This window comes from Haliaeetus leucocephalus, unplaced genomic scaffold (genome assembly GCF_000737465.1).
Source record: "Haliaeetus leucocephalus isolate CR32 unplaced genomic scaffold, Haliaeetus_leucocephalus-4.0 Scaffold339, whole genome shotgun sequence".
NCBI classification, from domain to species: Eukaryota; Metazoa; Chordata; class Aves; order Accipitriformes; family Accipitridae; genus Haliaeetus; species Haliaeetus leucocephalus.
Genome location: NW_010972775.1, coordinates 22598779 through 22669350, shown reverse-complemented (window position 1 = coordinate 22669350; position 70572 = coordinate 22598779). Strand labels below are relative to the sequence as shown.

General features: G+C 49.6%; 2 protein-coding genes across 8 annotated transcripts in view; one reads left to right on the top strand and one right to left on the bottom strand.

The window, feature by feature from the left end:
- Positions 1-18751, top strand: part of ANP32A (acidic (leucine-rich) nuclear phosphoprotein 32 family, member A) — a 22226-nt gene extending 3475 nt beyond the window's left edge. For 2 of the 7 annotated variants that reach the window (XM_010572123.1, XM_010572121.1), the window contains exons 2-8: positions 11985-12134; positions 12286-12408; positions 13928-14126; positions 14345-14431; positions 15999-16096; positions 17118-17178; positions 17389-17798. In XM_010572123.1, coding sequence (XP_010570425.1) covers positions 11985-12134; positions 12286-12408; positions 13928-14126; positions 14345-14431; positions 15999-16096; positions 17118-17178; positions 17389-17450 — 780 coding nt within the window. In that variant the 3' untranslated portion in view covers positions 17451-17798. The other 5 variants (XM_010572122.1, XM_010572124.1, XM_010572125.1 and 2 more) reach the window with 4 other exon arrangements.
- An 8137-nt stretch (positions 18752-26888) lies between these two features.
- Positions 26889-57848, bottom strand: CORO2B (coronin, actin binding protein, 2B). The gene is made up of 12 exons (XM_010572120.1): positions 57798-57848; positions 48406-48606; positions 35566-35682; positions 31345-31494; positions 30799-30963; positions 30077-30193; positions 29874-29978; positions 29414-29510; positions 28754-28866; positions 27907-27997; positions 27655-27794; positions 26889-27125 (listed from the first exon to the last, which is right to left on the bottom strand). The coding sequence occupies exons 1-12, from the start codon at positions 57846-57848 to the stop codon at positions 26994-26996; spliced, it is 1479 nt and encodes a 492-aa protein (XP_010570422.1). The 3' UTR covers positions 26889-26993.
- Between the last annotated feature and the right edge of the window lie 12724 nt (positions 57849-70572).

The window sequence follows — 70572 nt, the reverse complement described above, 5'->3', positions numbered from 1 at the left end:
CCTCGCAGAGGGGCTGCTCACCTGGGCATGTTTGTGGGCATTCTTGTTCATTCCTATCGTAAACTCATTAGTAAAATGCAAAGACGGTGGAACAGGTTCAGTACTAAAGCTCTTAGCTGTGTGACACGGAGGTGGGTTTTTGAAATTACACACAAAACTCATCTTCCTTGGTGTACAGCTACCATGCCAGTTCATTTAGTCTGAGGACTTAGTGCTTTATCAGCTCAAAACTGTGACAGTGATAAAATACTGACTGTAACATTGAGTATTTCTTACAGTTCTTCTAACTCTGTTGCACTTTAAAACTTATTTGACAGTCTGATTTCTCTCTGGTTTTCTGTAGATCTTAAAACTGAAGGGAAAGACGGTGCAAGCATCTATACAAAGTGTTCTTTCAAATGAAGAATATAAATAAAAAGGCTCTTTTCCCCAAGCTAGTTCCTTGTTGTGATGCTTGCAAGAACAGTAAAGAGTTTAAAGTGATACACTTCACTTTAAAGACCTGCATTTAAAAAAAAAATTTTGGTCTTGCGTATGTGTGCAGATACATACTTTTTCACTTTCCCCAGGCTGAACAACCCCAGAATGGGAAGGGGATGTACTCTAGGTTTGAAACAAAGTGGGATATGGTTGTGTCTAGGGAGGCATGAGATCACGTACAAACTATGCAGCATGTGCGGATTATCATGGATTTTTGCGGACTTGTATCACTTAACCACTTACGTAGCTGACAGCCAGGTATAAATGTACAAAGAAGTAGCTGTCTTTTTTGCCACCCTCCCAAGTTTACATAACAGCTGGTTTTCACGTCTCTGAATTTTCAGATGCAAACCTCTAAAATGAGCATCCTATTGGATGGATGGATGGATGCTCATCTTGGAGGGACTGCAGCCCACAAAAATCGGGCTGGAGAACAGGTGTGATGTGTGAGCTGTCCTCACTGAAGTTTAGTTTCACAGTTGACTACTGGGCTGACCAGGGAAATATTTGGCAAATTCTGTTAACTTGGACCAAGTTTTAAGCATATGAAAAGAACTATGAATGTAGAACTGAAAAACACCAGTATATGGATCTAAAACTGGTTGCCTAATTTTCCCATTTCCCTGTGATGCTGCTAGAAAGTAGCAATGGTAGATTTTAATTTTTTTTAACCCTCAACTCTTGAGAATTCCCTTTTGACCAGCAGTATGTAAAGTGCAGTGACAGTTACAAAATTTTCTGTATGATTCAGGTGTATGTCCAAATACTGGCTTGATAAAAATGCATTACAAGAAATAGCTGGGGTTTAGTTGATGTAATTGTGTTGTAGTCCATCAAGAAATGCATCTCCTGAAGAAAAAAGCGTTCTTGTCCTGCCCAGCAAATGAAACAAGTTGTTTGAAAAAAGGCGGGGGGAAAACCCCCAAAACTCAGTACAAATCTTGTAGGCTTAAGCCTAGCTATTACAATCCATGCTTGCAGCAGGATTTGTGTGTTATGTATCAATAAATAGAATATACCTTTCTGCTGTTCTGCTCTAAAGGTACATCAGAAACTCCTGAATATTTCGAGGTACCACTAATCACATGCAGGGATTTAGGACTTTTAAATAAAGTAAAAGATAAAATATTTTAAAGGACCGTATTACCTATGTCAGTGATGCATCTTTAAATGTACATTGAATGGTGGCACAAGTGTCAGTGGCTGTTTTCTTAAATATTTACATCCCGTAAGGCTGATGTTGACTGGTTCTTCCCATTTCATTCATTCTGTGGATTACTCCCCCCATCCTCCTGCCATAAAGGTACAGGTATTGGTAAATTGGAGAAGCCTGAAAAATAAGAACCAAACCTATGAAACGTGTGGGTGCTGTGTCTTGGATGTTTTTTGAATGAATTAAAAGTAAGGAAGAGTTACGGGAGTAGTTCTGGTTTGCACACCAGAATCCCAGGCAGCTCTGGGATCCCAGCTCCATGTCTGGGAGGGAGCAGGACTCCCCAGGGTGCCGGGAAGGGAGGTCCTCTCCATGCCGCCCGCTGAGGCGGGCTTGCCATTTGCAGAACTCGTGGTGGCTTTCAGCAGTCTTGATTGACGAACAGCTTAGCTCGATGAACCAAACCCTCTGTGTCTGCAGCGAGGTACAAGTCTCAAGTGGGAATAGAGAGCAGTGATGTTTTTGTTGTGCTTTGGAGTGATGGACACTTCTCAGCTATTTATGTGACACTATTGGACTTGTTCTGCATATAATTTTTTCCTGTCTCCTCTCTTGCTCAGCTATCCTTCAGACAAAATAGCTAGTAAATACGTAGTCTGTATTTTTTTACTAGGTTGCTAAAAAACCAGTCCTGAAGCCCTTGCATATGTAAGCATGACCTCTGAAATCTTACACACACACCCCTCCCCCCCCAAGAAAAGCCTTAGTGTTTTGTCTTTACGCTGCTGTGTAAAAGTTGTGGTCTCTACCGGAGCACTCATTTGTCCATTGACTTGGTCTATCAAACACTTTCCCTTCAAAGCCATAAAAAAAAAAAGGCTAGGAAAAGCTTATCTTTTGCAAGTGTGATTTGCCAATGCATTCTATAGCAGCTGACATATTCAGAGACTGCTTTCCATATTAAACATGCAGCTCTTAAAATTAGTCTTCATTTAAATGCAGTGTTTCTCTTTTATGTCTGTCTCTACATCAGTCCTTTGTTGCTGAGGGCAATTCGGAGTACGTGCAACTGAACAAACTAAGCAGTTCAGCTAAATGCTTAAAATTTCTAACAAGAACTTTCAAATTAGAGGTGCGATGCAATCTTATGTTTTGCTTCTGGTTTATTTAATGATAGCTGGCAGTGAATGAAAAGCACTTGGGGTGTGGTATCAGGCACTCAGTTTCTCAAATAGAAACTGAGATGTGGAGCTGAAGTGACCCGTGCAAAGTCACCCACCCCAGCCAGGAGCAGAGCGAAGTGCTCTGCTGGTAGGTGATACCATCTGTAGAGAGGAGAGACGCAAGCAACATTAGCGTGAATATTAAAAAGCATTTAATGCAAAGATCAAGCAGTTTAGTCATGTATTTGAAACAGTCTATCTAAAGAAATAGTTGGAGTTTTTACAGAGTTATGCTGCTAACAGTAGAAACAAAAATGAGAACTAGCTATATGCTTTTGAATGAAACAGCTTTTCATGTCACTGGAGTGTGTTCTGGATTTATTAATTAGTATGTTGCTTATGCATATGGCTATACTGACCCTTGTAAATGTGTGAAAGTATATTTATGTGACTCATGGGGTTTCGTGGTTGGGGGGGTGTTTTTTGCGAAAGACAACAGTAGATTATTCTTTCTGGAAGTTTTCTAGTACTGGAGATGTCTTGTAATTAGATATGAGTGTAAGACATAGTCAGAATTGCTAAGACTCTTCACCCTTCTGCCGCTTACGTGTTTCACTTGGACCTTTAGTTTCTCATAGAACAGAGCAAAGGGACGTAAAATTAGTTGGAGCCATATGTATTGCTTTGAGGGTTTATAGCTGTGCTGTGAAAAATATTAGAGGGTAAAAAAAGTAAATGTATTGATATTGAGCCAGATTTTTTCTGAGCTGTGCAAGCAGCCTTAAGCTGTCTCTGAACACAGAGCAGCTTTGATTTAAAAAAAAAACAACAAAACAAACCACAACACCACCCCACCCCCCCCAACAAAAACAACAAGTAAACAAATAAAACAACAAATATTTCCTGTCTCCCCTCCCCTGCTCCTTTCCCTTTGCCTGTGTAGGGGTGTTGGAGGGTCCCCCATACATGCAGAGTGGCCAGCAAAAAGAGGACGCTGACTGTGCTCATCCTTGTGGGAGTTAACATAAACAGAGCCCAGCTCAAGGGGAGTTTAAAAGGTGGCTTTAAACTGCTATTTTACTGCGTCACTTTGAACATGGGTACAGCGGTTTAACAAGCTGCTTGAGTCCGGACTGTGACAGATGTCCACAGAGGTGCCTGTGTTGTCACTGGATCGGTCTTGGTACCTAAGGAAATATTTTCATGCAATTCCTTTGTTGCACCCTTGTCCGGAGTAAATCCGAGTTTCTTCATCATGTGCTTCTTGGATCAAATAAATTAAATACAAAGTGCTTGCTAGGGTGTAGTGTACAAACACAGAGTAAACCTGTATGAGAACCATGGCGTTATGGTTCAAAGACAGCAGTATTGGGATCCGTGCACATCCATGCGTATTGGTGCTTGTAGTGAAAAACATGAGAAGCACCAAAACTGTATTGGCATGATGCTGGAAGTTCAATTTTGGGCTTCTAAAACCCTCTGCTGAAGTGTTTGGTGGAAGTTTCTGAGAAAGAGATGCAGAAGAGGAATTAAAATATGAAAGTTTGACAGGGTTGCATCATTTGGAAAAACCGTAGATTAATTTTGAAGTCCAGTAGTAGTTTCACATGACCTTGTTGCAAGAATTTGGAGTTTAGCTCAGTTGAATGGGTATAAAATAAGCAAAACAGCTAGAAGTGTGGAGCAGGTTGCCATTGAACCAGTCTGCGCTGGAAGATGTTTTGTTCAGCATTTGTGAATTGCTTGGTATTGAAGGGGCCAGTTGCAGAGTGCCGGTGGAAGGGACACCTTTGTCCAGGTGTGGGGAGTGTGCCTGGGGGAAATCCTGTAAACTTAAGCCTGAACTTCGTTGAAATCCTGACAGGCGCCTGGCATTCAGCCGTGGTGAAGATCTTTGCTTGTACCTGGTGTCCGTAATGGTGGTAATGGACCACTGCTCAAAATTACAAGGTATACGCATTAATCCCATCCAGTCCCTTCCCAGCCGTCAGTCACTGCCTCTGCTAATACAATTCTCAAGTACTCTGGCTGCTAGATATCTTGCCTGTATCTCAAGGGAAGTGGTTTGTGTTACATGGCCATCTTTCGCGCAGCATTGCTCCCTGCCCCGGGAATTGCAGTTTCTGTGCCCAATACAGTAATGACCAGAGCCTGTGCGAGGTAAATGGGCGTTGGCTAACTAGTTTAAGACATGTACTGCAAGTGAGTTAAATCTATTTATCTCATCTCAGATACTCATAAAAAAGCCTTGAAGGGATGTATCAAAATCCAAAATCATGTGCTGGTTTAGTAAGGAGAAAAACTTAACTGCTGTCACCTGCAGTTGGTGCCTTTATTCTGGTTTGCTTTTTCCCTGTGTATCTTGGGGGAGAAAGAGGATGTCAACACTATCGGAATTTTCCCTTCCCTGTTAAATTTAATTCTGTTTGCAGTTAGATCCTCATCCCCGAGCCCAGAAGGAGCAGTGGAGGATTGCCCCGCTAAAGGGGAATCCCTCATGGCACCAAGCCAGCACAGTTGGTGCCATGGCACCTGCCTCCCTCCCCTCCCCTGCCTGCCTGCCTGCAGGCAGCATGCCAGAGGTAGCAGGGGGCACAGCCTGAACGGGCAGCACTGGCAAGCCTGGAAAAGCTGAGCAGCTCTTGAGGGGTGTCTGAATTGATGTACAGCAGCCTAGTAGCTGCTCTAATTTGGGCGAGAGATTATTCTGCATTCCTCTTTCTCTCAGTGTTTTCCACCAGGAGCTGAACTATGTGTAGCCTGGCTCTGCTGTGTGTTTGTATCACAGGGGGTCCTAACATGGCTGAAGATCCATCTTGAATGCAGGTGGCAAATGGCATGTGGTACTATCTTTTTTTAAAAAAAAATTAAGTTCTTCAGGTTGGTTACATTTTGGTGATCATCTTAGAGCAGAAATGGCATCACGTCTTTGAGCATTCAGAGCAGCTTTGTTAGCCCAAGGTATTAAGTAGGCTGTTCATTCAAGAATTCTGTGGCAGTCACATTCCAGATAGTATCTGAAATGGAAATTCATGCAATGTTTATCTCCTCCAGTAGTAACTTTGGGGGAAGCTTGTAACATGAGCGTGGAGAACATCATGTCCTTACCATCACTGTGGAGCTGAGCATGAGCAGTGGGCTCCTGCAAGACTTGGGCAGTATCTTGAGCCTTGTCAAACTGATGCCTTCCCCAGCAAACAAGAACGTTGTGACTGTGGAGGGCTGGCTTCTCTTAAATTTTGCTGCACAAACCGAGTGGAATAGAAACCTAAGCAGATCTGTTGCTACTCAAGGTTCCCCAAATCTGCCTGAGTACAGATCTAGAATATGGTACAAGAAGTAGGAGGACACAACTCTTGACAGTCTGGTTACAGTAGACAGCAATAGTCCTTCTTTACTGTGGAGCGATGCAAAGCTTTGCATGGGCTATGCAGGCTTTTGAGACCAAAAAAATCCCACAGACAGAAACGGAAGTGTCTTGAAGAAGTGCATGTGCATCTGGGAAAGAATAAAACTGTCTCTGCTTTCAAAGTAATTTGGACTTCACTACCACTTACCACAACAGGCTTCCCTTGCTCTCCCCTCCCTTCTTTCCACAGCTTTGCCCTCCTCCACATGAGGTTTCCATTGGGTTAAGAAGTATGGAGGACTTCTCTGAATGCTCCCCTGGATCATTTGGTTGAGAGCAGTGCAGGACAGAGTTAACACCCTCATCTTTACCTGCTTTTTCAATAAAAATGCCGCATAGTGGGATATTCCTGTCCTAGGGGTACCATATGCAATGTACACTTCAAAAGCATCTGGTCCATTGTGCTGAAAATGAGATGTTACAGCCTTTGCTGTTCTGCTTGTAAAGCCAGCAGAGTGGTATTTGTACTTGTAAATTTACCTTTTATCTTTTAAAATTATATTCACAACTGTGTCCTCCTGTCACCTTGTTAAGCCTTCAATTACAGAATGGGATTTGGGAATTTAGTCCCAACTTCATGGATCTCTGTGCCCATGGGTTGTAGGCTTTCTGAAGTAGAGACTTAGCCTTTTTACGTGTTACAATGGAAATATAGATTAAAGGTTAAGGTGGTGACATGTGCAGCTTAACAGTTGTCTGTGTGTGATTATACTCTATTGATTGCGTGTGTGTTGATGAGAGTATGGTCCCTTCCAGAGAGGCAGCCAGCACTGGGAAAGGGAGGTAGGGGAAGGTGTGCCAGGTACTGTGCACAGTGAGTGAGTCCCAGATGTCACTTGAGATGACTGCCATGAAAGCCAGTGGCTGCTTACACATGGTTGCCTGTTCTTACCCTAGGAGTAGGTTGGAGTTTTGCAGTATACGACATGGCTATATTAAGGATGTTGTATATGCATTTGGGAACACAGCTTAATGCAGTAACCATAGTAGAAAAAAGATAAGAGTCCCTGGTTATCAAGCAGGCAGTAATGTAGAGTGTGATGTCATGAAAGTCATGAAGAGATATAGGGGATGCTGTAATCCACAGTTAACAGTGCAGCATGTGTTAACAGAGATGTGATGTCATGTCATGTGCTGAAGGCATCTGGGACTATCAGAAATAGAAACTGGGATGACCACAGGAGAACAGGTCCAAGGCGCGTGGTCTGAAGAGTTTGTTGAAGAAGCAGCAGTCTCCTTGCTTACATGTGACTGCTGAAAACTAAGGACTGATAACCAGAAAACCACACAGCAGCGCTCAAGCAGAAGTATGCTTGGAGTAGGAGCAGATGGCACACACTGAATTGGGGAGAGGGTAGCAGAGCCCTGAGCCACTCCAGAAACGCAGAGGACAAGGCAGAACGGTAGGCTGGGTGCGAAACGCTTGACAGTTGAAGGTGTACGATGTGTAATATCCCTACCCAAGCACCTGATGGTGCCTTATCTTAAATGCTATCGAAGACATGGTTACGTACGACGGGAACCAACCTAGCCACCCACGTGTTAGGCTTTCTGCTCGATGTTCACCTGTGGGTGCCTTCTTAGCTGTTTAGGTTAAGTGTTGCGGTGTTGTTCATGGTGGTTGGTTGCCTATGGCGTGTTGCTCTTCTACTGTTTCTCACTATGTAGCAGTTTTTTGTGAAGATAAGTAAAGGTCATGTGGTTTGTCTTTTACTAGTACTCATATTAGTACTTACTCCAATTAGTGCTTTGATTTGCTTATGCATTGTGGTATAGACAGTGATACAGTTAATAATACACAACTTCTGCAAGTTTTATCTTCTTGTCTTTGATGCAGCTAAACACAAATTAGCTGAGGACACTTAACTCCCTTAGCCTCTCTCTCCAAATGTGTTCAGATTGTCCTCCTTAATTCTGATGGCTTATCTCTGTGTCTGTACTATTACAGAGACTGCAGTGTGATACAGCTAAATTGGTTCAGACCAGCTGAGGCCCACTCATTTCATTCAGGTATATAACAAGACTCAGAAAGGGTGCTCGCCCAGGCTACTTGCATCAGGCAAAGGTTTATTCTGTGTTTCAGTGACAGAAGATGAGAAAGAAATGTAAAAATTGTAGTCTTACTGTGCATTTTCAGGGAAGTTCAGTAGATGTTTGGAGAGTGATTCAGGAGGTGGAATTTTCCTTAAGATTACAAAGACTTCTGAAAAACAAACGAGGAATAGGGTTTTAGTCCTTCTGTCATACTTTCGTGGTAGTGAGCTGTTTTAGATGGAATGTAGCTTTACTAAGGTCACCTTTCCACTTCTCCCTCTCTGTATACTGACACAGTTATGAGCTCACTAACTGTCAAGGCTGTAGTACGCCTGGATGAGGCCCAACATCCTCACAAAGGGGCTAAGGTTTGAGAAGAGACCTCTGTGCAGCAGCCAGCACATTGGAAAAGTGTCCTGATAATAATCCAGAGGGGCCTTGGAGGGCAGTGCCCTCTCCAGTTAGCTGCAAAACAGCAAGTTCTTAAGGAGGAGATGGCAAGTGAGAGTGGAAGTGGAGGAGAGTGGGATGCGCAGGAGCACAGGCTGAGAGGCTATGGGCAAAGAGCTGCAGGGTAATTTTAATACTTAGAAAAACTGTATAAGCTGGTGGTAGTTTCTACTGCTTGTACTGTATGCAAGAGAATTGGGTGTGATGCAGCAGTGAGAGCGCATGTGGCAGTGAAGTTGGGAGAAGCCCCGCAAGCCCAGTTTGTCCTCCTTTTGCATGCGTGTATTTTCTACAGGATTCTTAAATCTCTTAGAACATGAAGCCGTCTTAATTTTGTCTTGAATGTTATTTTATGAAGTCATGTTCTTTCAGAAGCAATTCAGTGTATTAATATACCTCTGACCACATAAGCACTGAAATTATGTTGCTGTGATTGCACTTGGGGAGTGTTAGGAGCCTGTACCCTGCTGTTTTCCTAAACGAGCTCTTCGATTCAACCAAGCTTTCTACCACTTGCAGACCTGGCTGGTTTTATTCCATGATAGCTTTGCTGTGGAGTTGTTTTGACTGTACCTTTGCCCAGTATCTTGGTACTGGGTGCAGTGAAGAAGAGAGCATTGCAGTTATGTATCAAAGTTTTCTGAAAAGCAGAGAGGAAACCGCAGTCTTGCCCTCAAAAGAGCAAACTAAAAGTAGAAGCCAGTTGGCTCTTCTGCCACCATATTAAAGAGTTTTTTTTTCTGCATCCATTGCTATTTCCAGCTCCCCATCAAATCTTTTCTCTACCCCTGAGGAAGCTTTGTCCGATTCCCTGTTTGCCTCTTCTCCATCCTGCGTTTGGGGAGGATTAAGGGATGGATGTCCCACCTCCTGGAGTGAGGGCAGATGCCATTTCTTTCTCAGTGTGAGGTTTAGGCGCTGCTTCACTTTCTGCCTTTGGTCTGCTGCATAACTCAGAGCCAGAGCTGACTCTAAACTGTGCTGGCTGCTGCAGCTGTGAGCATTTTCCTTCCCTGAAATCCCTTCTGCCTTGCTTCATCTTCCTATGTGTGCTCTTGCAAACTTAGTTTGCAAAGAGGATAAGGCAAAAAAAGACCTTGCGCTCTACACAGCATGGAGATCAGCCCCTTTCTGCAGAGAACCTCTTCTCATGTGGCACAGTGCAGCTGTGCTCCTTTACCCTCCTTGCTCCAAAATGTGTCTGTTAGGTGGGTACCCTGATGAGCCACCTCGCTGGCCAGAGGAGATAGTGGGGCAGGCAGGGGCCTCGTGTGCTGGTGAGCAAGGAAGGGGGGATGTAGCTGCTGTATGGTCTGGGTTTGGGGTGGAGCTTCTTTTATTTTACTTTTTTTTTCCTTCTTTAATTTTTTTGGCGGGAGCTCTGTGTGTGTGTGAAGCAGATGACTGAGAAAACCGTGTGTTTGTCCCCAAATTGATCTCGCTGGAGGATCCTGATACTTAAATAGTGTTACAGTAAGAAGATATGCATGTTTGCCTTTAAAATGGCTTTCCTGCTGTCTAAGTTTCAAAGCAAAGGGGGTTTTCTGTGGTTTGCTTTTGGGGTTTTGTTGTTTGGGGTTTTTTCCCCCAGTGGAATAGATGTATTTGGGATCAGGAGCATTTGACCTGGATCTTTGGTTTATTCTAACCAGTCTAAAATTCTTCTGGAAGACTTTTGTGTAGTCATTCCCTATCATAATTCTTCTAGGAAAATTGTAGAGTCTTGGAAAATATATTTCCTGTCTAACGCTGGTCCTCCTACTCTCAATGAATCACTTGTACTCTTGTGTTGCTTTGGGCTGACTTCCCTATTGACTTCAGTGCCTGGGATTTAATTAGAAATCTAGGGATGTTATTTGGAGCTATAAAACTACATAGGATTCTTCTCTGAGCAGTGGGATTACAGTAATAAAAAAATTAAGAAAATTAAATATTTGCACATTAACTGTCCTTGGTGTGAAACGAAGAGTTGCTTCGTGTTTCTGCATACACTGCAGACTTCTTTTATCCCATCCTCAGCATAAAGCACCACTCCCTCCCTCTCCAAACCTGTAAACAAACCTCAAGCACGGGATGGAGTCTGCAGTGCACGCAGAAGGATGGATTTTCCTAGGTGTTTTATAGGGGAGAAATAATCCCCAGAAATTCTCCGTCGGTGTGAAAATGTCTGCATGTTCCCCAAATGGGTGGGCCCTTCCTGTGGAGTCATAGTCTTCAGTGGCAGAGCTTCCCCACAGCTCAGGAAAGCTCATGCTGGCTACTGAGGGACTTGAATCCCATAAGGCTGACCTGGGTTTAGGGTGAAAAGGAGCAGTCTTATTCAGGCTGGGGCGTATTTAGGGGCTCTTTTGTATTGATGCTGTTGTTTGGTGTCTGTTGAAGATAGCACCTGCAAAAAGACTGGTGCTCTGTTTAAAAACAACAACAAAACCCTGCAGGCTGTAACTTACTGTACACACCCGTGTGGCTGTCCAGCTTTGGCTGTCGGGCAGGTCCTGTGCTGCTCAGGCCCATGGGGACATTATCATCACCTCTTCCTTGGAGCCTCCCTGCTGCAACAGGGCGAGGGAGATAAGGGGTATACTGCTGCTGCAGCAGCAATGCTCATGGAACCTCCCCTGCCAGCATCATCCTACACATCCCTTGCAGTTCCCCAAGAAAGGAGTTGCCTCTCTGGAGATCTTCCCCTAAAGTACTATCATTATTAAGCTACTCTAATGAGGAGGGGTGAGGGTGGAGGACTGCAACAAGACCTGGTTTAGGATCACTAGTACCTTCTTTAGGTTTCAGGAGTGTCTGAGGAGACAGTAATCTCTCCACGCTTGAAAAGCTAAAATAATTTTTGCATGCAGAAATAAGCTATTTTAACAGCTGATGGTGCATTGTAATAGCACATGAGTTGTATGGAGTGTCAAAGTTGTAGGTTAGTTTAAAAATAAATAGGTTGGGTTTATATTTTTTAGAATGCTTATTGCTTGCATTTACTAAATACGATGCTACTTCTAACAGTCAAATTGGTTAAATCAGGATTAATGTTTTTGAACAGTTTACATTGTTCTTAGAACAATACCAAGGTGGGCAGTTGAAGCAAAGCCAAATACCTCTGTTTCTGAAACAGCGCTAACCATGCTAGCAAAAGTAGGGATCAGAGACTGAAAGTAACCTTTCCCATACTTGCCAGTTTACTGGAATACCTTTCATTTTTGCCTGATCTGTGCCATCCTTTGCTTGTGAGTGAAATCTTTATCCTCCATGCAGAACGTTTTATGCACATTTTGCATTGTTCTCTTTCCAGGTTAAAGAACTCGTTCTTGACAACTGTAGGTCATACGAAGGCAAAATCGAAGGCCTCACAGATGAATTTGAAGAGCTGGAATTCTTAAGTACAATCAACGTAGGCTTAACCTCAGTTGCAAACTTACCAAAGTTAAACAAACTTAAGAAGGTAAATAAAATGTCCTATGCCATATCCCTCCCTCTTTGCACTCTACTGCATGTGTCAAATAGTTGTTTGTATAAAAACGTAATGTAGCTGACCAGACTGCTTTGTGGTACATGTTTGCACTAAAAACTCAAGATGTTTATGTGCCTTTTAGCTCGAGCTAAGCGACAACAGAATCTCAGGAGGACTGGAAGTGTTGGCAGAAAAGTGTCCAAACCTCACGCATCTAAATCTAAGCGGCAACAAAATAAAAGATCTCGGTACAATAGAACCTCTGGTAAGTTGATGCGGTACAGGGTGAAATCAAACCCCATTTTGTGACGAGTAGAGGCATTATGGGCTTGGAAGGTCCCAAAGCAGCTTGCAGTGGAGTGTCCTCCGTGCTTATCTCTCCAGCCAGGTTGCTGTGGGGCTCAGCCTGGCCCCGGGCTGTCTCTCAGCCCTGCCCTGGGGCTGTGCCGGCAGCATGAGCGGTGGCTGCTTCCCTCTAGTGGCTGCGGCTTGGCCGCTGCCGGGGCTGGGCTTTCCCCACGGGCTCTGCAGGGACAACCATGGCTTTCCACGGTGGTGTGGGCTACGGGTCTCTCTCCCAGATGCTCTGCTTCAGCTCGGTGTGTTTTCTGTTGAAGTGTTGGGTCTAAAAATCACCAGCCACCACTTCTGCCCAGGGGTGCAGCGTGTGCTGATGGTGGCAGGGGCCAGCTGCAGCACCATGTGCCTCTGTATGGGGTTGCTCGCTGCAGCTGGGCAGAGGTTGCTGAGCTTCCAACATATTCCTGCTGGTTTCCATTGCCTCTCCTGCTCACGGTCATTATACTTCTTATTTCAAGTGCTGAGAGCAAGTTTGTCAGGTCACGGTTCCAAAAAGCATCGAAGTGTCAATTCTGGTAATGCTGTTTTCTAGTTCTTGGTTTGTGTGCCCTTTGCTCTCCAGAAAGGAAGAGTTTTGGCTCATGCTTGTTTCCCAAATGCTTGCTCTTAAAATGTCTCAAGGAGCAGTTTTCAGACGAGTCCATCTTGGATCTCCTTTCCCCCAGCAGAAGGAAAGAGCAGAGCCATTAAACTCATGTAACAAACAAATGAGAGAGAAGATTGTAACTGCTCCCAGTTTCAGGCTTATTGTTTTCTTGATGTCACCGTTGCTTTACAGACTGAACTCCAGAAGGGAGATATTTCATAAGACTTGATACAAATCCTCAACTGCTTGTGCTTTTGTTGTTAGTACTTTGAAGTGCTGTGGGCAGTGCAGACTACCTCAAAAAAAACCCCAAACTAAAACCAGGAATTTAATTCCTGTTCAATTTCTAAGCCTTTTTTCATTTTTCCAAAGGCTAAGGTACAGTCATTAAAATTTTTAAAATCTCTCTTAGCAAAATCCTTGCGTCCAAAGAATAGTCTGTTTCTTCTTCCATTGAAAATAGTAGTTTAAATAGACCTGGCTGCTGCCTCCAATATCTTGCCTTGTACTTTTGGGATAACTGAGTGGACTATTACTTATTCTTAGCTTGGCCCCTTGCAGCATGTGTGATTTTTGCACCATTACCTCTTTCCAGACTTCAGTCTTCTACTTGCAAGATGCTGATCTTGAGAGAGGGCATTTTCTGCTCTCAGATACCAAAGCAGCAATGGCCAGGCATTGCAGATTGCTGTTCCACACCAGTTTAGCAGGCAGAGATGAAAATGACCCTTTTGTCATGGGAAGCTCTTGAGCACATAAACTCTGGCTGCTATTGCATTCTCTGCTGTGTAGAGAATTATTGTAACACTGAACTTCAGAGACTTTTCTTTCTTTGCAGAAAAAGTTAGAAAACCTGAAGAGTCTAGATCTTTTCAATTGCGAGGTAACCAACTTGAACGACTATAGAGAAAACGTATTCAATCTTCTCCCGCAACTCACATACCTCGATGGCTACGATCGGGATGACAAAGAAGCACCGGACTCTGATGCAGAGGGCTACGTGGAGGGCTTAGATGACGAGGAGGAAGATGAAGATGGTATGTGAATTGTGCTACTTAGTGTACGTAAGTTAAAAGATCGATATGCTGCCTAGTACATTTTACTTCCAGCTCTGACTTGTTGGCAAGAGAAGGGTGTTCTCAGCAGCTCCTTCCTGACTGATGTAAAGGAGAAGTACCTCAGTGTCCTCTGAAGGAACGAGGGGAAAGGAGATGGGCAGGGCCTGAAAGAGCTACTTTCTCAGTCTTATCTCTAGTGAAAGATCGAGATGACAAAGAAGCACCGGACTCTGATGCAGAGGGGTACGTGGAGGGCTTAGACGACGACGAGGAAGATGAAGACGGTATGTGAATTTGTGCTACTTGGTGTACGTAAGTTGAAAGATTGCTGTGCTGCGTGGTACATATTGCTTCCAGCTCTGACTTGGTGGCAGGAGAAGGGTGTCCTCAAGCAGCTCCTTCCAATTGATGTGAAGCAGAAGTATATCAGCTTCCTCTGAAGGAATGAGGGGAGAGAAGATGGGCAGGGCCTGAAGGAGCTACTATCTCAGTCTTATCTCTAGCGAAAGGTAGGGAGTGAAAGGGTGGTAGAAGACAGGGACCAGGAGGAGTAAGACCCTGAAAGAGTTCAGGGAACAGTACACCCCAGGGGATGAGGACATAAGGCAGAAATGGGTAAGAAAGGATGGCGTGCTCACACTGCAGTTTTCCAGGAACTGTGTAGTCAGGGAGGTATGAGCAATTGTGTAGAGACTGATGGAGAAGGGTAGGGTGGAGAACCAGACCGGGCATAGAAAAAAGTAGCTGAGTCAAGGAATTAAGTAAAGGAGCCAAGGCATTAATAGGAGTTTGTAGCTGCCCTGTGAGGACAAAATGAACTAGTTGAGATAAGGCAGAAGAGAGGAGAGTGTATGTATTGAAGTCTGCCTGGGGCAAGCTCTGTGAAAGGCACTAATTAGGCAGCAAGCAACTTTTTAGTGTTAGGAAAATGTACGGTGGGTCCCACTGCGCTGTAGGTGCTGTTCTGCCTCCCCGGCAGACTGCACTCAGAGGCATCAGTGTACCAGTCGGATGAGTATCCGGCTGAGTTTGGGGAATTTGCTAGACTCTTCAAACCCAGCTGCACAGCAAAAGCAGAATAGCTGGACTTGCACTTTTCCCTCGAGTGCTGAATGTGAGCTCTGGTGAGAGGGGTGAGTGCTGCAGCAGTGCCTGGCAGAGCAGTGCATTCAGCCAGCAGCACGCAGGTTCAGCAGGGACAGGTTCTCCTCATCAGAGTACAAGTTTGGGCCTGTATTCAAATGCATGAAAAAGCTCCATAACACCATTCCTGCAGCATGGAAAAACAATTTCTGGCTTGTTGCTTGGACTAGTTGCATTTAATCTCTTTACTCTTGAAAAGAGATTGCAAACCCATAAGATGGATTGTGTGTGAGCCTCTTGTATTGCTCTGGCAGCATAAAGGCAAGGGCTGTCCCTTGGGGAGGGTTCCCAGTGCATGGTTGGCTTGTCAAGGTCTGCTCTATCCCTGGTGGGAGCAGATGAACACTTGCAGATGAAGAGCTGCAAGTGTCCCATGGGCTCAGAAATGCGTATTAGTAGTGGGAACTGGAGCAGCTGAAGCTAAAGCAGTCCTGAGGCTGCTGTGACTTACTGTCAAGGCCCCTGCAGCCCTTGAGCAGTTCAGACCATGGGTGCAGCTGCCACACTACCCTGTCACTAGGCTAAAGAGGCACAGGACTACATCTAGTCCTGTCTAGCAGCTGGAGAGCTACCTTTAATTCTGTACAGACCTTAAGCAATGCTTTCCATTTGCTCCTTGTGTCGCTAGGAGGTCACATCTCAGGTGGCAATGTTGGAAAAAAAGTAAACTTTAAATGTCTGAGTGGTTAATCTTGTTTGACTGTATAGAAGAGGAGTATGATGATGATGCTCAGGTAGTAGAAGACGAAGAAGATGAGGAGGAAGAAGAAGAAGGAGAAGAGGAGGATGTGAGCGGAGAAGAGGAGGTAAGGATTTATGCAGTTAATAATGGGTGTAGAGTGAACATGCTCTAACTGGGAATAGTTGGGCAAGAAATGGACCAAATATTGGAGGCTTTGAGTACTTCAAGCGTGTGCTTGCTTTTTTACTTGAGAAGCATCGCGGGGGGGGGGGGGGCTTTGAGGCATGCCTGTCTATGAGCCAGCTGCCATCTAGTGACCATTGACATGAAATCATTCTATTTATTGGGCTGATGTCAAAAATACTATCGGGAACGTCTGCAGACCTAGTTTGTGGGGCCTTTGAAGGGCTGGGGTTACAGCCTCCATACAGACAAGAGAGTGGTACGTGAATTACTGACTGTGCTCTCAGACCGATGTTCCTCGTTGGGCATGTACCTTGTGATTCCTCAGGATGCTTAAATTCTTAGCATAGTCCAGCTCCAGTGTGTAGGGTGTGCTGAGCCTGTCACAGTCTGCTGAGACTTTGCTGTTAGCAGAACCACTGGGATGGGGCTAAAATTTGACTGTAGGAGGTAATATTATCTCTCAGCCAGTCAAACAATCTTAGATACTTAACTGCCACTCCTGAATGGTTGGTCAGCCTCTTCTCAAAACCAACAGCAGCTCCTCAAGCTCTGGAGGTGTCTGTTTGTGTTTTAACTCTCTCTACCCCTAGAATATGTGCCTTCTCCTACTGACCAGTCAAGTTTTACTAAACTCAGGACATCTTAAGAAAATTTGCAGCTGCATATCAGCGTGAAGTATAAAACCATATTCTCACTGAAGACTTGAAGCTAGAAGTGGCTGCTATGATTGTTTCTGATTTTCTGCAATGAAACTTGGGCCAGGGTGCAGTTACACTGTAGCAAAAAACCGCACTTATATAAGTGTGTGGGAAGTGTCTACCTTTTTGTTTGGTTTTTGTTTAAGATACTTCAAGGACTTTCTCTCTGTTGTAAAATGCTTTTGGATATTGCCAAATTGTGAAGGGTCCTGTACTGAAACTGACTTTTTTTAATCCTTCCTTTATTTTTTTCTAATTCAGGAGGATGAAGAAGGCTACAACGATGGTGAGGTAGATGACGATGAAGATGAAGAAGAGCCTGGTATGGCAGCAATCCAGTTTTTGCTAGAGATAATAATAATAATTTTTTTTTAAAAAGTCAAATACCATTGTCTAAAAAACAGGCTTCTGTTTGTATTCCTGCTCCTTTGATAGTAAGCCAGTTGCCAAAGTAGAAGCTTGTTGAACTTGTTCAACTCCTCAGCAGTATGAGGGAGCACTCATGTGATTCAAGTTGTGTTTTATTTTCTAGATGAAGAACGGGGACAGAAGAGAAAACGAGAACCTGAAGATGAAGGGGATGAAGATGACTAAACTGAATAACCTATTTTGAAAATTTCCTATTGTGATTTGACTGTTTTTACCCTGTATTTTCCCTCCCCACACCCCCAACCTTTTTTTTTCTTTTTTTTTCTTTTTTTTTTCTTTTTTTTTTTTTCTGATTTTAATGTTGCTGTGGGAACGAGAGGGAGAAGCAGACTGGGTGGGCAAGGGAATAAAATACTATTTTTACTGCCACTCCTCCTCCTATTCTTTTTAAATTTTTTCTTTGTGGCCCTCTCTCAGTCCCTGTAACTGCAATAGTAAGTATAAACCAAGTGGTAATTTGTTTCTTATTATTGGAGTGGATAGTTTGACATCTTTGGAAAAAAAAAAAAAAAAGACAAAAAAAGTTTAAGATCAGTTGATGATACCCCAAATACACATACTCTGTTCTGAGACAGCTGAATAGCATTGGTTGTTGGGATTTTTCCACCGCTGCCAGTCACTAAATACATTATAAGCATTTTTTTGGGGGATGCTGCAAATTTAGGCAAAGCATCCCTCCACAGCAACAGGTGTGAGAATGGCATATTGATAAAGTGATTTCTTTGTTGCCTGTCCGTGAATGACTGCCATTTTCAGCCAATGCTTTCCCTGCTTTTGTAGGTACCTTTTATTTTGCTGTATGTAAATAGTGACCAAATGTTTTTGTTGGGTTTTTTTGGGGTGTTCCTTTGGATCTGGTTTGTGGGGTGAATTTGCAATCCCCCCTCCCTGCCCTGTGTGTTGTGTGTTTTCCTTTCTGTTTGTTTTTGGGTTTGGGTTTTTTTTTTTGGCTAGGGTATAGCCAATACACTGAAAATGGCAGGCATTTAAATATATATATAAATATATATAAAAAGTGTTCCTAATTCCTGAGTTACTAGTGAAATGAATTTGACAATTGTAATAAAAAAATGTTTCAACCCTTTTAAATAAGGTGTGTACTATTTTGGTCTGTAATATATAACACCTAGTCAATTTTAAGTGATGAGAAACTACTTCCACTTGTGCTATATACTTTGAAAATTTTTACAAACCTAAATACAGGAGGCAGTTCAGCATGTAGGGTAGGAGGTTTCTTTTCATACACTCAAGCACGAGATACTAATACAAAATTGTATTTTCTTACCTAGTGGAAGTCAGTAAAATGACTGAAAATACCTAGTGAATGTACAGTTTTACTTTCATATCCCTCTTTAAAATAGCTTTAGAAGTGACTTGTATTTCCTAGTCAATATTTCATCTGTATAAATACATTTGCAACAGTTTTTTTTCCCAGAAGAGCCAAACTTTGAGTTTTATGTCTGTTTGTCATTGATGAATTTCAATAAATCTTTTTATACAATTTTTCTGTGGCTTATTTGAGTAAAATGGGCCACTGGGAAGGAATTGCATACCTTTTTAAAAAGGCATTTACTAAGCTATTCTGGTAAATACCCTGATATTTTTAGTAGCTTGACGATACGTTTTGCACCATAAAAACTACTCTTAGCCATGGTTGGGTGAAACCAAGGGAGGTGTTGTGCCTTTAATGCAAATAATGGTATGCCATTTTTCTTTCAGAATGAGGGTTTCTTCTGTGTTACCAGCATGAACTCTTGATTTCCTTCGTCTGAGTGCGGTGCTGTGGTTTGGTGTGCGAGTTCTGGGTTAGTATATCTAGGAGCTTTGGTCATCCAGGACAAGGGCTGTCTGCTGTGACTTACTGCCAGTCCAGAGCAAGGTCTCTGTGTTTTCCTCTCTTGTGAATGAGTTGTGTCTTAAAGGTGAATGGCACAGCAAGTAGCATATTCTGTGTACTTAAAATTCAGTTTCTGTGCCATGCAAGAGCATGAGAAGCTGTGGAGGATCAGGTATTTCTTCTTAACCAGATCTCTTTGGAAAAAAACAAGCCTTTTTGTAGGTGGGAAACTACACTATCCTGAAGCGTTGTGTAGAGTGGGGGTTTTTGTTTGGTTGTTTGGAGTTTTTTTAAGAGGAAATCCAACTGGGCAAACTGCTCCCTCCCCAGCCAGGATCATCTGCTGTGAAACCAAAACCATGAACTGGCAGGGCAGGGTCAGGCTCCTGCAAAGCAAATAGCAGCCGCCAGCCCTGGGTAACGCAGGGGCAGGGCCAGTAGCTCTAGAGCTACAACCCAAATCTTGTGTTGCTCTAAACCAGCTCTGTCTCAGACTTCAGTTTGCCTTTGTACTGGGGAACTCGGTTTTCCAAAGACATAGCTTTTTACTCGAGCTGTTAGAAGGAATAGGCAGCAACTGGACCTGACCTTTCCTGCACGATGAACCTCCCTAAGTCCCAGAGACATAGCAAACAAGGACATCCAGATGAACATGTCCTTTGCACGCACAAGATGCAGCAATGCTGAAGTGACGTTTGGTTTAACCTGTCACCCGTGGGCTCTAGCGAGCCACCGCTGGCTTGCAAAGGTGTTTTTCCTCTTACCGTGGAAGCATTCAGAAACCCTTAAGCTCTTCGCCCTGTGTAAGCAGTGAATGGCCCAGGTGTCATTTAAGTAACACTTCTCTTTGTACTGTTAATTGTTTCAAAGCTTACTTTGGAATTAATTAGGTGTCTCAAAACTGCAGCAGTAAGATCTTTGCTACCCATGCCTGGTATTTACTGCTTTGCCTGTGAAGCGACGTCCTGTTCGCTGTTCAGTTCTTCTGAAGCACTAATGCTCTGGGAGATGAGAGAGAGGGAAGAAGAAGCATGAATGCATCTGATGAACAGCAAGGTTTTGACTGTGTGTGCTGGGAGAGGGAAAACTAAGTGACTTCTGCCTGCCTACTGCCACTGAAAACAAAAACAAGGTTTGCCCAATGGGGATAATTTCACAGTTATTTCATATTTCATAGTATATAAGTACAGTCTTGTCATGCTGAGAACCAAGGGCTTGTTTTCCCAAGTGCTCTGGATGTACATAAGTGCTGGCTAAAGATACTTAGCAACTTGCAGTGATGCTTAGTGACTTATATACTCTTGGAAAAAAACTGCAAACCCCAGTACTTTATAACAGTTCAGCAGGAAAACCCAGGTAGAAATACTGTCGGGAATGAATAATGGCAGAGTTCAGCATGTTCAAATGCCAGGGTTTTGTGTCACTTTTCTCTTTCTGCTCTTGGTTTGCCTTTTAACTACATGGTAATTTGAAGAGCTCTGGTTGTGCAGCAGTCTAGGGCTGATCGATCTGCTTGGGCAGGGACCGTGGGGATGGAGCCTGGTGTTTGCCAGATGCCCAAACTATTCTCATTTGTGCATTTGTTGTTACATGTAGCATGAAACTTGCTTTACCTTGGAACTTGTCGGGTGCTGGGAAAAGGTTCTTCATGGAAAAGCAGAGCCCTCCCTTGGCTCCTATTTTGGAGAAGTCGTTAGGAGTTGGTTCCTGAGGTGCTTTATTTTGGCCTGTTGTCCTGAACCTGTCGTAAAGCTCAAACCACCTAAAATGTCCTGCCGGGGCTTTCCAGCCTTGTTTGTGACCCCTCTTCACAAACAAAACCTCCCTCCTGTGTTGCTCGGGGTTGTGCAGTGCCTGGCAATGAGCGTACGCGAGCCAGGAACAAGATGTTGGTGGTCAAAATTGTTACGTGCCAAGCTGAACATATGGGGACTGCAAATCCATATAGTCTTAATAACATAATGGCCTAGGTGTTTGCATTTCTAGCACCCTTGAGGACAGCTTCTCCTTGCTTGATTCGATAATGCTTTCTTGTACCTGTACTAATTGTGGTGTTTAAAGTAAGGGACGGGACTCTGGTGAAGGTCAGGAAGGCTTTCTGAGCCCAAATAATTGTCAACATTATCCAATTATACAGGAGGAGAGCAATAGTTGGGGAAACCTATTCGTTCATCCTATTGCCCAAGGTGGGGGCACTGACTCGCTTGACCACATTTATATTCCAGTTCATTCTGAATTGAGATTTGGATAAATAGAGGGGCAAATCCACTGGTCTGCAGCCACATGTAACGACTGACCATCCTTGCCAAAAGTGGATGCCTAAACTAAACTATCTCTATCACTAAACCAGTGATAGTCTAGGGTCTCATACTGCCCTGCAATGCTTTGGTTGGTGTGTAATCACTGCCCTGGTTCTCTGCAGAACAATCCCCGCTTTGACCAAGAATCTGTTACAGTTGTCTTTAAAGATGTCTTATTTTTCCATAAGAATGAATTGTCCCATGCTGAAATTTAGAAATCTCTGATGACTACAGACTTCAGCCCTAGGAGCCCTGAGGATTTTCAGTCCCCAGCGTTAAGACAAGAAATGTACTGCAGAGTACTTAAAAAATGAGAGTTGACAAAGGATCTAGCTGCGTGGAGCTCATCATGACGCAAAAATGTTTCTCGGCTTTCTGGAGGTACTTTGGCTTCAGTTATTGATGTCGATGCGCAGATAAACCAGCAGCGAATGTGCAGGCTAGGCAGAGGTTTGGGCTGGCAGCGGCCGTTTCTGCAGCCGGGGAGGATGCCCCAGCATGAGTTTTGCAGTGAGGGCAGCCCCCCCTGCAGCCGTGCGACTGCTGCCTGCGTCCCGCCAGCCCCTCTGGACCATGACCAGCAGCTTGGCTCTAGCAGAAAGTAAGTGGGAAACCTGGGAATGGGATGAAGGTGCTGCACTCACTGCAGGCTGATGGTAGGTGGGTCTGAGAGAAGGACCACAATGCTTTCCCGGTGCCAAAACAGGCCAGGGCAGCAGGCACTGCTTTCCCTTGGCGTCCCAGCTCATTGTTCTCTTCTGCTCCTCCAAATAATTCCTCCCACCTCCCAAAACGGAGCTGGGAAAGCTCTCCTCCATTCTCCCGCTCTGCTGAGCGCTGACGAACGCTTCCTTCGCAGCAGCGCGTGAAGCAATCGCCCTGTGCAACCCACGGCTTTGCTTGCAATAGCCCTCGCCCTTCTTCCAGGCGAGGCTCTGGCAGCAGCAGCGGTGCCCCGATTCACGGCTGCACGAATCACCGAGGGAAGATTTAAATCATCGGCTGCTATTTTGCTTCATGCATTGGGCAAGGGGATGGGGTGGGGATTAATGCTGTCGGGGGGATAAGCGCAAGGTGGGACACAGGCTGGAGTCAGAGTACGTACATGTGTGGTTCGGGAGCTGCAGTTACTACTTCCCTTTTAAGTGGAAAACCTGACAGCTTCTGTCCAAGCATCTCCCATTAACTCTTACTGGTGCTTCTCCAAATGCATTTTGACTGCTGTTCTGTTTAGCTCAGCAGTTCTTGCTTGGTCCAGATAACGTCACCATACAACTTTTCTGCTATCAGCTGGTTGTTGTCACTGCTGGTTTTGCTCCTCCTGCCCGGAGCCAGTAAAAACACGGTGAAGAACTTTTTGGCAAGACTTTAACGTTTTCAGTTTGGAGTTCTTCCATTACACTTGGATGCTTGGCACTTGCTAAATGTGCGTGGAGAAGGGAGGTGGCAGCAGAGGTAGGACCAGGTGAGCTTTTCACCCTGGACATCCTCCTGTGAGAGACCACCACCGGTCCTTGCTCCAAACAGTACAGCTTTGCTGTAATTGCTAATTTTACTGTGATTTTTTCCAGCGCTGTTTGGAAGCTGGCTGCTGCTGGACAGTAGGGCAGGTGACGAGGTGTTTCCCTGCTGAGCCCTTACAGATGCTGCGGAACATCTGGAGTGGCCACATCTGGCTGAAGCAGGTACGTCCAAGCACAGCCTTTGGTCCTAGCAGGCAGGTTGATGTGGCACGTGCCCGGTGCTTGCCAGGACACCCAGAGAAGCAGCTGTCCGCTGCACAAATCCTGGTGCAGTTTCAGCTCCATTTCAGCACCAAATTCCCCTTTCGGTGTTTGAGAGCCTCCTCCCAGGATGGAATGGGAAAGGTGGATTCTGGGGATCTTACTTAAGGTCAAAAGGCAGCAGTGCATAATTTCTAAAACTGTACCAGGTTGGTAAAAATTTCTAATAATTTTTTGCTGGGGCGGGGGGGGGAGCTCCCAACGGAGGGTCCCTGGGTGCAAAGCTGGAGCCGCTGAGCCAAGCGGGGCCAAGTTCTGTGAGTGCAAAGCACCCCTTGATTTTAAGGATGTCAGAAAAGGGAAGGACCAGTGTCATCCTCAGCAAATCGATGGGAAACTCCCATTTAATTAAAATAAAACCCATAGTGGCTTCTCTGCATTTGCTTAATTTTAGATTTCAAAAACCAGATCCTACATCTTCAACTATAAATTCAGGGGGTTTTTAATCACCAGAAATCTTTTCAAGTAGGCACTCACAAAATGTTGGAAAACAGAGAATTAACAATAATCCTGCAGCTAGGAAACATACGAGGAGGCCAAGCCTCAAACAAAGCGAAATCTCGAGGAAGCAGAAAGTAGGTCAGGTTGATAAGGATGAGCACAGAGGGACAGCATTAATATGGACGGGAAAAACAAAGTAGGGAAGAAATCACCCCATGGCCCCGTTTGAAGAAGGAAGGGACTGTCTGCTACGGACAGCTGAGATCTTTAAGCCTTTTTCCTTAAAGCCTGTTATCCCGGAAGATGTCAGCTGTGATGGAGAGGTAATTGCAATTAGCAGCAGTACAGGAAGGGTGAGACCTCAGCCTGGGTTTGGATAGGGACAGCTTGGGAAATGCAGATAAATTAGATGTTTGTGAATTACAGAAGCTGGATAAAGTTTCTGGAGGGGTCCTGGAGGAGCTGGGCCTGGAGAGCAAGGGATCAGCTCTGCTAGCGCTGCAGGAGCAAGGAGCAGTTGGGAGGCTTTAAAGAAACTGTAATGTCTGCAAGAAGGACGGGAGAAAAAAAGCTGGGAGGTTACAGACTCGTTGGTCTCATTTAGACCCTGGCAAATGCTGAACTACGTGGAAGCAACTAAAAAACCCACAAGAGAACCACAGGCTCATCAAGAGCAAAGGGCAAGGACATGGGGCAGTGCAGGAGCAGGTCTCATGGTTCCCAAGTGACCCCAAATCACCGGGATGAGGGGTGATGCAGTGGGTCCTTGCAGCAATGCAGGATTGCACCCAGCTGCGTTGGGCCCCTGCTCCATGGTCGAGTCATAAGGTTGCAGCAGTGCAGGGAATTTGGTGCTAAAATTAGATGTATCAAGTGCCCCCAAAAATGGGCTTTCTGCTTTAAATAGCACCCAGATGGTGGAGGAGGAAATGTCGGGAAAAGCTCAAGCTGTTACTGACAGGGGAGTTTGGGAGGAAAGGTGCAAGAAGAGGAGCAGTGAGAAGCTGGTGAAGGGTTTGCCCTGGAAACTGCACAATCACAACTTGGGCTGGAGATTTTCAGTGAATCCCAAACATTTTGGGAGTCCCTTGAGCATGATTTGCAAAGGTGTGCTGCACACTAAAGCCCACCCAGAGCCACCCCATGGGGCCGCATCCTGCATCAGTCGCCTGCACCCCCGAGATGTCCCTGTCACCTGCAACAGAGGCAGCAATCGCCACTAGATTTGTGCTGATGTTTGCAGATATGCTAATTGGCTCATTAATCATCACTACCCGCAGCTGTAATTGGGCTCATTTCGTATTGATTCAAGGGGCTTTGGAGAAATGTTGGCTCTTCCCTTACAAGAGATAATTTAGTGCTCTAAGTCCCAACACACCCCCTTTGACTAAGGCCATAAGACATAAATAACCTCAAACAGGACCAAGCCACTGCTGCTCTGCACGAAGCAGCCAAGACGTGAGTAAAAAGTGGTTTCTCCTCCCAGTTATGAGACACAATAAACCTAGGAAACTCCAGTCCTGACACCAAATGCTAACGCAGTCTTCAGCACAGAAAATGAAGGAAATAAAGCTTAAAGCTCTATTTCCATCTCGGCATCCCTCGCGCTGCCCTCTTGCTCGCATGCCTGGCTGCAGTGCCATGGGGAGCCAGGGCAGCTGCAGAACCACTGCATTTTACCTGCAAATTTGGGGCTGGTTTCAGCATAGGACATTTATTAGAAAGATGGGGACAGACTTTTTAATAGGGCCTGTAGCAATAGGACAAGGGTTTTAAACTAAAAGAGGGGAGATTCAGACTAGATACAAGGAAGATATTTGTTACGATGAGGGTGGTGGGGCACAGGAACATGTTGCCCAGAGAGGTGGTAGATGCCTCATCCCTGGAAACATTCAAGGTCAGGTTGGATGGGGCTCTGAGCAACCTGGTCTAGTTGAAGATGTCCCTGCTCATTGCAGGGGGGTTGCACTAGATGACCTTTAAATGTCCCTTCCAACCCAAACCATTCTCTGAGTCCACGATTCGCCTTTGGCTGTTTCCCCCATCCAGCAAAGTCCCTCCAGCAAGCATCTCCCCCCGGCAGCACTCGCCTTGCCAGGGAGCCCAAACCAGCCAACCCAGCCCAGGGCAAGCAGAGGACACCTTTGTGCACACCCAAAAATGTCCCTTTGGGTCCCACCACCCTCTCTCGGTGGGGGCCAGCGCTCATGCATGGCCTCTCAGCAGAGAAAGAAAGGAGTGGGCAAGGTTTTGGTATCTTGAAAACATTTTATTTCATCACTATTCCATGGTAGCATAAATAATAGGCAATGACAGCACATTGAACGTAAAGAGGGGGAAGCAGTGGGTGCAGGGCACGATGTGAATTAAGAGAGGAGAAACCGTTGCACTGGTAGTGCTGGGCAGATCAGCAACTCGATTTAGTGAAAATATATATATAGGTAAACTAGCAGTATTTGGTGTCGTTCCCTGTGCTACAGGCCTAATCCACAAAAACTCATGATTGTACACATGTGCTGAGCCCATCGAGCACCCACACAGTTTCAGCATCCCCTGGGTCCATCCCTTGGGGCAGCACCATGGTGTCTGCCTGGGGACCCTCAGGGCGAGCCAGGTAGCATCCTTCCCCCCTCCCTGTGGCACTGGCACATGTCCCAGCAGACTGGAGGAGGGTAAATCCCTCTTTGCAGAGGGAGCAAAAATCCATCCCTGCTTAGAAAACCCGGCCCCTTTTTTTTTTTTTTTTTTTTTTAAAGAAGGCTATAGGTGCATGTGCACGGATGCATGCACGCACACATACTTGCACACGGAGCAGCTCCCTTCCCCAGGCTGTAGCCTGGGGACACTCACAGGCTGCTCCTCCCAAAGCCTGGCCATGCTGGAGCCCACCCAGCAGCACCACCACCATGGGAAGGGTCCCGGGCCACCGCCGTGGCAGCGTGCTTTTGTGAATTAAGCCCTTCCTGCACCCCGTTCCAGTTCTGCACCCGCTGTCACATTTTTGCATAGGAAAAAAATTAATAGCAACAAAGCATCGCGCCTTCCCAGGGAGTCGCCGCCGCCTCGGCTCCCCTGTGCCGGTTATTCCCGACGGAGGGGACACAGCTCGTCTACTTACTCCAAGACCATCGCTGGGGCACGTGGATGCCCCAGCTGCCTCTCATGCAGTAGCCTTCGGTTATAGCGGTTTTAGTGCTAGACAAGACTAGGAGGACGTATTTCCAGTTAGCGAGTGGGCTCTTGGCAGGTCACTTGACTTCTGGCTCATATTCTGTGTAAGTGGATACAATAAAATTAAAGAGCAAGTATAAACAAAGAAAGTTTATTTATAAAACGTCCCTGGAAGTTAATTATTCTTCGGGCTGTTACGCAAGTTTTTTAACTCCAGCTGTAGCTGTCGGATCCGTATGTCTTTCTGCGAGAGCTCGTCTTTCAGCCGCCGGATCTCGTCCTGCTGTCGGAAGAACATCCGAAGGAGCTGAAAGGGAAGGAGGGAGCTGGAGGGACCGCTCCAGCCACTTGCCCCCAGGGCTTCGCCCTCCTGCCAGCCCCTGGAGCCGTGCTGGGGCCATTTCATAACTTGGCTGCTTTTGCAACACGACCACATCTGCCATGCTGCCTGCTCTCTCAGATTTAATATTTTACCCCTCAGCTTGGGGATACCCTACACATGCAATCTGCAAACTCGGCTCTGGCAAAAGAAATGCCTTCCAGGACCAAGTGCTGATGTTTCCCCAGCACTGCTGTATGTTGTTCCCAGAGAAGGATTTTAATTAAAAAAAAAAAAAAAGTTTAGGAGCTTAACGTCACTCCTTTCAGTTGCTCTGTGGTAAATACGGAGCGGGATGCTTCAAGTCACAGGGAAACGCGGTGACTGGGTACCTCAGTTTGGGAGTACAGGCAGAGACCCGCAGAGTGGCGCCTTTCCAAACTGCACCCAGAAAATGTCCCCCCCAAGCCAGCCACTGTCCCCTCCCGTGCCCCATGCCGGGGCCGCGCTGCCCTACCTCGTTCTCTGTCCGGGGCGGCACGTTCTCCAGCAGGTCTATGCCATTAACGACGACGCTCTTCTTCTCCCTCACTGGTGCCTTAAAGACAATTTTGGATGTCTTCTTGTAGCCCTCCTTCAGCGACATCAGGATGGGATCTGAGCGGGGCAGAGCGCGGGAGGGGGTCAGGGAGGGCTGCGGTCCCATCCCACTGCCCGGCTGTTTTCGGGGCTCCGTGCCGCCCACCCAGCGCAGCACCGGGGGCTTTACCTCTGTTCACCCCGCTCAGCCATTCATCCGGCGTCAGGGCTGGCTCCGTACCCGGAGTCATCGGGTAAATGTCCTCTTGGTATGTTTCTGACTGAAAACACGGGGAAAGAAAAGCAAGTGCCTCCGTGAATCTGCTCACGATTTTAACTACACGTCGCAATGTGCTGCAAACGATTGCGCTCACTCCTTTGGCATGCAGCAATGCACCCACCCAAGGCATCTGGGGAAGCAATAAACTGGTGTTTGCACCATTAAGTTAGATGAGAAATGCCAGCGCTGCCTGCTCAGGGCACACGTGGTGGATCTGGGAAATGCTGGCTTGGCCACTGGCAGCAGCAGTGCCAAGGGGCCGTAGGAGGACGAGCGGCTGCTGAGCTGCGGCAGAGCCCAGGACCGGCTCCTCCACACAGCCCTGGCCGGCAGCTGGGTTTGCTTCCAGCTACAGATGGTGCTGGGAAGGCAAACGCCAAACCCTGCTCCAGGTCCACCTCTGAGATATATTTTTACCAGAAACAGCCCCCAAACCTCAGGTGAGACAAGCCCCTTCCTGCCCGTCGCAATGGACCAAGCTGATTTTGCACAAATCGATTGCATCAAGGCCAGGAGCAATGCAGAGATGCATTTTCTAAAAACATTCCCATTCAGCTTTGGGTAAAACCCCCATGGAATCCCATGCCTGGGAAGTGTAATGACTGGGAGGTCTAAGACTGGTGCAAAGAGACCCAGCGATCAGACTGGTCAGCAAAGCGGTGCAAGCGGGGGCATCTCCATCACACTGGACCCACTTTGGACACCCCCATATGCCACTTGCCCCAGCCAGCCTGTTCCCACGCCCCAAGGGACTCACCCTCCTCGGCACAATCATCGAGATGGGTTCGATCAGCCCCTTGAGGGTGACAAGCTTGTAGAACCGAAAGACCTCGCAGGCCGACACGTCCAGCCCGTGCTTCGGCATCACCCCTGCGGAGGAGGCACAGACAATAACCCCCGGGTGCTGCGAACCCCAGGCAGCCAGCTGGGACCCATCCACCTCCCCAGCACGGAGGACCCCAAAAGGTCCTCGTTCTCCATTTGGAGACCCAGATCCTTGCTGAATTAATCCCTGCCATCACTCTGGGGACCTGGGGCATAGACCTGGGCCATACCGAAGGCGTTTGCAGGGACATTGGGAAAGGCATGAGCAGCTTTTATTCAGGACAAATCACATGAATCGCTGACTGATGTCCCCTGGTAAAGCCGTGGCATGTGTGACAGCAGGAAGGGTGTCACCGAGCGTGCGCCTGGCTGGGACCCAGCCCCAGCCTGGCTGAATCACTGCAAGAGGAAGAGCACAGCAATGGGAACACCACCCTGCAAGCACTGCAGCCCTGTGTTGATGCTCCAGAGCTGGCACAGTGCCTGCCAAACCCATGCCAAACCCATTTGCCTGTGGCATTTAATTAAGCGCCTTCCATCATCTACCTTTTGCATGTTCAGAGCGAAGGGTCAGCAGCACAGCCATCCTTACCCAGTCCTTTTTGCGGTGCTGGGGAGCGAAACTCCATGAGATAACTCAAGTAGGGCTTTTCCGAGCCGATCTCATAGTACCGAATGTTGCCATCGCCCTGGAGTGAGTGCAGGGAAGAGGGATGGTTTAGTGCTTTGGCAAACATGAGGTTGAATAAAGACCATGATAACAACCCCTAGCACCCTGTCCTTGGGAAATGCTGGAGGGATACAGGCTGGGGATGCTGCAGCCCTGTGCATCACCCAGCAGGAGGCTGCCCACTCATGCAACACTGGCAGGCACCTCTCCGAACCAGGGTTTCGTGGCCAAAGAGCTGTGTAACACTTTGCTTGGGGCTCAGGACAGCCCTCCTTCCAGGACGGCGCTTCTCCCCCACACAGTTTGCTGGAGAGCGGCCCCTTCACCTCCCCGGGAGATGCCGCAGCTCCCACAGCTGCGGGACGCGAAGCACAGCCCGTACCTTGCCAGCCAAGTACAGCATGTGAGTGTCGGCATCATAGAAAGGGAAGAGGAGACCTGAGAGCCCATCAATCTCCTCCTCTATCAGGGGCATGGACAGGTCTTCCTGCACAACAGGGAAAAGCACTTTATTAACCAAGTTGTCCCGATGCTCGTGCTGAGCAGGGGTCCCAGCGGGGACGGAGCAGGGGTCCTGGCACCCACCTGGTCCCAGAGGGCAATCTGTCGCGTGTTCCAGCGTGACACCCCTGTCGTCAGCAGCCGCTTTGTACTGCCCAGGAAGACCACCCGGTTGACACGGTGGTTCTTGCAGCTGGCCTCCTGCAAGACAGGAGCATGCTCACCGCCAGCCACCCCCCCGCTGCGGCCCCCAGACCTGACCCTCATCCCAGGAAAGCCCCTTCTTTGGCAGGTACCCCAACCTGCTGCCCCCCCAATGCCTCTCCCGCCTCATCCCGGTGAAGCATCAGCTCCGTGCTGGTGGGGTGGCAGCCAGGATGGAGGTACGGTGATTCAACACCTGTCCCCTGTGCAAAATGAAAATGCCTATCATCTCCCTAAATATTAGATATCACCTTTACTGAGAAACCACTGTCTTCCTCCAAACTGTGGCTCTTTCTGGGACTTTCTGCACACACACACCCTGCCTAATTTCTATTTTCCACAAATCCTTACTTAATAAAAGAATAAAAGCTTCCAACTCCCATGCTTGGAATGAAGCCAAGCCCTCCCCAACACCTTCACCTAATTTTAACAACAAGCAGAGAATTACCTGCAGACATTGACACATGCACAACATCACATCATGAGTACGTACAGTACCTTGCAAATGTTTTTATGTGTTTTCAGTGGGATTCCTCCCTAAGATCTTATTTCTAACCCCCCTATCCCATGCAGCACACAGCCCCCCGGCATGAGCACCGCACCTGCAGGACCCTGCCGGAACGCGGCTCCACGACCCGCAGCTTCTTGTCCTTGCAGCTGGTGGCCAGGAGGCTGCCATCGGTGTTGAAAGACATGCAGAGGATGACATCCGTGTGGCAATCGATCATCTTCACCGGCTCCCCAATGTCCAGGTTCCAGATGAGGACCTGTGGGAAGCGGGGAGGCTGCCCTGGCATCTCCACTCCAGGAGACCCCCCACCCCTGCTGCAACCTCCACATCTGCTTCAGGCATCTTAATATCTCCTATTTTGGCTGAAATCGCCCCCTCATCCCTTACAGACCCCCCTTCCATCCTCCCAGGGCCGCCCTGCAGCTGCTGCTTGTGCAAAATTACAATAGTCCTTAAGACTGGGTGCAAGACCCTTGCATGAGGGAAGGTACTGTCTGCTGCAGACACGGTGGGTCATTTTATTCCAGCCAGCAGGATCCTGCCCTGCCTGCACACAAGTGACTCCCACCTGTGTCACGAGCAGGGAAAGCCTTTGCAAGGGCAGTCCTGGGCAGCAGCCGCGCGGGGCAGGGCTCACCTTATAGTCATAGCCAGCGCTGAAGAGGATGTTGTTGGTGGTGGGATGCCACTCGACGAGGCCGACGCGCCGGCTGTGCCCATACAGCTCCAGGACAGCCTCCGTCATGTTCCTCTTCAGGCCTCCCTCGGGGATCTCCCAGATCCGCACCTGCGGGACGGGGCGGGCGTCAGGATGGATTTGGGAGCCCCAGGAGGACCCTGACACCCACCCAGGAGGGCTCTGAGCTGCTGAATCCCCACGGTGCCCCAAGGCCAGCAGCCTCATCCTGCACCCTAATGGATGTCCTGGGGTTGATCACACCTGGACTGCGGGTGCTGAGGAGAAGGACCCGATAAAGCCGATGGAGCGCTTCCAGGGGAGCGGGGCCAGGAGAGACCCCCACCGCCACCAGTGAGGAGAACCTGGGTTAAAAACAAGCCAGAAAAGCCTCCGCACTGAAGGTGCTTGCTGAACAAAAGGAGGCGGTGCACTGGGACAGAATAAGGCTTCTGTAGTGTCTCCTCTTCAATTAAACAGCTCCACATAATACTATCAAAGAGCGGTTAGAGATGCTTTCATCTTCATGGCAGGTCTCTGGTATGAAGCCGAACTGACACGTCACATATATCTAACCCCACCTCGGCCTGCTCCGTGCCCGAGCTCTCTGCACCCATACGAGCAGCAAGACCTGGGGTCCTGCCAGCGCTGTGGCTTCTCAAAGCCTTCCGAAACCCAGCAGCGTTTGGTGGTGCATACATGTCCCCACGTTCAGGTGAAGAGATGGAACGACTGAGCTTTGCACTCTCATCTCCTCCCCATGGCAGGCTGCCTTGGCCAGCACACTCATCCTTCTCAGAGCCTTCATCTCATCCCAGCTCTATCAGTTACAGACACACCACAACGCTTTAAGTAACACCCATTAAAAAAGCCAAACCATATCAAATGCAGCACACAGCCTGTGCAGGTTCCCTTTCGCCTCCTCCACCAGCATCTCAAAAGACAAGCTTGCCTTTGGGCAGATGCAGTGGCTGGGGCCATGCTGCCCCAACGAGCTTTGCTTTGGAAATAAAGCTTTTCCAAAACGTAGGGAATGTCTGGGAGGCTGCTACCCAGGGAGGACTGATCCTGCTGTCCCTTTGGTCGCTTCTCCCTCTCTTCTCCAGCACCCCCAAAGGTGACCCCATCCAGCCGGGGGCTGAGCTACAGCTGGGGCAAGGGGGGCAAAAGTTAATTTGCAATATCGCAGCGAAAAAACTGCATAAGGACGTACAGGTGGAGTGGTGAGTTTTCTGCCTGAACCTGCACATTTAGAGGTGGAAGACGCTGCTCTTCAGGTTGCGTGGCATGCAGAGGAAACGGCGTTATGACAGAGACATGGTTAAGAGGCTGGTTTGGCTCGGAGGGACAATTCTGAGAGCATCAGCGGTTTTCAAACAATGCACAACACGAGGAACAAGCAACACGACCCTGATTGCTGGGTGTCAAAGGAACCGGTTACGAAAGCGGCGGCTTACGAAACGGCTGTTACCAAACCTCCGGTTGCGCCTCGCTCCAGCGATCTGCATCCACAAGGGCTCTGAGCGAGCTCTGCATGCCGCAGAGGTGCCTGCTGCATGCTCGCTGCTTGGGGGATGCGGCATCAAACCCGGGGGGGTGGGACATGCAGCGTTAGGGTCCCTGCATCGTCAGGGTCTGCTCAAATAAGAGCTACTTCTTGCCTTTTGCTGTGCAGGTAGCCTAAAGGATGGTTATTAAATGTGTCCTGCATCTGCGCTCAGCTGGGAATCATCGCCAGGGTTTCGCAGCACAGCATCACCTCCTGCGGTCTGCTCCTAACAGAGTTGCATCATTCCTCGTGTCTTGCAAAAAAAGGGGGTGAGTGCCAGGGACAGGCTATTTTAGGCAGGTTTCCCCATTACCATGGTCACTATGACCTGAAAATAGACGTGTCAGAACTGGTTGCAGTACTAGTGCCATTCTGTTGCCAGTATAGGCATAGCTGGAGCTAACTCAAAAATCAAGCACTGCATTTCACAACCTTGTCCCATCCTGGGATGGAAATGATGCTTTTGGAAAATTCTCATTAAAAAAAAGACCCAGAGGAACAGCCCTAGAAGCACCTCCCTCCCCCTCCTCCCCTGACACCAGAGAGCACAGCTGGGGTGGGACGCAGCCTGTGAAACCAAAGACTTCCTCTCCCAACCCATCCTAAGAAACCTTCTTGATAAAATTTTACCTGAAACGTCCCTTTCCACAATGAGAGGTACCCTGCAAACAAGACACCGTGCTGCAAAATCCCCCCTCTAGCTCTGCACGCCACATCAGCTCACTGCGCCTGAGTGCACAGAGAGCTCCAGCACAAGGAAAATGTGGAGCCTGAAACACCTACAGAGATTGGGGAATTCCCCTTTTAGTCTTCCCACTTGGTTTGTCCTTTAAAAGCTCCTTCCCAAAAAGTCTTCACAGCATTTCAGCAGCTCGCAGCATCGCAGCAGGGACCAGGAACTTGAGAATCAGCCCTGTTGCTAATTGTCCCACAAAGACAAATAATGAATTATCAGTCCTGGTGCTCCAAGGGAGAGCATCAGGCAAGGACAGACACAGTTATCTGAGCAGCGACAGACGGGTATGGATGGATATGGGGTTGATAGCAAGGGAGAAATTACAGGAGGGATTTCAAGCAGAGCGACAACCGAGGTGGGCTGCAAGAGACATCACTCTCCCGCAAGGCAGCATCTAACCATGGCCATTAATATTGGGTGCTGCTGAGATGTGAAATCCTCATCACCGCCTTGGAGAGGATTAACCCATAGCGATGTCCCAGGGACAAGGCTGCACACGTCATCCTCCCTGCATAGGGCATGATGGAGAAAAGACACGAGTCTGGAGCAGGACCGGCTGGCTGCATCACCATGCTCCCCCCAGGCTAGCGGTGCACATGGCAGGTCCTCCATGTCTCCCGTGGCGGTGGTGTCCCCAGCCTGGGACCGGCAGTGCCTCCGGGTGACAAATAGCATGCAAATACTCTGTTTTCTGCAGCTCAGACTCCTCAAGCACCTGAGCATCCTCTCTCATTGATAAAGACTGTTGGCCTGAACCTTGTTAAACCTCCTGGGAGTGAGTGGAGAGCCCGAAGGTGCAGGACCTGCCCATAAGCAGCACCCTGGGCATGGGGTGGCACCAGGAGCCATGAGCCCACCCAGCTGCGGGGCTGATCCCCTCCAACTAATCTCCATCGGGACCCCCCCAACACCAGACAGCCTCAGGGGCAATTAATTTAATTTTCCAGGTTTAACAATGACTCATGAAGTCTTCCCAGTATCCTCCCTCCCTCCCAGTACCCCTGTTCCCCAGCGACTGTATATAAAATGTTATAATTTAAGGTGGGAGACAGCTCACCATGATTCATGGCCATGATCTGCATTTTTTTGCCTACTCGATATCTTCCTTGACAAGCTTTCAGCTAATAAAAAATGCCAATATACTGAACTGGAGAGGATGAGACATTAGGTGATAATACTGTGAAACACTAAGGATCAGGCAAGGCAGATTTGTAACTGGTTAAAAACTGGATCACCCCAAACCCCACCTTCTGCCATGCAGAACGGGTGATGGTTTTTGATCCTCTCCCTTGTACAAAGGCTTTTTTTCCTTTGTGATACAGCCTTTAGGATGGACTTGTTTGCATCCAGAAAATAAAAAGGAGGAGGATGCAAATAACAGCTACGTAAAGATGACCTGATTCATTATCCCCCAGCCTGCAAAGCTGCCTTTTGCTTGTATCACTTGATGGATCAGGCCACGAGAGCAGTTGCAGCCCCTGCGGTCCCCAAGAGCATGAAGGATTAATAATAGCATTGCTGTTGGGCTTGTTAAAAAAAAAAAAAACAAAAAAACCCACAAAAAAACTCATTGTGCACAGCTGTACAGCTTATCTGCAGCAGGGGATGCAGAAAGAGCAGTGCTGTGACGATAAGGGACACTGGGGACAGCAGAGGAGCTGGGCACCGGCCACAGCCCCTGCACCACTGACACAGGAGCCAGGGATTGGCACGGTTTGCCTATGGCTCTGCACCAATCTCTTACTCCCTCTCTGTTCCCAAGACGGCTGAGCCATCACCCACCCACAGTGCCTCCAGCAGCCCCTTCCCATGCCTCTGGGTGTATAAATTGAAGGCAGGAGGGTTCACAGAGCTGCATGACTCCGGGGAGGTGCCAGCCTGAAGCATTGCAGCTCACCGAGGTGTCTTCGGAGCATGATGCGATGATGTTCTCAATGAAGGGATTCCACTTGATGTCCAGCACGTTGCCCTGGTGACCACAGACTTTGGGGTAGTTTGGTTCGATCCGGCCTGTCTGTAATTTAAAATAAACCAAAAAAAGAGGGGAAAAAAAATTCAGGTATAAAATTGGTCTTTTTTAAGGCTGGAGCCTTGTTAGGGGAGAAAGCTCCGTAGCTCGCCCCAGGATGGGGTTTTTGGCTGGAGGAGACACCTGGTTGAATTGAGGATTGGTTTTACCTCATCAGTATTCCCAGGGCATCTGCAGCTGATCCACATATGAGAAGGGGTTTCTGCAAACACAACCCCATGGGGCTACTCTGTGTGAGCACCCGCCCAGCCCCAGCGCAGTAGGAAATCTCTGCATGACCATCTGAAACCAGGGGCAAAAGGGCTGGAAGGGACTTGAGGCAGATCAGCTGTTGGGTCACACATGAAACATTTGGTACTTTCCTCCCAAACTTCAGAAGCGATGTTGAGCGATGTTGTCTGTGTACACCACAGAACAAATCCCCACTGGCTTCAGGATCACAAACACTCTTGCTTAACCAAGCTAATAACTTAACAGTTACACCAGTTGATGGGTTCCTTCCACACGGATGGAAATCCTTGCAAGACTTTTGGGGATGGTCTGGTCTTGCCGTCGCAGCAGAGCGAGGACCTGCAGAGCTCCGCAGCAGAGGACGGCGCACAGCACTCAGCACAGCCTCCCCTTAAGGTTCCCATCGCAGATGGGTTGCAGGAACCCCCTGCTCTTTGCAGGGACCTTGCAGGGTGTCTCCAGGGCTGGCAACCCCACCGTCCTTCCTTCCCCTCTGCTGGCTCCTTGCCGCAGCCCGGAGGTGGTGGCACACTCAGAGCGTGCAAGCTAACTAGGTCAGCACGACACAGCCACTAAATATTTCATAGCCCTTCCAGCCCTGACCTTTTAATGTATTAAGCTCCTGGCTCCATTTAACATGAACAAAGAAACACACCGAGGATAACACGCTGCATTTTTACCATCCGCAGCTAAGGGCAACAGCCAGGAGCGCTCTGGGCAGCCGGATCAGGCCCGGGGACTCACCCCTGCGACATCGCTGCTGGGAAGGTTTATTTGAATTAATTTGCTCCCAGGGAGACGGGGCTGCTAATTGCCAGGTAGCCACAGTGCCCGCTGCAGCACTGCACGGGCAGTCGCAGCTCCGGTGAACACCTGCCAGGACCAGCACGGGATGCACGGGCAGAGCAGCTCTGCCTGCCTGGATTTGGCCAGAGACAGAGATGCAGAAAACTGGCACTCGAGCCACTGAGAAACACAGGCAAACCCAACCCTCCCCAAGCCCACTTTATCAATTTTAAAATTTCATCAGCACTATTATTAGAGTGAAAAGCCAGTTCTTGCTCAAATTACTACAACAGCTCTAAGTCATCCCTTGGACACAGCCCATATAGAAGATGAGAACTAGGCTGGGCTTAAAACACCGGGGACTTAGTTATATGGGTCATTTCAGTTATTGAGGTAAAGTGAAAAAAATAGGTGCCTGCTCTCGCTGCCTTCAGTATGTGAACAAATGGACACCTTCAGCTCCATCGCTGGCTGGGTAACAGGGTCATCGGCAGTCGTTCCCCTCTGCCCTTCAGTACAGTCTCTTACAAACGCTCATTAATTCCCCGGCGTGTGACAGGCACAGGATCACATCCCCATTAGCCAGTCTGTGATGAGCACTTAACGCAAGACTGATTTCTAACTCATGAGCCTCTTTCTAATTAGGGCATGTTACGCAAATTCCCTACCCATATGGCACAGGGTTCATTTTCCCCTCGGTGATTGATACCTGCCGGTGTGATTTTAACCTCCATTAGGGCCAATTTCAGGGGTGTCAGGGCAGGGATGGATGGAAGAGCCGGGATGGGGCAGCTGCGCCTGTCTCCTCCTTCAGCTGCCGACAGCATCACTTCAGCTGGCTCAGAGAGCCTGAATTTTGATCCTTCTGCCCATCAGCAACAACCTGGCTCAGATCTGAGCTGCCACGTCAGCCCTGGACCCTTAACTGCATCCTGCCATCCACTAATGCATTTTCTTCCCTGCATGTACCTGGCAGCTTCGCCCCAGATAAGCAGCAGTGATTGATGTACACAACATTTCTGACATTATCAAATAGCTGAAAAGGCGTTTTCCTGGTTAATGCCCTAGACTTGGGTTTTATCAGCACTATTATAAATCAGTTCACATTTTTAGGAATAAAAACAAGCAAAGTGACTTTCTGACAGTTTTGCCAGGGTGACCCAAACCTCTGGCAGCCAGTGGCTCTGGTTGATGCCACAGCCGGAGGGATGGTCCCCTGAACCCCCCATCCTGGCCCCAAATCCCCCCAGACCTTCATCCCCCCAGGATACTCTTCTTTGCCTAGATTACATCAAGCACCATTGCAAACACCAGAGCATCCCACAGGAAGGGCAATACATTAAAGTACACACCACTTGTGGATTTTAAATTTTCCTTTTACGCAAAGACAGCCCCTTGGGAAGTCCCCATCATGCCAAACCTGCACAGCGGGGACAATGGCCCCCAGTGACCCCCCCCAAAACACTAAGATCTCCGTGCTGGGAGCCAACAGTCCCAGGAAAAGCAAAGCCCAAGAAGGAGCATCGACTGACCAAGTGCCAAAAGTACTTGGGCCATAATACAAGGAAAATCATTAGAGAAGACAAGTCCTTCATTTAAATAAAAAATAAAGTATTTCTGATGCAGAGCCTAGAAAACAGCTTTGATCAAAAAGTTAGTTTTCCACCAAGTTGAATTTTCCAAAGGGGTGGAGGGGAAGATTTAGGAAAATGTTGCTTTTCACTAAAACCAGCTCAATACCTAAAACATTCAGCAGTTGTTTCCTCGGGGCCCTGGTACATCGGGTGCCCCTGCTGCGCTGGGCACCCAGGAGGAGCTCTTTGCCCTGATGGATGCTCGGGACATGGGGTGAGAGCTGCCCATTGCCTGGGGAGACCCGCAGAGCCCCTGGGTCAGCTATGGCCTTCACCCGAACTCCACTGCAAAAATCATGCCAAGAAAAGTTACAAAGAAAAATCTGATTTTTCGTATTCTTTAAGTTTTCCCATGGAAAAAAATTAATTTTGCCCTCTTTTCACAGGTTGGGGAGGAGCTGGCATGTATGGGGAAAGCTCAGCGCTGGAGAGAGGACAGGGTGCTTTGGGTCTCATCCTGCACATGAGCATCATACAGAGCAATGCGTGAGCTGCAGGGATGCAGCCCCTAGGACAAGCAGACAAGATTTGGGAAGGAAAAACCCAAAAGCAAGACAAAGAAGGTGAAGGGAAACATAGCAACGTCAGTGCAACACGAAGCTCTGCCTCCCGGTACCACCCAGCAACCCTCCTATGAATTAACAGGATGCAAAGCACAGCTTTATCGCTTATTATATTAAGTACACTAGCAGACACCGCTTAACCTTATCTAGCTTTCCCCCTGTTTTCATATTTGCATTAGCATGACATTATTAACACACTGTCTAGAGTAGAAATTCATGCAGCAGCTGTTAAATTCCAGGCGGACAGACCTTTTAATGGCACAAGTTAATATGCAATCACTTTAATTTTGAGCAACCAGCTGAGTGATTTCCTTTGCAAAGCAGATTTGATGGGTTTTGTCAAAATTCATTAGGCTTTCAAGAGGACAAACCAGACTCTGGATACTAGGGATAGCTTCTGCCCAAGAAGTCAAGAGGTTTGATTAAAGTTAGTTGAATGCAGCCAGCACGCAGGAGCTGCCACGGTGCCTGCGGTAAGGGACAGCGCCTGTGCAAGAGCAGTGGTGAGATGTGCCCATACCCGGGGCACCTGAAAGAGGAGAAGGAGCCAAATAAAGGAAATAAAAAGAAAAAAAATAAATGAAATAGGGATTCATGCCATAGCTTCCCATTTAGTCATTCTTAGAGGGACCTTGCCAGCAGCCATGCATTAAGCCATGGTGAATCCTAATCGCTGGATCCCTGACCCCTGGCTAGGGCAAGCTCGGTGACCCAGATACCATCTCTTTAGCAAGAGCATGCCATGCTGTGGGGTGGCTCTCCGGGCTCCAGCAGCTCTGACATTTTCCATGGCATGCACTGGAAGGAGCAAACCTTCCAGCAACTTCAGCCCCTCAAAGCCCTCCTTTTGCTGGAGCAATTAGGAGCACTTGAAAAGGAGAAAGTTGTTTGTATTATGGCTGGGGGACAAAGGGGAGAAAGGACCATGAATTTTTTTAAGCTTCTTGAATTCAGTTATTTTGCTGCTTGGTGACTGAGAAGAAAGCCTTCCCCTGGGAACGGCTGGAACAGCAGCGAGGGCAGAGCCCAGGAGGGGTGGATGCATCGCCCCAGGAAGGGGAACACCATCATCAGGAGGAGCTAAGCCTCTTTATTCTTAGAAGCATCCCTCTTAAGCACTCTACATCATCAAAGAGTTGCTGTGAGCAGCGTGAGCTCATGAGTAATTTTGATATCAGAGTTCACCTCAGTGAACCTCCTGGCCATCACCAGACCTGAGCAATGGGAAGCTTTATCGCTTCAGACCCTCCAAGCAGCACAAGCTTCAGTCTCATGATGGCAGGACTCCACACTTGCTTTGCAACCAATCAGCAGGAAGCTCAGATAAATCATTTTAATATATGTATTCCATAAAACCTGCTTTTCACCAGGTTCCCTGGAAATACAAACCCAGAACGTTTCCAAATCCTCGTGTTTCCTATGAAGCTCTACAAGTGTAGCACAAACCTTTATTCAAACTACCCTCAAACCAAGGGAAACTTTACAGAAACAATAGCAGCATCCATCTGGCATCAATGCCAGCACCTTCAGCACGTGTCCCTGGGTGAGAAACCTCCCCGAGGAAGGAGCACCCACCACCAGCCCTGGGGACTGGCCAGGCCACCCTTCCCCACCCAGCAGCTTCCCCCAGACGCTCCCTAATCCCTTATTAGCTTTTAGAGGAGGATCAGGGAAGCGCTGCCTGAGCCATAGGGGATTTACAGGGTTTCCCAGGAAATCCTTGAGTACACACAAGTCTCCAGTGGTTGAGATTAAGAGTAAATACATTTACTGCTGTCTTTTTAAAGAAGGTCTCTCCTATTTGAGAGCCAAAAAGGAGGAAATTACACAGATTTCCCTGACCTGGGGCAGATCCCTGGCTGATTTCAGTACAAGGGAAGGTCACTGCAGGTTAACTGATCTTCATTAGGAACCAAGTCAAACAGAACCCGCACAAGCGAGAGAGAAATTGGGCAAACCCTTGGCAGGGACCCAGAAAACCCATTGCCACAATGCACTGCTGGCTGCACATCTCTCTGTAGCAGGGACGAGCCCTGGCTGAGAGCCCACGGGAAGGGGGAGGCAAGAGGAGGGCTCCAGGCAGAGCTGGACATCACATCTGCAACACGAGTTACTTAAGCAAAGAGCAGTGAGACCTTGAACACAAGGGGATGGGTTCCTGGGCAGTGGAGGTGTTGCACCAAGAGTCAGCACTTGCTGCCCCAGTCACCTGTGCAGTTGCACAAATAATTCTCCAAGGAAATTCCCATGTGCAGGTGGAAGGATGCTGCTGTTGGAGATGTTTCTCTTCAACAACTGAATAAGGACAGATGCCTCAAGCCTTTCCTCCACTCTTTCTGCTCTCCCCTAGCAGCCTCCCTTCTGCCAGGATGCTCATCCAGCCTCCAGCAGCTGCAAACCACCAGATGGGAGCAATTGCATGGCCCCAGTTCGGCCAGAGCCGGCCAAGGCCGAGGAGACTGGGCAACCACATGTGTGTCCCCAAGCAGGATCATCCCCCGGGAGGGATGGGGCACACAGCTGACCTGGCTGGAAGCTGGTCCAAGGATTCTCAGTAGTATAAATCCATTAAAAAACCCAAGCCCAAATAAATCCATGCAAACATCAATTCCAGGTGCTGGAAATGTCTGAACCTGCTTCTGGGTCCTGCAGAGAGTAACCCGGTTGTCATGAACACACTGCCAAACCTCCTGACTGCTCTTGTGAATGAGAGCAATAAGGAAAACACTAAGCCAAGAGCCAGCTTTCTAGTAAACAAATTCTAGAAGCTCAGCTCACATTCTGGCACCTTTGAGTGAAGAAGCTATTTAGCCAGATGTGCACCTCCAGGAAAATAATGCCACAAGCGAGAACTGCCACCCCTATTCCCAGCCTGTAACACCTGGGAAATTCAAACAGGGAGAGGAAGGAGATGGAGATGTGCTCCGTGCATCCTCCAGCACCTGCTAAAACAGCATTTGTATTCTTTAAACAAGCAGTGGGAATACACAGGGGGGTGCAGAGCCGGACAAGATTTCTGCTTAGTCCTATGGATTTTATTGCCTGTGTATCTCCCATGCCCTTGGGTCCACAGGCACGTGCCCCAGCCAGCCTCACCATGGCGAGGGGGGAGAAGCGGAAAGCAGGAAAGGCTGCAACCCAAGCAGGTTTTAGCCGCCATCCTCCATACAGCAAGCACCCTTAGCCATCCTCTCCCCCAGCAGAAGCTACCCCCTCCCACCCTCCGCCGCAGCCCCACCAGCAGTGCAGCTGGACGGCATCTCAGCCTCCACACCATGCTCCTTGAGCAAACTTCGTAACTCTCCTCTCCGTGCCTCAGTTTCCCCAGGAGTGATGATGCTATCGCTGTCTCTGGCAAACTCCATGCTTGGGGTGCTTTGGGATAAACACACAGTCCCAGATTTACCAGGTTACTTGCCATAAAAAATTACATCCATTAATAGATGACTTAGTTACTCTTTTTGTTATACAACTAAACCACACAAGTCATAAAGCAAGAAGAGAAATCAGCATTGCTTAATGCCATTTTTGCCAGTATGAAGGTTTAAATATCCTCTTGTGTGGATAGAAATACTGTTAAATTAAATATGAATACTGTTGTGAGCTGTAAGCATCCCATCTTCTGCTCAGGCAGGCTGCAGCCCCACCGCTGCCTGCGCTTGGGGTAACCATCAGATGAGCTTCTCCAGCCGTGCTGGACCCACAGAGCCCTATAGCCCTAAAACCCGCAAAGCAATGCACACAGCAGCTTTTGACAAACAATTTGCACAGATTAAAACCCCAAAGCCTTGCTGCAGAAGTATTTATCTGCACCATAAAAGCAGTAGCCAGGCTCAAGCTTGTTAATTAAAAAGACAAAAGCCCGTATAATGTCCCTGTTAAATTGGATTATGGACACTAAAAATAAATCCATGTTTATTGGTAACAAAAAGCCACTTTTCCCCAGCGAGGACAGGGTTTCTCTCCATTTTAACCGGCAGAGGGGGCAGGCAATTGCAGGGAGGGCTGTGCTGCAATGGCCCAGGCAAAGCCGAGCTCTCGCTTCCCCAGGCTCGACCCCAGGCTTTGCTGCAAATGCAGCAGCATTAACGGGGGCAAAAATCCGTATTTCCTCTCCCAAGCTCCTGTTGGCGCAAGGACTCAGGTTTTCAAACCTTGTTTCCTCCTGTGGTCCACCACCAGCTCTCAGGGCAGCATTAAAATTTTATGCTGACACTTTTTGACTGATCCAAGTGCTTAAAACCAGCCAGATCCCAGGTCTGGGCTTCCCACAGCTGCTCTCCTGTTACCTCCTTGATAAACGCAGGGACATCAGATTGTGCTCCAATGTGGAACGGTAATGCTGAAGTGTCAGCTTTTTTGTAAGCCTCGGGTCTTTTTTTTTTTCTGGCCAACTCTAGGTTAAAGGAAATGTCTCCTGCAGACTAATATCAGAGAGAGAAAAATTCACAGAAAACAAAAAAGTAGCACAGACCAAGAGAGTCTCCTGGGTCCTGAGTCTAAAGGCAGAAAAGCCTCAAGGACATAGTACAGAGAAACAAAGAAAATTCTGTATTTTTTCCTACAGAAACCCTCCCGGTACTTTGAAGTGCAGCAGTTCTGAGAAGCAAGAAAAAGAGCCGTGTGATGAGCTTGCCCGTTCTCTGCCCAACCTTGGCAAGTCAATGTCCCCGCAGAGTAGGGCATGCACGGGGGGGTCCCTTGGGCAACGCCACAGGCAGAACAGATGCCACCAGCACCTTGAGCCAAGACAAGTCATCCCAGAGCCAGGGCAGGCTGCCTGGGGCACGCAGCCCACTCCTCCCGCTTGCCAGCTGCCACCCAGCTGACGGGGGGGGGCACCCACTAATCCGACAGACAAGGGACAGTGGCCCTGCCCTGCTCCTTGTGACATGGGGGCTGCTCCTCTGTTGCATCCCCCTGTGCTGGGTAAAGAAGGGACAGGCAATATAGGCAAGTGGTTCCCTGCAGCACTACTCGGGCTTTGCCCTACCGCTGTCCCTGTCCTCCCCAGGGCTGCCATGGAGGTTTGGGATCTCCGTGGGGATTAGCAATGGGTCTGCCACCTCCACGGGCTGCCCCAGCTCCGGGCAGGGTTATACAGGCCCCCACAGCAGCAGTGATGGGCATCAATGTCCCACTCGGACCCCTGCCAGCCCCCCCACAACCCCCACGTTCACACTTCTGCCGCTCTGCACAGCCCCCCATCGCCGGCAGCGAGGCAGCCCTGCCCGCAGCAGGGTGAGGGACCTGCCCCACGCTCAGCCCCACGCCACGGGCACTGAAGGTCAAGCAGCTCGCACACAACGACCACGGCTACAAGAGGCAGCGCTGGCGCGAGCAACAGCTTCAGCCTCCTACGTGTAAACAGAGACTCCACCTTCCTGCTCACTGCTTCCTTCAGGCGTGCAGGCAGATAACATTGTCTGGCTGCGGAAAACAAGCTATCTTCTTCCCACATAAAAACAAAAATCCTCCCGATGCAGCACAAGTGATGACAGCCACCCTTCCTCTGCAAGGGCTGCCCTAAGGGACCCTTGCAGCATCCCCTTACCACCCCAGCAAGCCGCATTATAACCCCCCTTCCCCCCAGCCCAGTTTATATGAAGCTAATTGAATCAGGCACAGCTGAAATAAATCCTCATACCACTGGAGTTTGTTCTTCCCTAGCTGTTTTGGCCAGCTCAGGGCCAGCAAAACCCTGGTGCTGCCTGAAACAGGTAGGCTTTCTGAGCTTCCTTGGTGCTGGTTGTTGCAGGTGAGCTGCAGTGCAAACACATCAGTTTATTTTTTGATTTAATAACTGCTGCCAAAAGCTCTCCCGGCTCTGGGACTGGGAGGAGAGCAGCTCTCGGGCTTCAGGGCTGCAAGTGCAGCATCCTCAAAAAGTGCCACGTATTTTGTCCCTTCCCTGGCCAGTGTGCTCTGGGGCTCCCCACGCGTTTGGATAAGGCTAAAGCATTTTGAAAACTAAACAGACCAAAGCTGAACACAACAGTTTAGGGCTAGAAACTCCCCAGGGAGGGGGAGAGTGGGTGCTCCTGGGGCTGCTCGGTCCCATCCCGGCTCTGGGGTCACGCATGGATGTGAAAGTCATTGCTTTCATTTCAGAGGAACACAAAAGCCCCATTGCTACCGATAAAAGCCTGGAAATGCCACGGAAAGCACCTTAGAGCGTCTGAAAGCCCAGAAGAGGCAAAGGCTCCTCCATGGGTGACTCTGCTGTTGATGGCGATGCTGGATTTCAGCATTAATGTTAAGGGATGTGCAGCACTGGGAACACACTGCTGTTTGGGCTGTAAAGGGTCTGATCTCAGATTCTCCCAATTAAGCACATTCTCTGCTAAAAAATTGTAGCCACATGATTCCTGATGTTTCTGGAATTTTTGCAGAGATTTTTTCAAAATAGAGCCCAAATCCTGGCTTTCCTATAATTTCACAGGTCCGGTTCGCCCAGCCCCTCTCTGTCTACATGTCCCTTCACAAGGCAGAGAGTACAGGGGACGGCTCGCAGGGAGGATGGGGTCTTTCCAACCTACGCAGCCTTGCACAAGTGGTTACGCATCCCCGTGATTGCTACGTAAATACATGAGGAACCAGCATTTCTGATGTGCAGGCAGAGGAACATATGGCCCAGCGTATGCAAATGCATTGTCACTTGAAGCATAAAGCAGAGGGGTTTCTGGTGAACATTTCTGAGCAGAACAGAGGGCAGAAATGTAAAAAAAACCAGATGGCAGCAAATCAAATCCTGAGTAGATCTGCAGTATCTAGGTTACCTTAATTATGTTCAGCTAAATATGGATGCCAATTAATTAGAGGGCTGCTGATTTCCAAAGAAAATTAGTTTACTCTTAATGAGCTAATCAGTCCCTATTTAAAAAAAAAAATGAAATTATTAGACTGTACAAAGGCGTGTGCAGCCACTTGACACAGAGTGCCAAGGTCTACTCCGGCTGGGATTTACTGGGTGCAATATTGCCAGGATTTCCACACGGGGCTGACGATCCCTTCAGAACAGGTTGCAAATGGCATTGTGCTCCCTCTGCTCTTATCCCACTGGGACCAGGCTACGTTTGCCAGAAAAAAAAGGTAATTTGCTGGCAATACTGGGTTATTAGCTCAGGATTTAGGACCACGAGCAAGCGGTGTGTGGATGGGCATCCTCCCAGCTTGGGCTCAGTGGCGTGGGGAGGGAGGCAGAGATGGAGGCTGGAGCACTCCGAGTGCTCAGACAAAGCTCCTGGTTTTTCGAATATTAATGAGAGTCAAGCTGTGTGCTGCAATTAAAATGCTGATTATAATTTCTTCCATCTGTAGCCGATTCTACTCCAGAAATTAAAGAGAAATTCAGAAGAGATGTGAATGTTACATGGGGAAAGTGTCTAAGAGGAATGCCAGGGCGTGGGGAGATGGGGTGCGGAGAGGCTCGGAGGGGAGCGCTCCCCCATGCCGCTGTGGCCAGCTTTGCCACCTTCCCCTCCCGGATGGAAATCCTGGTGGGTTTGTCACCGCGACTTTGCTGTCCAGCAGCCTGACAGACAACCACCTTCTCCCCATGCACGTTGTACGTCTTCATACACGGTGTGCCTTCAAGTTACATGGGGTAGGTGCATCCTTAAGGGGAGTGAGCGCAGCTCCTCCAATGTCAAAAATGCTCCCGAGAATGAGTGACTCGGAGCCCCCATGTCCCCTCCTGCAGCCCAAGAGCCGTGGGGCGAGGGAAGGGTGCCCAGGGATGGGATGCTGGTACCAGCTCCAAGCTGCTGGTCCACACGCTGGAGCACCAGCGGGAGAGCAGCAGCAGCAGTGCGACCGTGGTACCCTGTGGCAGTGCCCTGCGCTCAAGTTTCAGCAGCAAAGCAAAGCAAAGGTAGTATTTATTTCATGTTCAAGGTCGCTGCTGCCCAGCTTTTCCTCTAAGAGACGCAGCTCTGCGTCTGCTATGGGGATGAGTGCTCGGCCAGGAGCTGCTGCTGCACACCAAGTGCAGTCCCACGGGGCGGCTTCTGAAGCATCAGCTGAATTTACAGGAGTTTAAAATTGCATGAGCAAGAGATGTGCGGATTCACGTGGGTACTCACGCAAAGAGCTGGGCAAAGTCTTAGCTGGGGAAGCAAAAGCCCAGCACGGTGGGGAGAACGGATACATGCTGCAAACAGGATTGATAGCGCAGAGGTGTGTGCATCGCTTCTGCCGTGCAAAGCGCTTTAGACAGGTAGAGCTGTAAACCGAAGCCCAGAGCCCTCTGCACAGCACATGGCTCCTGGGCATTGGCTACTGGTAAGGGGCTACGGCTTGGTGGTGGAGTCTTAAAAATAAATCTTGTCTGAGGTGGCATCTGCTGCAGTGCACAAAGCAAAAGCCCCTGGGGTTTTGCAACAGGAAAATTGGGTGCACAGCCGTGGTCTCCCTCTCAGGCTGCCCAGGGTGTGAAATTTGAGGGCTAAGATTATACAGACAAGCTGAAATAAAGGGTGTCCTGGTTTCGGCTGGGATAGAGTTAATTTTATTCCTAGTAGCTGGTACAGTGCTGCATTTTGGATTTAGTGTGAGAATAACATTGATAACACACAGATGTTTGAGTTGTTGCTAAGCAGCTCTTATCCTAAGTTAAGGATTTTTCAGTTTCCCCTGCTCTGCCAGCAAGCAGGTGCACAAGAAGCTGGGAGGGAGCATATCCAGGACAGGTGACCCGAACTAGCCAAAGGGATATTCCGTACCATAGAACATCATGCTCTGTGTATAAACTGGGGGGAGTTGGCCGGGGTGGGGATGGATCGCTGCTTGAGCATCAGTCAGTGGGCAGTGAGCAATTACATTGTGCATCACTTGTATTTTCTTGGATTTTGTTTCTCTCTCTTTTTGTTATATTCCTTTTCATTACAATTATTATCATTATATTTTATATTATTATTGTTATTATTATAGTTTAGTTCAGTTTAGTTATTAAACTGTTCTTATCTCAACCCACGAGTTTTACTTTTTTTCTAGTTCTTCTCCCCATCCCATGGGGAGTGGGAAGGAGTGAGCAAGGAGCTGCATGGTGCTTAGTTGCTGGCTGGGGTTAAACCATGACAAGGGCAAGGACCTGCTACCTGCTCGGCAGGACAAGGGGCTCCACAGGGACTCCCTTGCTTTCTGGGAGCTGCATCAGTGAAATACTGGGGTCACAAACCTGCGTGGCCTCTGCCACTGAGAAGGGGCAGGGTGGAGGTATGCCCACCACCCGCCCTGCCGGCACGTGCTCACTGAGAGATGCCAAAAATGCTTTTAACAAATGTTTCATTTCCTTCCTAAAGAAAAAACTCAATTCACTAAGGCAGCTGTAAATCCTCCCTTCCCCGCACCAGAAAACCCCAGTAAAGGACAGCAGAAGCTTCAACGCATCCTGCTGCAGGAAGGGATTCCCAGGACGGAGAGTGCATCCGCACACCCGCCCTTAGGGACCGGCTCCGGATCGGAGTCACCTCCGCCAGGGCCAAACCTCTTACCTGCTCGAGGGGGATGACGAGGAAGGACCCCCCGCCGGCGCTCTCTGTCACGATGGCAAGGAAGCGGGCGTTGACAGCGCAGAAGTGGTTGTCGTGGACATTCTTGGTGATGGGGATGCCATCGAAGCAGTGCTCCCGGCTCGCCACCTTCCCGTAGACATTCCGAAACTTGGAGCTGCGGTACTGCGGGCGCCATGACATCTGCGGGGCAAACGCAGAGGGCTTAGCCTTCCAAAAATACCCCACCTGGGCTGTTTCCCAGTTGCTTTCTAGTTTCCAACCTGTGCTGCGATAGGGATTTTGCCTGACAAGGCACAGCAGTATCAGGGCAGTCCAGATCTGCAAATATAACACCCTTGAAAAAATGTTAGATGTCTCCCTGGTGCAAGGTACAGCTCACAAAAGGCATTAAAAGGCTCTCTACTATTGCAAAATTTAAGCTGATCTCTTTTTCAGCATGAACTCCTTATCTAGAACACACAGCACTACTACTTCATGTGCATATGACAAATGAATTAAGGCTTTTAATGCGACGACTTGGAAATGGATTAGTCTGGACCACATGAAAGCATGCATCAGGGCAGAATAAGAGCACTTAGGCAGGGAGTGAGCATCGGAGAGTTGGTACACGATGCGTTCAGCTGTCTCAGCTTATTTTGCACGGGTGTCCCTGCGTGGGCTAACCCACAGCATCGCAGAAGCACTTGCAGGCTGGCTGCCGTCGCTGCCAGTGGTGAGATGCTCCCAGGCACCCGCAAACTGATCCCAGCGGACCAGGGATCCCAAGGACCCCCTAGCTCATCCTACTTCCCCAGAGCAAGTCCAAGCACTGCAGATGCATGCACAGAAATGAGTGTGCTTTCACTTGTCCTCACTACTTTGCTTTTTCTAAGTAAAAAAAAGGACTGCTCTTTCCAGTTCGCTCTTCTTTTGAACAATCCTTACGATAGCACAAGTGTCCATAAAATCTATAAAGATTTAAGGCACTTTGAGTGTGCAGAGGAGCATAAGCGTTTAAGCCACGTTAGAGCAGCATAAGTACTCAGCTCTATCCAAACACAGGGTAATTGCATGCCTGAGGACTCGTAGCCGCTCGCGTCTTCATAACCAGCATCTATCGACAAAAGCACGTAAGTGTGTACTTAAAACACTGGGTCACCTGCTGAGAGCATCTCTCGGTGCAGGGCAACACCACAGAAAACACTCCTGTGGCTGCTCTAATCCTAAATAAATCCAAGTCCCTGCTTCCCAATAAACTCAACACCATGGGCACACCGTTGGGAGCAATGGTGGGTTTGAGCAGTGTCTCCTGAATAGGAAAGGGGAATGCTTTAAGACTGGAAGCAGTAGCGTTTCCATCTCTAACTTTTATAAACAAGCTCATTGGCTTAATTCATGGCGATGGGGCAAAAGGCAGAGGGAGGAGCAGCAGAGGGTAATAGCCTGCACCATGCATTATCAGGATGATGACATGGGACATGTTGCAGTGACATCGTGCGAGCAGAGCCCCGGCTGTACCAATACTCCTCGCAGCATTCAACGCCCTGCCTGCAGGAAACCTGCCTGTAGGCAGAAATCCTGTGCAAGGATCCCACTGCGCTGCCTTCACCCACCCATCACACCCAAAATCCCAGCTGTATTTTCCATCTCACCAGCAGCACATATGCTGGGAGCATCCTTCTGAGGATGCACGGCAGCACCGGGGCTGCCCGTTTGCCATGGAGACGATGCTGCAATCCCCAGGCTGCAAGGAAAAAGGACACAGATCCTTGAGGATTTAACCCGGAACGACAGCAAGAGACATTTTTGGCTGGAAAGGTTTCTGCTCTGAAAAAATGCAGACTCACGTCCAACAAAGCGCTGTGAATCTTTGCCAAACCTACCCAAGCGGTCGGAGCCAGGCAGGGCAAGGAAAAACACCCCGACCACAGCCTGAGGAGTGGCTTTCAAGAGTTACACTAAATCCTACACTTTCCTTTGTCTGAACAGATCAGTTTTCATAGCGAAATTGATTTTTTTATAATGGTAAAAAAGCACTAAAATATATTTTGATATTTTTTAAGCTCTCGATTTGTTCTGTGACCCCAGGACTTTGACTTTGCTCTCATTTCTGCCCTCTGTGCCCCTCTGCTCCAGACCTATTGCAAAAAAAGCCCCAAATTCTACTGAAAGGGACACTTGCCCAATCCTTCCCCCACTAAACTTTTCAGATGCCTTGTAGCGTATCCCCACACAGGAGAAAACCCACAGACCCCCCTCCTGAAACTCCTCCTGCCACGTGGGAGGTAGCAGAAAAGGGGCTCTAAATATTTTCTGCATCCAGAAATTCAGCTTAACGAGTCACTGCCAAACAAAGCCCCAGCACAAATGAGCTCCAAGCAGCCCAGAGATGTGATTTTACCCTTGACGTGGCTCCTCGCGCGTGTGCTATGGATGCTCCCTACTCGCCACGGTCCCCAGACACAAGAGCGATGCTGCTTCCAGGACCTCACCACTTTTGCATCTCTCTTTTTTCCAGCCCTCCCTGTTTTATTCTTTCATCAAAAACTGGGCAAGTCTCCACTCAGCCCCCGCCACGCCGGGAGGAAGCAATAAGCTTAAGTGCCTGTTTCGCTCGAGAAATCCAGAGTTTCTTTCCCTTAACCTCAGTCAGTATTTCCTGTAAACAGCGTCACATCGCCCTGCGGCCCCAGGGACGCAGACAGCCCGGAAACGCCGGCAAAAGCCCCGGCGAGGGGCTCAGGGCTGTCCAGAGCCGGCATTGTGCAGCGGGCGGCTCCCGGCTGGGCCCTTTCCTGCACATTTCTGGGTTTGGCAGCCGGCGGAGGCTTTCCCGCGCCAGAAATAGCTCCCTGTGCCGCGTGGGAGAGCTGGGAACCTGGGGGGGGCTTGCAGGGGTCCCAGTCCCACCGGCTGTGGGGAGCATCAGCCTTCGGATGGAGAGGGTGCTGCGGTGAGGGAGGAGTGGGGAAAAGCAGCTGATGGGACAGTTTTGCACCAACGGGAGGGTTTGGGTTGAAAAATAAAGAGCTCAGTGTCCTTTGGCCGTTCATCTGGTTCTGAAGCAGGCTGCTCCTGCCGGCGTTGTGTCCCGTCACTGCAGCAAGGTGCTCAAGAGGTGGGTGGTCAGGAAAAGTCCACTTTCAAAACATCATCTTTGTGTCTGGTCCTTCAGCAGATGGCTGTGTTCTCCAGCTGGAAAGTGTCCTGCGGAAAGCAGCGTCTTGCTCTGCACTGCTGTTCACACCTCTGGGTTTGGAACATGGAGGTGCTGCCGGCATCGAGGGGATCTGCCCAGCCTGGGTTGCCACGCTCTGCCTGAAGCCCTTTCCCTGTGGAGCCCACTGGGCCGCAGGAGGCATTACCCACAAATAAAAACCTAGAAAGATATTCTGGCTGAAAAAAATGACCAGTTTCCCATTGCATTATCCCATTTGGGTGTTCTTATGAGTGATGTTTCAGTTCTGGATTGATGAAAACTTCAAGTTTCCAAGCAGATGCCAGCTTTATTTTTCCATTTAATTTTATTATTTATTCCTCCACTTATTCATCCCCACTATATATACTTCAACCTTCTCTTTGAAGCTAGTGTCTGCAGGCAGGCACATCTCATGGGGCTTCCAAGCATCCAGGGGATGGGGGAAGGAGCAGGAGCCCTTTGGTTTCTGCTGGCAGCCCATGATGGCTGCAGCACTGAGTCCATGGCAGCGCTGCCAGGGACACCCCGGCTCCAATTTGGAAAGATTTGCCCGGCACCCAGGATGTGGACAAGAGCACAAACCCACACGCAAGGCCACCAAGGGACCTTAGGGATGCCAGGAGGAAGAAAGTCAATGAAAAACCAACGTGCAAAGTATGGTGCACCGCCCTTGCACTGCAAACATGGCTGCCGATGGGTTGCACATGGGAAGTCTTCCCAGCAAAATACATGGTTTCACAAGAAACACCACTTTATGATGGAAAACTGTTCAAAACATGTCAAATTTTCTAGCCGGGAGGATGAAAATCTCTTATCCCACAGCCTCTGCAATCCAGGGTGGAGATATAGTTTCAGATGGGAAATAGTTTTGTTATTTACTTATTTATTTTCCCTTCACATGCTGCTTTGCAGAGTCCTTCGCTCCCCGGGGTTTCCGGGCTCAGAGGGGGCACGCTGGAGTTCGGCGCTCGACAAACATCCTATTTCCTGGCCAAGCAAGTGAAGGCTTTTGAAGACGAGGAGGGGATGGAGAGGAGGGGGGATGCAGGGATGCTTCGGACACTGGTGGGACGCAGCTCAGCACTCCCCTCCGGCGCTGAGTATTTTGCAGGTGGTGCTGACGTTTCCCAAGCGGGGAGGAAAACAGCCCCTTCCCCAAAGGAGTTCGACTCAGGCAAGACAAAGAGGGAGAGGAAAAACTGGAAAAAGTCACCCAGCCACGGTCCCAGGCCAGCCCCTCTGCCCTGCGCTTCCTCCCGGGGGGGACAGCAACAGCGACCGGGGGCTTTGCACGGGTGTTTGCGTGTGGAGACCAAAGCGTCTCATGTCCCACGGGGTGTGGGGAGAGATGTCCGTCACCTGGCCATGATGGCATTGTTGTGGCAAGCCCTCCATGTGCCAGGGGACAGGAACCTTCCCCAAAACTTAAAGAGAAACATTGCATTTGCTGTCTTGCCCTTGAATTTAAACCCTTGCTCCATCTGCATTTCAGCAACTGTGGAAACAAATGGCATTTCAAACTCTTGGGGATTTTTGTTCCAAATTTCCTTTTTCTCCTCACTTACAAGCTATTTGCAGGGTTTTGACTTGAATTTTGCAAAATTGTGTCTGTTCAGAACCTATCGTTTTCATTGCAGATTATTTTCCCCCTACGAATACCCTTCTCTCTGCTCTAGAACACAAAAATGAAAAAAAGAAACTCAGGGTGAGTCAGGGATGCTTGAGAGCCCCTCAGCCATCACCCTGCAGCTGACAGGCATGCTGCTGCCGGCTGCTCTCCGAGAAGATGCAGGATGCTGGAAAACAAAAAAATCTGCTAATTCTAATCTGTGTGCCACTTGCCCTTGTGCACTTGCATAAAGCTGCAGATGTCCCTGGAGCCCTGGTCAGCCCCAGGTCAGATTGAACTCCCAGCAGCGAGGGACCAGCGCCTGTCACCATGCAGTGTGCCACATCCAGCAATTCTGGAAGTTATTATCCAAAGCATTTGCTATCCTACAGTATGTAATTTTTATGAAACTCACTTTCTGAGTAATTCTCTACATTCTGCTGATGCTAATGGGCATTTTTATTTTTCCATCACCTCACTCTCAATGGCTCAGAGGCATTAAAAAAAATTATTGATTTATTGGAGTCATTTCCATCCACCTCCAGAATTGGACTAATGTGCCACCATTTCCAAGGTTCATTCTAGTTCTGCATTATTCTTGGACTCTGGTTTTTCCTTTCATTACAAAACTCCTCCCTTGTTTTAGGTTGAGCAGAACTTACAAGAAAAAGGAGAATATTGTAAAGCACTTTGAAGTGAGGCAATAAAATAAATCACATCCCCAATCACAACATTCAGCATTAACATTAACCTCATGAAACAAGCAACAGCAAAGAAATTCTCTGCTCCACTCTGGTGTTTTTAGGCTCATTGCAATGTTTTACTTATTTAAGCGCTTGAGGGGAAGAGCATGTCCCAAAATCCCAAGCTGGAAGGTGGAAAACTCTTTGGCAACAACAGTTAGAGCAGAAAACAGGCGTGCTGGGAAGCCCTGAGCAGGGATACAGGCCAGTGCAGAGCATCTCTATCCCCTTCCTCTCCTTGCCCTGCTCCCCCCAGCAGCCCGGGGGAGGGGAAGGCCAGGCAGCACTGCCATCCTGCTCCTCCTCTCCGAACAAAAGAACAAAGCAGCTCATTGAGGTTTCATAATCGGAGCAACCATATCTGTCGGCGCCGAGCCGGGCACCGAGGCTGGGGGGAACATCCCTCGTTCAGCAAAAATATTTCATTGAAGGAGAAATAGAGAGCAGCGCCAGACTGTTTTCTGTGTGTCATTGCATTGGTTGTGGTGCTGTTCCTCAAAATCAGAGGAAAACACACAGACCTGAAGGTGGGGAAAGGCCCCAGGGACAATATTATAGGCAAGGAGCCCGGCGTTTGCAGCGCCGGGTGAAGCCTGCCGCGCTCCCTGGCACCTTTGCAGAGTTGCATTAGGATCTTGCTCTGTCCCTGCTCCACTGCAAAAGCAGATATGGGGAGAAGACGGGCAGGAGCATGCAACGTAGGTCGGTTAGCAAGAGATTTTCCATATACGATAGGGCTGGATTAAGGTGACGATGCTGTGGAGCGGCTGCAGCCCCATACCAGGGAAGGGACAGGCAAGTTTTCCTCTCTGAGAGCGCGGGCTGCTCTGTGCATGGAGGTTGCAGAGAGCTGACTTCCCTCTTTTTCCCCGTCTATCCCAGGAGCTGCAATATTGCATCACGAATCACAGGGCTGACACAGGAGCAAGAAATGGAGGCATCCGTTTCTTGGATGGAGGAGCTGATCCAAGCGGCATCCGCCCTGATCCGTGGGAGCGGGGAGCTCCGCGGGACGAGATGCAAAGCAACCCTGCAGCTGCAGAGGGGTCAGAGCTGCCCTGTCCTGGGCAGCCTGCGAGCTCCTGCTCCTTGCAGGGTGGGGAAATAAGCTTTTAAGTGGGTGTCTCAGACTGCCATTCAGTTTTACAGCAGAGAGCAGCTTCAGGAGCAATTGCATTAAAAAAAAAAAAAACAAAAAACTTTTTATTTTGCAGGTTTTTCTCTAGGATGAAGGACTGGTACCCACCCCGCAGCCACCATCAGCTGGGCAGAGCAGATGCCATGGGGCAGGCAGATCTGACCTGCGTGTCCCAGAACCACACACAAAACCCAGGAGGACCAGCTCTGCCCACATCCCCCTGGGAACAGCACTGCCATTCGCCTGGAAAAAAGAAAAGGAACCAAGAAGCAAAAACTCAGCACCTCTTTGGAGGCTTTTCTGATCTGCTGGCAGCTCCAGCCTTTGCCTACCAGCAGCAGCAGGACACAGCTCTTGTCTCAATGTGTTTATTTTTAAATGCATCTTTTCAAGCATCGGGAGTCTTGGCAACAGCAGCCGGGAGGGAAAGCTTGCGCAAAGAGCCCCTAACACTGCAATAGGCAGTTACACAGCACAGTGGACTGTAATCCCTAAAAAATCTGTATATCCTATATATAACAGCGTTTAATCTGCCTCAGTCATGAAAGCTTTCAGAGAAATGAATTTCTGCTTTCACCTGTACGAAGCAGTCATTTTGGGGGGGTGGCAATCCACACCCCCCCCAGCCCCAGCGCAGCGGGAACCCTTTCTCCTTTGCACTGTGCCCTCCAGCAGCATGCCAGCAGGGTGACAAGGGGGCTGTGGCACCTACAGCAGATCTTTGGGTTGCTGTGATGGCACATAACATCTCCTATGGCCTCAGAGAGGTTTTTAATGGGAAACCAGTGCTCTTTCATCGTGACCGTCTGACTTACTGTTCTGCCCATGGTTAAGTATCAGGGTTATGGCTGACTAGCATGAAAAAGATATTTGCATGAAAAAGTGTGTTGGGAAAAGGAAATGCAATACTCATTGTTTGCCTAGAAAATCTGGGGCTTCCAGGAGGGATTTTGCAGCACTCCAGGAGACAGTGCCTTTCCAAAATCACATTATTCCCTTTTTTCTTGCCTCCTCCTGGCACAGGCAGAGGTTCTGGCGAGCATTCCCCATCTGGGGCTTTCCAGTTAAAGTCAAGGCACGGTTTTGTACGAAGAAAACCAAATACAACAGAAACCCACCCCCTCACTGCCCCTGTGCCTCCCTTGCATGGGGTTATTTTCCCTCGCCCCTCTCCGGAGCCAACACATTGCCTGCACATCCCTGGAAGCCGCTGGGCACAAGTTATTTTCCATCAGAAAGGTCAGTGGTGCTCGAGTTTGACATTTCAAGTATCGATCAGCCATTAAGGCAATGAAGTGTTACTGGGCAAAAACAAGAGCTGCTTTTCCGCAGGTCTTAACCAAGGAGATGGCTTCATCTGTTAGAAGCACAGGGCTGCCTGATCCCACCCTGCCCTTGCCCAGGGACACTCCTCACAGCTCCCTTGTGCAGAGAGCAGGGAAGAAAACATCAAAATAGTTCTCCAGGGCTTATTTTGGAGGAAAAAAGCCACTACCAGACTCACTGCCATACCACACTCCTGAGCACCCTGCCACGTGCCTTCCAGCACAGAGCCATCATCCCCAAAGTCCCCACGAGGCAAGCGCAACCCTGCTCTGCTCCTGATGTTCCTCCGCACCCGCTGAGCATCAGCACTGGGGGATTTAGGAGCCTCGTGGCCGAGGGGGGATTAAACCCCTTCCCAAAGGACATGGTATGTATCGGTCATGGACTTGAGTGGGAGCCCAGGTCCCACAACAGCCAGGAGCAGGGGACGTGCACCTGCGAAGCCCTGGGCTGAGCAGGCTTGTGCTCGTAGCCTAAATCAACGCTGGCAAACAGCAAAACACTGTCCCTGCAATCACTAAGTGGTGGGGGAGGCGCCGCAAAGCCACCTCCTTGCCCCAACCCTATCCCCGCTCGCTTTGCTTGAGCAAAGCCAATATTTTTTTCTACTCGGAGAGGAAAATGCACAAGCAGGAGCTGGCAGAGCTGCTGGCGGGCTGTGGCAGGACTGTGTCACCCCAAGATGTGTCCTGCCCAGGCTCCTCCAGACACGGAAGAAGGGATCTGCTCAGTGCATGCCCAGTGCGTTAGCAAAGCATGTACGTAGGATTGATGCTGCTGGAATCCACTCGCTAAAGAAAAGCCTGAAATTAAACAGCTATATTTTGATAAGATACTCAGCATTGCCAAAATTAGTCATCAAATGCTTATTGTTCCATGCACATTAGATTAGAGCCAAACAAATGCTGATTTTAATCTCTCCAGTACTCTAATGCTCTGATGCTTCTCAATTCAACCTTGAAAACGGCTTTTGTTCACATTAATGGCTTTCATGCTAACGAGGCTCGGTAAGATTTAACATTTAGGCACATCCCGCTCTTCATTTTAATAACAATTCCACCACAGTGAGCAACACATGTTCGCAGTGTGCAGGCATAATTCAGCCACCAAATATGTCTGAAAGTCCAGATTCAGCGTTGCTGCAGGATTGATGCTTCAGCCAGGGCACCCGGGCGCGTTTGCAGCCCGAGCTTGACTTAAAAGCAGTCGGGCTAAGAAATGCCGAGTCTCCGCTGTAAATTAAGTGGTTTCTCCCATGCCAAGGGACCTTCAGAGCAGAGCCAGCCAGTTGGGCTCTTGGCTTGCTTGGGCTCAGCTGCTGTTTCTATGCATCTCTCTGTCCCAGCCTTATTAAAATGCCCTGCGCGGGACACTCACCAGGCTGCCGTGCTTGCTCCCCAGCACGCTAGACTTGTGGAGGTCTCTCATTGACTCGACAAGAGCTCTGTGCAGAGAGGGAAAGCAAAAACATTCAATTCACCATCCCAGGAGGCTGAGATAAAACACACAAACCCTTCCTGCTTCTCCGCGCCGCAGTGTTGGGCAATGCATGGCAGGATCTGACCCCCACAGGGCTGCTCCCGGATAATTTTTGCACGAGCCAGAGCATCACCAGCGGCAGGGCACAAGGCTGAGCCCCCCGAGCCACCGGCAGCAGCCATCACACCGACCCCCATCTCCTCTTCCTTGGCGACTGCCAGCCCCCTTTAGGATAATTACGCATCGCCGCCTACTTTCTTCTAGAGAACAAACTAACTCCAACACAAATAGGTTTTGCTCCTGAGACCGTTAGCAAATGGAAGCATTTACGTACACGGCACATTACCTGACTCATACCCAGTTAACATGCTCATTAACCTGTCCAGAAACCCTGGGATCAGCAGCGGGATGTAAAGCAACATCTATTCATACACATAAGTAAAGTTTGCTGGCGAGTCAGCTGCTTGCTCAGAGCCCCCAAAGCACCGGTGTGGGCACGACCACCCCTCGCCTGCCACAGCCAGGGCAGGATCCGGCCCCAAGCTCCGCATGGGGATGGCCTGCCATGGCAGCGGGGCTGCGGTGGCTGTGACAGGCAAGGGGCTGATCCCCTTCTTTGGGGAAACACAGAAGGGAGAACACTATTTTGCTAGACATTTTCAGTGCAACCGGCTTTTGCAAGCACCAGAAATGGGGGGGGGGCACGCTGAGCCATGGGAAAAAGCTGTTTTGCACACTGCCATAGCACAAACTTTTAAAATGGTACATTTTCAAAGGCTTCAATTTTAGAATTTGTGCTTCTCTGCAAGAAGCCCTTGCGTGAACTTTGAAAAAAGGCAGTTTGCATGAAATCCAGCATAGGCTGATGGACACAGCTTGTTGACACGTTCCCAGCCCGTTTCCCCCCGAGGAGCAGCCCCAGGCATCAGGGACGTTGGCCAGAGCCCCGCACACCTGTACCAGGCTGACAACATGCAGCAACACAGCAGCGATGATGATCAGAGTCCCGAAACCAAGTCCTGCCGGCCTGAGAAAGTTACAGGGGCTGGAGGGGAAGAAGGGGTTTAATAGTTGTATGAGGTCAGTTCAGGATTATATACCGACCACTAAAAAGCAGATTATGGATATTTGTGAGGCAGGAAAAACAGCACATTCCATTACAGAATAACTATGTCGATAATGAAGAATAAAGCTCCCCATTAAGCCTCCATGCAGTTATTATGGTTTGGATGGCTCGGTAGATGACTCCAAGATAACATCAGCGATGCCACGGGACCTCATCCATCTCCCGCTGCTGCGAAAATGCGGTGGCTCCCGGGCTGGGGCCCATCACAGCTCTGCTCCCCCCCAGCACCGGTCCAGCTGAACCCCTGCCCCGGGGTCTCATGCAGACCCGTGCAAGCCCCTCCGTGGCTGCCCACAGGCACATAGTCCCAAATGCCATCAGCATCCTGAAGGTGCTTTTACCTTCAGATCAAGTTTTTCCATGCATGTTTCGATCCCTCAGTAAAAAGTTTATTATACACAACCCAAATTAATTATAAATGTTCAAGAACAGAGAAAAGAGTCTCCTCCTTGGGAAGTTTTCTTCCCCATTCTGATATAGGTTTGATCCCCATGAAAAGCTGAAGGCTGATAAGCAATTGCATATTTTTTGCTTTATTGACCCAACATGGAGACCCGGGGCACCGCGCCAGGCAGAGGTCAGCAGCCTTCAGTGCCACAGGCACGCTAGTCCTCACCCTTGCCAGCTGACGCCGCGCGAGGCAGCGTCCCTTGCCGTGTGCCCACAGCAAGATGAGGTGCCATCGGCCCCCTCTTCTCTTGGGGGGAGAGGTGAATCAGCCATGCAGGGAGAGGGTCCTCCTGCTTCCGTCTCACCCCACCAGCTCCATTTGCACCGTGTCCTGCCGGGACGTGGTGCTGGAGTGTCTTTCCCATGGCTCGTGCATGTTCATACCACTGACAAGAGACCCCATCCTCCCCATCCCCACCAGCCCTTTACACATACACACTCCACGGAGCAGGGGAGAGCCCTTCAGCCTGCTCTTGACAACACTTTGGAGACGCAAATCCTACAACAACCAGCAGAGCTCCTTGTTTTCTCCTTATTTATGCATCTGGCTTATGGCACAAACAGCTGGAGCGGCAGAGGGAAGCTGAGCAAATGGCTTCAGCTCTGTACCCAGCCGCAGGAAACACCTTTGGGCTCTAATAAACACCGGAATAAATGCACTAAGCAGGGCCTCAAAAAAGAGCATGTTCCTATAAAACAGGCTGTCATGTTCCCAGCTCCTCCGTCCCGCTGGGCTTCGCCCTGCCTGGCACAGCTGGACAGCAGCAGTGGGGACGAGCTTGCAGACCACATGGCAAAGCTAAAAACTTTGCTGGGGGGAAAACGGAGGTGCTGGGGGTTGGTGTGGGGTGTAGCTCAGGTCTCACCCCATCCAGCACCTCACCAGCAGCTCCCTACCAGCAGCAGCAGCCCAGTTCACAGGGGGATGCTGCCAGCCCGTCGGAGGGCTGTACACTGGTACGTGGGACATCCGCAGCATGGGCTCAGCAGAGCCCCCGGAGCACACATTGGGTTAAGGTTGCATTAAAAAAAACAGACTTGGGGTTTGATGCTGAATTCACCGAGCCCTTACCTGCGGGGTTTTGCATTTGCCTGTTTGCTGGAGAGAACAATGAGATAATGGATTTAATTGCCTTGTAGCGCAGGAGCACCAGCGCTGACGTGGCCTGGCTGCTTCCTTCACAGGCGGGCTGGCACCAGCAGCTCCTGCTGTGCCCCAGGAATGTGCCCCCCACCAATGAATCCACACACCAAACCTCTCTCCCCCGGGCAGGGTCGGCAGGGGAGCGGGATGGACACTGCTGACACCGAGTCCGATGGCGAGATACAAGCGCTACGGGAGCGGTGGCTTCGCTCAAGGGGTGTATTTGGGCTGCCCCACGCTCAGCCGTGAGCAAAGCAGCAGCACCAGGGCTGCCGTGAGGCTCTGTGAGATGATGTCCCCCTGCGAGGAAGTCACGTTTGGGCAGAGGAGAGACCAGGGACACCAGGCAGTCATACAGCCCAGGGCAGAGCTCCCAAGGGGCTGAGACCCCCCCACCACAGCACTGCTCTGATTTGGTCCCCCCAAAGTGGGGCTGAGCTGCCAAGAGCCAGAGCAGATGTCTGCTTCTGCACCCATTGGGGCAGTGGGTGCACCCCAGCTGCCTAACGGTGACCCCGGAGCAGGGGGTGGGGGGGCCTGAGATGGGATTTTTGGCAGGTACAGTTCACTTTGGGAAAGGCACTTGTCCTTAGTGCACGGACAAGGAGAAGAGGCAAAGAGAGTTCTGTGTTTATCCAACTTGTAGAGAGCAGTAGATTGATTTTACAAATATTAAGGATTAATCCCATTAATATGGTCTAAACAAAGGACAAAAGACAGATGAACATTTCTGAAGCAATATCTGCCAGCTGAGTTTTTTCCAGCCTGGAAGGAAGTGACTGGGATTTCCCTGGAGTTCAACTTTTCAATGATTTCTTCTTTCTAGAGACCCCTGACTGCCTGGGAAGAGCCTCTCCTCTTCCCAAGCCGCTGGGAAAAAAAATCACCAAGCGAGGCCAGATGTCTCCTGGCCATGGGGCCAGGCTGTCACTGCCAGTCCCCATCGCTCCTTGACCACAGTGCTGCTTCCCACCCACCCTGGGCACTTCACATGGTCCCACAGATGTCACGGACTGCCTGGGAACGATACATAAAGCATCCCTGGCACCAGGATTTGCGGTACCGGCAGGGGCCCCATTTTGGACCATTTTCTCCCCAGGAAACCTTCCGGGGGAGGCAAACCAAACCTCTCCTGGGCCCACGTGCTGAGAAGAAACACAAATCTCACGCTCATCAATAAATACTGTAAACAAGCAGAATTTTCCTCCCACTCTGTTTCCCAACTTCTTCCCACCCTGTGAAGCCGACGGAAACATCCTGATGAAGCACAAAGCGTTTCTGGCCCCCAGAGCTGCCCTGGGTCACTGACCACAGGATTTTATCCTCCTCCCTCCTCCAGCTTCTTGGAATAATGTTTCCTTGAGGGCAAAAATATTGCATGCTTTTTCTCAACTTCAGAGGTTTTTAGGAAACTCAGAGAGGGGAAAAAAAGTCTCTTTTCACGTGTTGAGATGAGCGGGTAACCGAGCCAGGCGCTTGTCCATGAGCGTTATTTCACATCGCATCACACGTCATCAAGAAGACTGAGTCAAGAGACTTGGTCACAACAGGTTTTTTCCAGCCAGGATCCAGCAGTTTTAAGCAGAATAAGAGGGGTTGCCTGTATAACAACCTCCGGTGGGAGGATGCCATAAATCCAACCCCTCCTAAACTCACCTGCTTTTTAATTGCAAAGAGGTGAAAAGCCACACGCACAGGTATTAAAGGGCTGGGGGACGGTGGGGACACAAGTGGCTGCCAGACCTCACGGGTAAGAAACTGCTTGGGAAGATGCTTTCGGTGCATTAGCATGAAAAATTCGGGGCAAAGAGGACTGCTGGGAGCACTAACATTTCTACTTTTGTCATAGCCTGAAAAAAATCTTTACCAAGCCCCAGCTTTGTACAGGATATGAACCATAGAAACTTATTTATCCTGGCAAATGGGACTTTTCTAAAGCAGGAAGATAGCGCATGGGTGAGCAGCTCAGACACCTCTCCCTCACTTGCTATTTTCCATCCAAAACCCCCACAATGTTCCCCGGGAATGAGCACACCGGGGTGTTCCTCGGGACATGGGGCAGCATCCCACAGCCCAGGCTCCGGTGGCTCCTTTTCCATCCCAGCTGCTCCCGCACAGAGCCATTCGCTCCTGGACAGCTTACAAAACCACAAGGGTTTTTTGGAGGTTTATCCCAGTTGGGGGCAAAAGTTTTCCAAAAGAGAAGAAGGAAAGAAAACAAAAAAAAAGAAGAAAAACAAACACCATCTTCTAAATATTTCAGGCTTCAGAAATGCGTTTCCTGGCCAGTGTGAGGAAGTGCCAGAGCCTGGGTAGATGGTCACAGGACAGCTGGGGCCAGGATGCGGGAGGCACCGACCCCGCCACTGCCAGCCTGCGCAGTGCCCGCCGGGGAGCTGGAGCCCGGACAAGCCCTGCCTTGTGCGTCGGCTCCCAGGAAGAGGGAAACCATCCACAAAAGTGAAATGGAGACTTGTTATACAGGCACAAACAAGAGCGCCGGGAAGCTCATGGAGGAACGGTTGCGATATTCCTCCTCTGCCCTGTGATGTGCATGCATTCACCACAGCCTTCAATCTCGCCTTTTCCCTATTTTTCCTGGCATTTTGGCACACAATGCTCTAGAATCGGGTTTCTTTGCACTTAATGTAATTGCGAGAGCAGCTAAAGCGACTCTCTTTGCCAGAGGTTTGTAGTGAACTGACCCGGAGCTGTGAACCCCCCCGGGAAGGTGCAGGAGCTGGTGTCCCGCAGGCTGAGCCCGCACGGGATGCTCGCACACCACAGCCTCGCCATGTTCACCCAAGCAATATTTCTGTACATTCAGCTTTTTGGCCACTTGCTTAAAGGACTCAGCATTTCTGCAAGGACTGAGACTTCCGTGGATCTGCTCTCATCTGATGTACAGAGCTTCTTTGGGGTACAGGGTCAAATTTTGGAAGGAGGAGAGCTGCGGCAGCTGCTGCACTCCTCTTGATAAAAAATGCTTTTCTGGACACGCAACCGCCTGCCCAGCTATCTGCAGAGGAATTTGGGATGGGCAAGAGGGGCTGCTGGTGGCAGACCCCCACCCTAGGCATGGCACCATATCCCTGGGCTGTTTCCATCCCCCTCCAGCCCCCCCCGGAGCTGCCCTGGGGTCCGTCGGGGCGCGGGCACAGCGCGGGGTCCTCACCTGCCCTGCTCTGCTCCGCGGGCTCGTCGGGCGCTTCCTGACACCCAGGAACGGACACGGGGCTCAGGGAAACGTGGGCGCTCCTCGACCCTGGAAGAAAGGGAAACCCTTTGATTACAGCAGGATCGCTGCCGCCTGCCCCAAGCCCCTCAACCTCGGCTTCACCAGAGGCACTCGAGAAATGCTGGGTGCCAACATGCACTGGGGTGCAGCCGCTGGTGCCAGCGCAGCTGCAGGCAGCTAATTCCTCATGATATGAGGATTAGCTTCAGCCCCCCGCTCTCGTCGCGGGCCCCAGCTCCGCACGGTGAGACTGCTGGTTATCCCAGCTGTGAGGAGGGATTTCATAGCGTGAGCTGAGCGATCCTTCATTCACCAGTGGGGATATCGAGCCCCAAAGCACCCGGTGCAGAGGCTCTGGGTGCTGGCAGCTGGCATGGGGATGGCCCCAGCCTGCCTGCAGCCATGGGTCCTGCAGCCTCTGCAGCCACAGGACCCCCAAGCACCACGGCCACATTCCTGATGCTGCTGGCACGGATGGGTCAGGATGTGGCCCCCATCACTCTGGAGCTGCCCCAGGCCCTGTGAGGGCCAGCGTGCCTTGCAACGGACATGCAGAGATGGTCCTGCACGCAGACAGAGGCACCATTATTCTCTGGGGAATTTATAGCAGCCATTGTACAGGCGGAGAGCAGGGATGCTCAGAGCGGAAGGCGACCAGGGCTGGGCTGTCCGAAGGGACAGCCATGGCTGCAAAGGGACCCTCATCCCTGCATCGCTGACAGCTCGGGCTTTGGTGGCAGCCCCAGCACCCCTACGACCCCAGGAACCAGCCTTTGAGGTCCTTCCCATTACCAAAACCAAACAGCATTAACTCTGTGACAGTGATGCCCAGCACTGGCACACCCCTGTCCCCAACACAGGCACGTGCACATCCCCAGGCTGGACTCAGCAGCTTCCCCGGCTGCACCGCGGGGCTTTTTGGCTGGACCGTGGCTATTCCCCACCCTTCGGCACAGAAGGTGGGTGAGGATTTTTCCATAAGGCCCAACAGCTTGTTTGAGGGATTCTCACAGCAGGTTGTCGACAGAAGAAACCACCGCTCCAAGAGGGGGAAAATCCGGGTCCGCTTCCCGGTGGGAGGACAGGGGCTGCAGTCGGCACCCAGACAGGGAGAGCAGCGCATTGCAGCTTGCAGGCACACCTCCTGTCCTGGTGCTGAGCAGGAGCAGGCGCTTCCTCGGCCGTGCTTTTACATGAGCATGGAGCAACAGGTTGGAAAGCCTCATTTTTGGTGCAGCGAGGTGGCTGTCACCCTGCTCTGCTTGAGGATGCCGGGGTTTCCCATCAAGCAGGGTCTCTGACATGCTCCCCAGCTGCATGCCACAGCAGGACCCCAATCTGGGCTTGAGTCTGAAGGGTTTAGCCCTATTTCCCTGCTCTCTGCAACTCAAGAAACATCTTGGCTGCTCCAGCACTGCCCTGGCACCACCTCTCTCCGAGCAGTTTTGCTCCCAGGGCTTTTCACGGCAATGCTCGAGGCTCTGCAGACTGACTCCGGCCGGAGAGCTGCAGCGAGGGGGCTTTGCCAACAGCTTTGCGATGAACAAAGGAGCGCGGGATTTCTGGGAGCTGAGCTTGGCACTGGTCCCCTCCCATCTCGGGAACGATGGGATTCACAGATTTGTGGGGCACTCTAGCAGCTGGCTCTGTCACGTAGATTTTGCCTGCTGCCAGATTTGGGTAATTACACACTGACTCGGGAGATAGGAATCCAGGATTCAGCTCCTTCGAGCTCTCTTCTAGCTGGGTAATGAATTGAACTATTCATCATTTGATAAAATTTCCATGAAAAGAAGAATAAGGGGGGGGTGACCCTGAGTTGCATTTGCAGGGTATGAATTACAGCACCCAGTGAGCCTGCTGGCCACAGACGGGCAATGTTAAAGCGCCAGATTAATGCTGCATTGAATCTCAATTAAAACTCATTAAAAAGCCACAGGCCAGACAAGTTGCCTTTGATGAGAGTAATACTTCTTGAAACGGGAAGCTTCCATTTTTAGACTCAAAGCGGCCTGTTATGCTTGTTCCCGACCCTCAGAAATCCCACCAAAGCTCAAGATTAGTGAACATCATCCCTGTTGGAGACAAGGGAACTCGTTCTGTACTTCATTAACAATTCAGCACAGACTGCCTTGTTCCATCCCGGTCTGGCTGGTAAGCAATGTGACCTCCTTACCTCCTTCCAGCTGTGGCACCACGCACCATTACCTGATCTCCACCCATCAGGTGCTGCAAAGCAGCCCCTCCAGAAAAGCCACCATCCCTCCATACCTGCCTCGGACCCACCTTGGGAATCCATTTTGCACAATTACTCACGAGCAATGTCTGCCTGGGCAGCCCAAATGAGCGAGGCTTTTCCAACCGCCACATCGTTGAACCCCAACTAAAAATATACGGATTTTAAGGCAGCAAGAGGCAGAGAAAGCCCTGCTCCTCCCACACCCGCCATGGGTTGTTTCTGCCTTTACTGCTGCCTCCGTGCCCCTCTCCCACCAGGAAGAGCATCTGCCCTTTGTCACAGCACCGTGCCAGCGGCTTGCTGTGACACTCAGTCCTGTGTGGGCACGTGGCCCCACTCCCCGGTGCACAGCCCCAGCTCGGTTCAGGGTTAAAGGAGCCCTGTTGACCTGAACACCATGAGCAAAACCACATGCAATGATAAAAATTAATCTATTTTCTAGAGGTGTGGGTTAGCTTGCACCTAATCCATTAACATGAGTTTTATTATTTGGAGCCGTTTCTCAAGCATGAGAGCATGCACGGTGCTTCATCAGATTCCTTTTTAGCGAACTGCTTAGAGAAGACTTCACCCGTTATTTCTCCAGAAATAAAGTCAATCTGTGGTGTCCAAAGCCTAATTTCTGCAAAGCCATCTTCCCTGATAACATGGCCCAGTGCCCCCAGTCAAGCTTCCTATTGATTGAACCACTATCAGCTTTTCCATGGGATCAGCGTTTGCCCCAGACACACTAAACCTGCCCTTACCAACAAGGCGGACAACACTGCGACTCACCATCAGAAACATCATGGCATTGTAACCGTAACCTCCCAATCAAGGGCCTCTGCGGTTATTACTATTTACCCTTGTTAGGGCATCAGTTATTTACTACGGTTGATCACGACAGGCCATAGTTGCAATTTCCTCTCTGGGTTTTGGTTTTGGCTTCATCTGCTTGCTGAACTATGAAGACGAGCCGTTATTTAGGCAGCATGGCTCAATGACTAATGCCAATTAATACAACACATAATAAAGCCAGAGGAGACCATTGGATAACTCAGGCTAATGCACGCCACAGGACTTCCCAGATGGCATCCTCTTTTAAACCACATCTTTTAGAAAAACCTCCAGTCGTTTTAAAACTATATTCCCAAAATTAACATGCCCCCACTAACTCGTGTTCATGGTTAATTATATTTAGGGCTTTGGAAACAGCCTCTGGCGATGGGTGGGAGCTGGAAGCACCATTGCCATACCAAGGGACTTCTGCCACACCTCCGCCTGCCAAAACACACCCAGCACAATCCCTGCTCGGAGGTTAAATTTGTCTAGTCCTTCCCCGACCACAGGATTCCCACTTGTGTATCCCCAAAGATCCTGTTACCCTTTCGATGGCAAATAAATTTGGAGAGCCCAGTCGTGGGCTCTTTCCTCCCACTTCTGTTCTCCATCCTGTGACTCACATCCCTTCTCCCCCGAGCCCCGCGCCGCCCGCTTGCCATCAGCCCGGCTTCGTGCTCTTCCTGCTCACTGGTATGAAGCAGAAAGTCATCTGGGGTGAGGAATTAACTCACACAGCCCCAGTAAACCCCAGCCATCAAGAAATTCCCCATTTGCCGTGAGACCCGGGCCTGTCAGCGCTGTTTGCCTATTGCTTTTGCAAGCAGACTTGTTCAGCTTCGTAAGACGGACCCTTTTCTTTACAAGTAAGGCATTTGGGCTGGTTTTCTGTTTGCAAGCAACAGAGACCGAACCTGAACCCCAGACCCTGGCAGGACCAGCTGATCTACAGCGGGGATGAAGTTGCCCCTGATTCCTATGGCACCTTCTCAGCTGAAGACCACCTCACTGGCTCTTACTGCAGAACCCAGAGAAAGGCCTAGCCAGGCAGAGCTGGTGTGGCATGCCACGCCACGCCATGCCACGCCACACTACACCACACCATGCCATGCCATGCCAGGGAGGTGTCACAGAGTTCGGGCAGATCCCCAAGCATGAGGCGTGGGCTCTTTTTGCATTTCAATCAGTCCTTTCTCCATCCTATTTATAACCTGCTTAAATTCTCCTGGGTAGCAAACTCCCCCAAAAGAGCAAGGTCTGGGGATGTGGCTGCTTGCATTTCTTCCTGTGGGAGGGGAAGGGGGTGGCTTGGGACACGGATTAAACCAGCTTGTTTCACATACTGACAGCAGATATTCCTGCCCCCTCCTTGCCTTCCCCAGTCCCCCACACACACCAGGAAAAGCTTTTCATGCCTCCCCATGCCTCGGGCTTGCACTAGGACAGCTCTGCCTGGTGTTAGGCACCCAGACCTGATTTTCAAATCTGTTTTCCTCTAAGGATGAATTGCTCAGGGATATTTGCAAAGTTTGTAAAATCCTACCCATGGCTCCTGTTTTCCACACTGCCTGGGAAGCAGCCCCAGCGTGGGAAGAGTTGTTGCAGGAACACCGCAAATGCCTGTCCCTGATAGCACTGGGAGCTGTGGGCTTTACTGGTTTTAGTTGGACGCCTGCTGCTGGACAGGATGCAAAGACCCCAGAAGTCCCCTGGGGCTCTCCCCTTCACCTGCCCCACTGTCCCAAACCTCCCTGTTTCCCCCAACCTTGGGTCACCGAACCCTTCCCCAAGTCCCTGCCTCGCACTGACTCCTGTCAGCCAAAACCACAGAGAAAAACCATGTCCTCTATCATGGATGCTTGTGCCCCTTTCTTTTCCCCTCACCACATCAGCCTGGGCCATACGTGCCAGCCTCACTCCCAGGGGAAGGACCAGTGCGTTGAAGACACATTCACCACCTCAGTCCTGTGGTCCATGCCCCGATTTGCCTGCAAAGACCCCAGTGCTGATGCTGTGACAGGTCAGGAGCCTGCTCTTGGGTTTTCTTTAACTTCCATCAGGATAGTCCATATTGCAGGAAATAAAATCTATAAGGTGTATTAGAGCTTTACAGTGCTTTAGCAAAAGTATATTTTGTGCGCATGACATAGATCTTCCTAGTTTGCACTTCCATTCCCCAAAAATTAACAGCAGAGCCCTTCCCCATCCTACTGAAGGTGCTTTCCTTACAGCCCTGTGGCCTTTTCTCAATGTAGCTCTGAATAAATCTATCTGCACTCAGAAAAAAAATCTGTGAATGAGCACTGCAAATTAGTCAGCCTGGCTTAAAACTGTGACACTTGATTTCAGTGAGTTTGTAGTTCTTTTAACCCAATTGACCTTTCAGGTCCAGCCATCAATCCCTCTCTCAGCACCCAGAAGAGCTGGAAACACACTTTTTCTTGATGCTGGTGGGTTTGTCGAGCTGGCAGGGGCTGCGGGACTGCACGATGCAGCATGAGGCGCATGGAAATACCCAACAAATGCAAATGCCGGTGACCGCCCAGCGAACGCCAAGCAGGCAAAATGCAAGTTATTTGGTAAGAACAAAGGACGGGAGAGAGCGATTCCTCCCCAGCAGCATCTTCACTGGGGAGCCTAGGCACACACCAGCGTCAGCTCTGGCGCTGCTTGAGGCTCTTTGGATGTCCCCAGCACACTCATGACAACACGCGTGCCCCAGCTGCATGTCCCCTCCTGCCAGGGAGGCCAGCGACATTTGGGGTGAAAGGCAGCAAAGCGAGCCCAGCTCCCGCTGCCATCCCTGGGCACGTCCCACCTCAGGGCTCAGAGAAGGACGACAAGAGCTTCAGTCCCATTTGCTTCCACTCGGCATGCACCAAGGTAGTTAACTCGGTGCTGTTCCCAATGCCCCGGCAAGTCTGCGCTACGGCCCCATGAGCCATGCCACAGCCTGGATCAGCAGTGTGGCACCAAACACCCGCAGGGACGCCGTCAGTCCCATGCCCGGGATGGCAATCACAGCCCACCGAGACCCTTCCAGCTATGGCCACATCCTGCCTGCCACGGGGCCAGGCAGCCCTGCACTTGGGGGGGCCTTCCTGGGGCAGGGGGGCTATTGTTTCACCTTGAGCCTGTGAACCATTAGACTCATCGGCATGACCACGACAGGACATGACATCCTCGTGTCGGGGCCGTGGAGTGAGAAGGAGGGCTTGGGCCAAGCAGGTCCAGCTTGGACTGCTCTGCTCCCAAAGTCCCATGGCTGCCCCAGTCTGGAGGTGGCCCCTTTCCTCCAGACACTGCCGTATCATGCACTAATTCAGCAGGATGCTGTGTGCTCTGGACCACCCCCATGGCAGATTCACCCTGGCACAACCCTGACCCACTGCAGGATGGGGTGAGCGGGAGGTGATGAACTCGGCTCCCAGGCACAAGGGATCATGGGGACGGCGAGAAATGGGAAACAGTCCTTGGAGAGCAAACCCTTCCCCTCCGCAGCACTGGCAGCAATCTGGGAGAGCCAAGCTCTAAGGCTGATCCAGCAGAAGGTTAGATTTGGGGGACCCAAGCAGCCCCACATCACCTCCCACACCCAGGAGCTCTGCTCGGTGTGGGTTTGCTGAGCCGCCGCTGAGCCCCTTCCACGCCAAAGCC

Coding starts and splice junctions, on each gene's coding strand:
- CORO2B (XM_010572120.1), bottom strand. CDS start 57,848: ATGAGAGACCTCCACAAGTCTAGCGTGCTGGGGAGCAAGCACGGCAGC. Junction 35,683..48,405: donor TCGTCATCCCCCTCGAGCAG/GTAAGAGGTTTG, acceptor TTTAAATTACAG/ACAGGCCGGATCGAACCAAA. Junction 31,495..35,565: donor CATGCTCCGAAGACACCTCG/GTGAGCTGCAAT, acceptor CCCGTCCCGCAG/GTGCGGATCTGGGAGATCCC.